Below are 71,430 nucleotides of genomic sequence, written 5' to 3'. Positions count from 1 at the left end.
AAGCTCTGGTGGCCTCTGTCTCTGCAGGGACACAGTTCACGTTCATCTTCCCTCCTTGCGGGAAAAGCTCCCTGCTCTTGGGGCACATGGTCCTGGGCTGTGCAATCAGCCCACCACGGCTTCCCTGCGGGCTCTCCAGTTGATGAGCTGAGCGACCACCCGAGGCCAGTAAGTTTCCTAAGACGGTCTTCTTAAATAGACGAGCCTGTCTTTAAAAGGAAAAAAAAAAGGGGGGGGGGAGCCAGCGAGCCTGAGAAGTCATCAGCAGCCTTTCTTCCCACACTTGTGGTATCACAACAATGATTCACCTCAACATAGGGCGGCAGCTTCCCTAATTAGCCTGGAGACGCTCGGACCCACACGGTTATAAACACACACACAAACACACACACACACACACACACACAACTTTTACTTTTATTCAAATGCACACTTCCCACCCACTGCGCCTACTCCCTTCGGCCCCCGGCCCGCGGGCCGCCTGCTGTGCTAGGCGGATCCGGAGCGCCCCAGGCCCCGCACCGTCGGACCGCGAAGCCCCCTGGTGACCTGGAAGGTTGAGGTTCGAGTCGGGCCGAATCTCTCTCCTCGAAGGCGCGCAGGGGCGCCGGGGCGTGGACGCCTTGTCCTTCAGGCCCGTCGGGGTCGCTGGTGGACCCCGGCCTCGCCAAGGTAGAGGTGGGCTGCCCAGGAGCCCCGACAGCGCGTCTGAGCTGGCCGGCCGAAGCGGGGCGGCGGGAGCAGCTTCAGGGTGGCGAGTGGTCCTGGCCGGGCGCACGGGGACAGCGAAGGCCCGTCGGTGTCTTCCCCCACCAGCTGTCGGCCGCGACTCGGCCCGCGGGCCGGCAGGGCGGCGACTGCGGCGGCGGCGGCGGCGGCAGGAGCGGCGAGCCGCGGGGGAGGTGCGCGCGGCGGCCGCAGGCGAGCGGAGCGGAGCGGCGCGGCGTCCGCCCCCGCCGAGCCGAGAGGAGCCGAGCGGAGCCGGCGCGCCAGTATCTGGGAGCGCGCGCCGAAGCAGGCTGAGGGCCGTCCCCGCGAGGGTCGCGCCCGCGCCCCGCTCCCCGGCCCCAGCCCCGGACTGTGGCGAGGCCAACGGCCACCTGCTGCGTCGCGCCGCGGGCCTCAGCGTTCCGGCGGGGGCGGCCGAGCGGTTTCGGGCGGGGGCCGCCGGGCGCGCGCGTCCACGGCAGAAGCCTTCCCCGCACCCTGTGGACGGTGTCCCTCCTGCGCTTCGCCGAGCCGGGGCCACGCTCCTGCGCCAGGTACCGCGGTGGTTCGAAGCGGGTTGGCAGCGCGGGGAGACCCGGGCGGGGGCGGCGCGGACCGAGTCGCGACTCGACGTCGTGCCATGTGGGACGGCCAGGGCAGCGCCGGCCCGGCCAGGTGCCCCTCGGACCAGGGGTTGGGGGCGCGATCCCCGCGGCCGCCTCTTGGGGCAGCGCGGGCGTGGGCGGAGGTGAGGCAGACGCCCTCACCCAGGTGCCCAAAGTTTCCCCTTGCTCACTTTGCTGGACTTAACTTTGAATTGTGAGGTGAAGCCTAGCAATTTCAAGCTTTAAGAAAACACAAGAACAGGGAAGACGGTCTTCCCGGGTTTGGATTGTTAGTGTACGAAGTATTTGTGCCTCCTGTCTCTAAAGGCCATTGCAGGAGAAATCAGTGGACAAATTCACTGTCTTTTTTATGCATTAGTTAATGGTTTATTTGTAAATAGGTTTTAGGCTTCGATTACAAGCCAGCAGTAAGCAATTTGGGGTTTGATCTAAGAAATATTCAAATTGGGGGGTGTGATTTTTTAGTTGACATGCAATGTTATATTAGTTGCCAGTGTACAACATAGTGATTCGACAGTTCTATACGTTATGCAATGCAACGCTCACCAGTGTTCTAATTGTTAATCAACAAAGTAGATCTTGAACAGATGCTTCATATCAGGTAGGGCTTTAATGTGAGGTTAACAAGTGATCAGAGCATAGGAAGTTACTCAAATGAGCTAACATTTGGCTTTTGAAATGCCAGGAAAAAGGAATGCCACCGTTTGAATTGGGCTTGTGTAGGTACAGGCTGACAGTTGGCATCGTGTCACTGCTGAACACTTAATTTTGAGCCAGGAAATTTATCAAATGGGAGACAAGCAGCTGTGTTATCCTTTCAGAGCCCACCCCATACCTTCTCAAGCTGGTATCTTAAAAAATCCTACTCCCTTATTCAAGCCGGCAAGCTTCCTTCATTTACATAACACTCGCTCAGGACCATGGACTAAATCTATTTAGACCTCTGGTATTCAACCTGGAACTCAGCCACCCCCCCACCCCCACCCCTGGAATTATGGTGCATGGTGGTCACTCCTAAGAGCCCTTTGAGGTTGTAAAATGGTGAGGGGAAACATCTGGAGACGGCCCCGCAGTGGTATCTGGGATCCCTGTCTTTGGGGGCTGGTGAAGGGTTGAGGTGGCTGGTTTCCTGGCTTTGCCCCAGTGCCTTGCTGGGCCATGTTGGAGCCTGAGGCAAAAGGGAAAATCACCAATATGAATCCTGTCTTTATTTAAAATTGTGATATTTAGTACAACGTGGATTTTGTGCTCATTTTGCTGTTTTTAAAACACTGCGTTAAATGTTCGTCTCACGAGGTTTTTCGGTATCTCCTGAAATATTGTGCCTGAGGTACATGCCTCACTTCCCTCACTCTAGTTCTAGACTTGCCTGTGAGACCAGTTTCTTAACTTCTGTAAGCATCAGTTTCCTCATTTACAAAATAAAAAAAGTGGATCCTCCATGGATGTTGCCCAGCTAATGCGCAGCATCCGGCTGTTGCACAGGGCTAGGCATGTGGGGACTGTAAGACGATGGCTGTCCTATTTCTATTGCCCCTCAGCCTGGTCATCTTGAGCTAGCCACCGAATCCTGCTGAGTCTCGGTTTGCCATTCCGCAAAATGGGAGTAATAATAGCCAGCTCACAGGGATACTGGCGGGGTTAAAGGAGAGAATGTGTGTGAAGGCAGTGGCCCTCCTGGAGGGTGAGTTTTCTGTGATGGTTTGGGGGGCCTGGATTTGCCTTGCAAGCTTGCAACCACTTGCTTTACCTCTGGTGGTTAGTCTTATGCCTTGTCATACACAGACACTCTTAAATTCTGCTTGTTTTGCATGAAGACCCTTCAGAAGCAGTTGAACCAAAGTAGAGATGTTTCCTATTGAGGGTTTATTTTGGAGTGGTGAAGTTCACCAGCCGCAAGTCATAGTATGCAAAACGTTTTATAAGTGAACTTAATTTTGCTACTTCAAACAAAATGACTTTGGTTCCCTTTTGGTATATTTAGTCCTCACTCATGATTGTGATTTTCTGGAGCCCAAGTCAAGTAGTATTATCTCAGTCACTATCCAGCTTAAAGCAGCTTGGTCCCTTGAGAGTCAGTGTCTCAGTCTCTCTGGGTTACCCTTGGAGGCCCCTTCTCCCCACAGGTAGTCTCTGGGCACCAGAAGAATGTTGTAGTCACATCAAGGTGTGCGGGAGAGTGGCCTCTTGCTGGCCGTCTGGTCCTCTTGCTGTCCTCTGGTGAGTTTCCCCTCATCACGACTGAGCCTCCTTTCCCTGTTTCCACTGAGTGTGGTCCAGCTGGGTTTCAGTGGGGTAAGCCACAGCTGGGACCTGGCTCCTGCATCTGGCCTTGAGCTCTGCACTCTCTGGGTCTCTTCTAGGTCTCCTGGGCACCTGAGAACCTGCCCAGGTTGGGTGGCACTATGCTAGGCTTCCATTTCCGCTGTACCAAGCAGTCCCCAGTGTTCCCAGGAGGAAGCAGGATGAAAACTTCCCATGCTTTCTGTGTCCCCCTCAACCTACAAGGGGTTTTTCTTCCCTTACCACCCCTTCTCCTCCAGGAAAGGTACACAGGGATGAGGGACTCAGTCTCTCCAGGTTCCTCTTTTCTTAGTACCAGCAGAGTTTTGGGGTTTTTTTTAAGATTTTATTTTCAACTAATCTCTGCATGCAATGTGGGGCTCAAACTTACCACCCTGAGATCAAGAATTACATGCTCCACCACTGACGGAGCCAGCCAGGTGCCCCAAGAGCTTTTTTTTTTTTTTTTTTAACTTGTGGGGCAGGTCTTCCTTAGGTCATACCTTCTGTCCTCTGTACATTATGACTTAGAATAAAGCTTTGGGATCAACCCTTCTAGGCTCTCCTCTTGATATGCAAAGGGAATTCAAACATCTTTTTCTATGATTTCCCCCCACCCTGCCCCCCGCCTCCCACCCCGGGAAAAATCAGATGCATCCTGGTGGTGTGGGAAGGAATTAGGGAGGAACAAACTGGGAAAATAGGGAAGAAGTTCCCTTCCTCTCCCCCTCTCCATCTTTCTGGCAGGCTGACCTGGGTTACGTGCACTGGACTTCTTAATATGTGAAAGCTGTAGGACCTGCTGGAGATGCCAGTCTGGGAGGAAATGGGAAAAGGGCAACTTTGAAGCTTTGGTGGTGGATGGGAGAAGAGACTAGCTTTCTGCTTACACATTACTGAGTCCAGCCCAGTAAACCAACTTCATGTGGATTAATGTCTTTCAGACTATCACCCCTATTTATGCTGCTGTTTCTTCATCATCAAAATGATCCACTGTGTACTCGGCATTTACTAAAAGCATAGGAGAAATACAGAAAAATCCAAGTCACAATTAGTTGCTTCTTCAGGGTTCCTAGGAATTATTTGGAGAATAATATTAGCCTTTAGGAAGCCTAAAGCTGTAAAGCTAAGTTCTAGGTTTTGTTCACATTCAGTGGAAGATGAAGTTGTTGGGGAAGGCTTCTTGGAGGAGGTGACTTTAAGTAACATTAAGACTTAGCCACACATGGGGTGCCTGGATGGCTCAGTCAGTTAACCGTCTGCCTTCGGCTCAGGTCATGATCTCGGAGTCCCCAGATCGAGCTCCACATCGGGCTCTGTGCTCAGCGGGGAGTCCACTTCTCCCTCTGCCCCTCACCCCACTCGTGCTCTCTCAAATAAATAAAATCTTAAAAAAAAAAAAAAAAGACTTAGCCACATGGATGTGAGATGAAAGAGAACTTTCCATGAGAAGGAGTTCTCGAGTGCCTAGAGACAGAAAGCCTGCCCAGGGGTGGCCTTTCAGGACCCACTTGTGGCTTGACCCTTCCTGGTGTCATGCTTCTCCGTTTCGTTGTCTAGGTACCTGTAAACACTGGCACAGTTACTGTCATCTGTAGGTAGGACAACAGGAAAGGGCAGCATTCTAAGTTCCTTGTGCTTTCCCTACACAATGGAAATCAGAGGAGTTTCCTTCTAACCCTGTTTTCTTAGATAGATACTTGTATCTGGAAAATAATTTTAAACTTTTAGATCAGGTCAGTGGTCCTTGAGACCCATTTGTAATTCTCAGGAATTACCTGAGAATTCTTTGTATTGCTTTAATGTGCTATCACCTGGAATTCTGAGCTCAGCGGGTCATGAACCAGAAGATGCCATGGGAATTTAGTGGCTAACTGACAAGACACAGAGACAGGTGCAACCAGGTAGCCAGGGGTCCCTCCTCAGACCCTGACTCCATGTAGACCCTTGCACTGTTTCTGTGCACATTCCTGGGAGGAAGCACTCTCAAATATTTTTCTTATCGTTAAAGTGTATGTGAAAAGAAATTACAAAAGATCCTTTTGAAAGGTGAGGAGTGGAAAGTTATTTATTTGCTCAGGCCTCTTCCTGGCCCCCATGGGTGTGGCTGATTTGTAAAGGTATGAAGTTTGAGAACTTCCAGAATGCTTGGCCTCACCTCTGAGGCCCACACACCAGTTTCTCCATGGTTTCTGCCCCCCAGATTCTCATGTCTGTGGGAGGCAATAGAAGCATTAACTGTGGTGTGTGAGTTTCCCAAGAAACTGCTTGCAGAACAGCCATTGTGAATGAGGGATATGAAAATGTCAGGGGGGTTTTGCTTTCTTAAAGCAGGTGGTCCGGATAAGGGGGGGCAGTCAGGGCTCTGGTCTCAGCTGTGCCACGTAGAGTCCCTGCAACTTCGGGCACCCCATAGTATGGGGTGGGGGGTGATACACACACACACACACACACACACACACACACACACACACACACACAAGCATCACTTTGAGGTACTGTATCAGCAGAAGAAACGCTTTATAAATTATTTATGACTATTATTCTTCCATTGTCTTTTTTAAGAAGGTACAAGGGCACTTATTATAATTCCCAGTTAGGATCCCCTAATAAGTACCCTGAAGCAATAAAGGGTCCTTCTGCATCTGAGATCTGATGGCATTTAAGGAAAATGAGCAGATCTGCTGCAGAGTGCTCCTGAGCAGAGCTAGTGGTGGATAGCATGTGGGAAGCACACAGTGAGGACTAAGGGGAAAGGATGGGGAAGGGAGCACGGGTAGGAGAGGGTGCGAGTAGGTGGGAGACCCTCAGCACCCGGGTCCTGGGGTATACCATGTTCACGTGTTCTGTGTCTCTGTGCAGCCTTAGCTTTCCCTGCTGACATGTGGTTACAAGGAGCAGAGTTCAGGTCCTAACAGAGGAGTCACAAATGGGAGGTGCCCTGGGCCAATCTCTCTCTCTCTGTCTCTCTGTCTCTCTCACACACACACACACATTCTCGTGGTGAGACGTAGGGACAATTGTGCCCTGCCACATCTGTGGCTCCCCAGTGAGCCTGATGAATAGCCATGAGTTAGAGGATCAGAATGGGTGTCACCAATGGGTAACCAAATTGCAACCAATATTAGGTTCCTCTTATGTATTTAGTCTCATGTATATGAATATATCATGAATATTTAGTACCTTTACAGCATTTAGTGTATCATGAATATTTACTGCCCAGCTGCCTTAGGTATATTTAGTGTCTCATGAATATTAGGTATCTCTTGTCCTTCCACACCTTTCTCTCTATGTTTAACACACACGTGCTCTCCTTACTGACTTTCATCTATACTAAACATATCTTACAAGTCATCCATCCCTTTGCTGTCTTTTCTTTAGAATTGAATATTCTCAAACAGTATACATTACACTAACTTAGGCTCTTAAAATCAGGGTCCAGGTTGACGATATCTTTGCGAGGCCATTGTCCCATCGAGACGGGTGAGTCTGAGGTGCGTGGGGACGTCTGGGACCAGGTGTGGGTCTGTATAGGCTCATACAGCTTGCTCATACCCACTCCAGGTGTGCAAACCGATGCTGAACTGCGTACTCAGGGCTGGTTTCTGCTCTTGGCTCCTCAGGAGAGAAGTGCCCATGGCAGGGTGCCCATCAGTGAGGCTGTACATGCTGCTTTGAGCCTTGGGCAGATTAGCTCTTTTTGGTTGGTTGCAGCTGTGTGGCCAGGCACAACATCTGCACCCAACAGGTGCAGGGACAGGAGCACTGAGCATGGGGTCACTCTTGTCCCAGGGCCTAGGCTCAGAGCTGGGCATCTTGACTTCTCCTTACTGGTCTGCAGCTGATGTGGGCCATGCAGTGAGCTGCTCTGAAGCTCCATCCCCTGTCTGCACCTGCTGTCCCTCCCTGTGTTTAATACCACACTCCTCATCCCGAGGTTCATTCCCTCATCTCGCTTTAATTCCTTAATTACTCGTCTTTTCTTCCTCCCCTCCCCCCAAGAAGTGGTAGCGAGAACTTTTTCGTGGGTCCTTTCTGCGTGGAGGATTTATGACTTGGACGCCACAAGTGCTAACTCTGCTGATGGACGCGAGGAGGAGAAGGACGGGGTTTGTTGGTGGGTCAGACTCGCGCACTTGATGTCCGAATCACTCGGTCAGGCCGCTTCACCTGGTGGTTCACTCTGTGAACTGGGAGTACCTCCACAGGATTAGAAGTGGTCACGTATATTTGGATGGTTGCTGGGTGTCAGCCGCATGCTCCGTTGGAAGTCAGATCTTTGAATCACCATGTAGTAGGATTTCCAGTGTGCTGCCTGGGTCAAACAGGCTCTTAAAGTACAAACACAAAACATTTTGCAGATTTGAGTCATTGTTTTCTGAGGCTCGGCCAGTGTCATCTTGTTTCCCTCACAGCCTTCGTGAGCAAAGATGGTTCTTTCAGTTGAGGTGTTCAGGTAGGCGAGGCTTCCTCGGTACCGTGTTTAGAACTGAAATCACTGGGTGTGTTTAGTGGGTCCTGGGGCATCCCAGGGGCATCTCTAGGTGGTGAGGGAACCACTGCAGACAGGACTCGGCCAGGCCGGCAAGCAGGGAAGGCCCAGAAGGCAGCGAACTCGGCGCGGAGCAGGTGGGCCAGCCGTTTGGAGTGCCGACCAGACTTGTGATTTGGCTCCTCACAGTCAGGCTGCTTTTTGGCTGCTCCCTCAGGTGGCACGAGGCCAGGTGCTGCCCAATGCGCTGTCTCCAGCACCCAGTGAACCGGGGGCGGAACGGGAGTGGGCATCTTGATAGGTTTGGGTGCGTAGCCCTGCAAACTTCTGTCTGTGCTATACTGAATATATGTGTCTGTGTGTGTGTGTGCACAAAAGTATATATGTAATATAAAGATGTAAGGTCGGTGTTTTGTGCTGCCTTTTCAGAATTAGTGGTATGTGTTGAGTCTCCTTCTCACATCATTAAATGTTCTTCCTTCACGTCATCAGTGCGGCTGTGAGGAACTGCCATCGTATGGGGAGGCCCAGCCAGCTTGTCCAAGTCCTCTCTATTGGGTGGACGTTTACTTAGGTTATTTTCGACCTTTTGCCTCTTAGTAACAGCACGACGGTGAACATCCTTGTCCACGCTCTTCTGCACACTTGTGTGGTTGGTTCTTCCAAGTACTAGCTCATAAGTAGATTTCCTGTGTATGTACCTGTCTCCTCCTTTGATATGCCCTGCCTGGAATAATCTTTTTTCACACTAAAGGTTTGTTTGTTTATCTATCTATCTATCTATTTATTTATTTTTGGATGAGATTTCTTGCCTCTTGGTCGACAGTGTCTTCAACATCTGTATTATTCAGGATTTGCTCTAGTTAGTTTAGGCAGAAGAAGATTTAATGCAGGAAATTCAGGGCTGACAGAATTGTTGGAAGCTTGGCCCTTGGCCGGACAAGCAAGAGTGACCCCTAGAGCCACACTGCAGAGCTGGCCAGCTGGGAGCTGCTCTCTCCCATCCCAGACCCGTTCCACAGAGGGTCCCTCCTTCTGCTCAGTGGACATCCATGAAACTGGGGAAGAGGCTCTGGGACTTCCACCACCCGCCCCCACCACGGGAAAGCCTGATGCCTCCATGTTAGCAGAGATGCACAGGAAACTCCTCCACATGGGGAGCCTGGCAGGGAGCGAGGCTAGGAAGTATGGCCTTTGGTTTTCTAGACTCCAGGAGGCAGTACACAAGCCTGGCCATGTGAATGGCATCTCAGCCTTTACTTATTTTTCTAATGTTGCACTTTTAATGTTGTATTTGATGCAGGCAGAGGTAAGATTCACAGAATGTAGCCACAGGTACGGTAGGCCTGGTCCCTGTCTCACAGAACCAGTCATTCTGCCCTCAGAGAAGGCCCAGGATCTTTCACGGACAAGGTTTTCATTTCAGTCCCCGTGGACATGAGCCCCAGCCCCCTTCCTGCTCTCTCTCAGAAACCAGATTAGAAGCTTCCCTAGCCTGAGCTTTGTTCAAAATAGGTGGCAAAACAGTGTGAAGCCACATACAAATAGTTCCTGCACACTTGCCTCATCTGTAGACCATGTAGTTGAGAATCGGTTCCCCAGAGACCTGCCTCAGTAGGAAGGGTATGGGCTGTCTGGTTTTTTCTCTCAGCGCTGGAGACCCTTTGCTCTCTCTGCTCCTTTCTTGGCGGTATCACGTTCATACTGAACAGCCCTTAGTTATTAGGCATGGGGAGGAAGCATGAGTTAACATGCTGCTAAGTTAAGAGCCAGATTTTTTTTTTCCCATGAGCCATAATTGATTAGCAGTCAGTTGTTGAACTATATTTCTCCTTGCCTCTTCAAACAGGCTTTTTTGCATAATTACTACAAATTCAGGTGTTTGTATAGTGCCAGGGTCACCCTCTGAGTGGATTACTGTATTTTCAGTTGTTAAGAAAAGCATCGTTGAGGCACGGTTCCAGGAAAGAATGTGTCTTTAGCAACTCCGAGCCCATTAGTGGGCCAGGGTGTTCTGGTGACTGATGGTGCACACCTTTCTGGCCCTAAACGGGCCCTCTCCCACTTAGAGTAACTGTTACCCCTTCAGAGGGGGACTATTTAAAGCAACCTGGTGGCCCTTAACTCGAAGCTCCAAGGTGGATGCTGGGGGTGAGGAGAGAAGAGCCCACCCTGTAACTCAAGGTGGAGTGTGACAGACCTTGGGACTGGTCAGTGGAGGGCCCAGCAGATCAGGTTTTAGAAACCCATCCAAGAAATCCTTATCTTTTCAAAAGGGGAAAGTAATAGTGATTCACCTCGGCTTTCTACAGCATCTTCCTTCTAGGAATTAAAAATGGGACTTAACTTATATAAAATGCTGTTTCTCTTTCTTTAATTTCAGGGGGTGTACCCTGATTGTATATTATGAAGTAAACTGGAATAATAATTCTACCAGCAACAGATGTTTTTCTTTCAGTCCTTCCAGCCGTATAGAATGAGATTCTGAGGTGTGTGTGTGCGCACGTGTGTGTAGCATATAAACACTGGATGATCCAGGCTGCCTGTCCCTCCACTCCGCCACTGATCTTGTGCTTTAAAGTAATAAAGTGTGAGTATGGGTGCGATTAGAAGAGTCTCTTTCCCTCCCAGAGAGTTAGTGATGTCAGAGCTAGTCGCTAGATCTGTTGAAGGCAGGGCGCCATTTGGGTGCCTCACCTTCTCTGACGGAAGCCTTACAGTCACCCTGTGCCTCTCTTTGTAAATAAGGAAACTAGGGCCCCCAGAAGTGAAGTGACATGGCCAAGGTCCCTCAGCTAGTGATTGAAAGAGCTGTGAACCCAGCTTCACCGCTCACCCCGTTTCTCTCAGGAGATGATTTTCCCCTGAAGACAACCCAGGCACTTACCCTCTGCTTGCACAATGCTGTGTGGTTGTTGGCTCTATTGCTGTGAGCTAGATCGAACACCAGTTAGTGAACACACCCAGGTGCTGTCATGGTTGCTTCACCCCTCACTATTCTTAGCCCCATTTTACAGAGGAGCAAACTGAAGCACAGAGAGGTGATGGGACTTACCTAAATCACCAGTACCCAGTGGAGTGGGGATTTGAATCCAGTGTCCTTTGTTGCCTTATTTTTAACCTGTCTTGAACTGTTAACTTGGCAACGGCTGGGAAGTGTCTTTATAACTCCCCCAGGGTTTTACTTATTGAGTGAACATGCTTGTCAAATTATTCCCTTGGGTGTGCACAAGGCCTGGGGCATGGGAGGGGCTCCGTATTCCCTGGTCAGCTTCCCCCTGAGCCCACCTCCCTGACTTCCCACCCACAACTGGAGTTGGCCTGGAGACCCTTCTTTCCTCCTGCCTCTCCTGGCCAGCCTACAGCAGCTTTTGCAGGAGAAGAGGGGAGGGGAAGGTCATGGCTGGGGGCTGGGCTGACCACACCCTGGCAGGTCCCTGGCTATTTGGGTCACCTTGAGGACAGCCTTGGGCTCATTTTCCTCCTGTGCACACTGGGAGGTTGAGATACATGCCTCCCAGGGTTGTTGGGAGAAGCAAAGGCAATAGTTCATGTGGAAATGGCAGATATGCTGTAACCAGTGGATGAGAGTGAGTTAGAAATGACATTTTATTATAATTAAGCCCTTTTTATTAATACATTTCTAGTTAGAATAAGGCCTTGTGACTGGGGGCCCTGGGCCCAAGGGCTGACTCTCCTTTTCTCCAGCCGTGTGGTCTCTCAGTGCTGCCATTCCCCATCTGGAACATGGGGATGGGACTAGTACCCACTTCAGAGGGTTGTTGTGTAGACTGGCTGGAGTGCTACTGTCGGTAACGAGCCTGGCCCAGGGTGTGCACATACTTAGCCCCTTGCTCACCTGAAGGAGTAGAAGCTAAATGGCTGCCATTGATGTGGAGAACAAAGGCCAAAGAAATACAGAAAAAAAATTAAACTTCCTTACTACTTACAGCCCATTGACAAGTCCTTGAAACAAGCAGAGTGACCTCCTCCAGGAACTCAACTGCCTGGATGTTAGTAGTTTGCTAGAGGCAAAAGGCAACCTTAGCTTGACGTTAGCCTGACCTTCAGGATCCTGTAAGTCTACTTTAACATATGAAAATCCCTTTGGAAAATTTCTTTAACTTGACCCCCACCCCCCACCCCCAAGACAATCATCCTCCAAACGTATGGCCCATGATACACACTGAAGGGTTTTATGACTAAGGGCGTACTGGACAGTAATAAATGACCTTTTCCTAACAACAGCTAGCTCCTCAAGGTCGCTTCCAAATTCCTTAGAGACTTAACACTATCCCTAACCCCCTCCCAACTTGAAAGTATACACAACCCCAGTGCAGCTCTGTCCGTCCACAGGTCCTATTCCTGTGCTTTAATAAAACCACCGTTTTTGCACTGAAGATGTCTCAAGAATTCTCTCTCTGAACTCTGACATTTCACATCATTACCATCTGTGAGAATAAAACCTGAAGCGCTACAGTGAGGGGGAATGGATTGGAGCCACCATGGGCTGAGCACATACTATATTGCAGGCACTGTTAGGCACTTAAGGAATATATTATCCCACTACTTCTGGGAATAACCTTTAAAAGTAGAAATGATTATTCCTGTTTTGAGGTGAGGAAACTAAAGCTCAGGGAGGTGAAAGTGATATGCTTGTCCCCATCTGAGGAGACCTAGGGGCCTGTGACCTGAGGCTTTCTGGCTCCATGGGGCTATCCTAAGTGAACTGTTCACCATGTACCAGCATGATTAGCTGCAGGAACAAATACTTCCCAAACATCATCTCTTCTAGTTTCTCCCCTGTTCCCAAATAAACATTTCTGTTGTGATATCATGTTGAGATTCTACCAGTTCTCTGCTCTTCCAGTGAACATAGAGTCTTTTGTACAAAGTTACAGTTTAAGCCCCTTACTGCCAACCAAACTGGAATTCCCATCTGAACTCACATCAGTGAGCAAGGTCCAGAATGGCCTGTCATGGTGTTTGGTTTCATAAAGGCTGTAGGTTCTCCCCTAAAGCCAGAGTGCCTGGTTTCCGAGAATGAGGGTCCCTTTGTAACATTGAACAATTTGGGAAAACTTTCAGATGACAGTAACTATGTTTTCATGAGCCATCAATGAGGGAAATATATGTAAACAAAAATACACTATGAATTTTGAAGCTCATCTAGATAACTTTTTGTATTTTATTAATCATGTCTACACATATTGAAAAAAAATGACTTGTATATGTATGGGACATAATATTAATGCCCTTTCCAGATAATGCTTGTAGATCAGGGATTCACATGTAAAGAACTAAGGATATATGGTGGAAATTGCGTATCTGTAGCCTTAAAAAAAAAAAAAGTGGATGTGCCCTTTTGCAGTTTGCTTTTTCCTGGTGGGTACTTTGCTTGCAATTTCAGTATGTTCCACCAGGGGGTGCCTGGGATCAGGATGCTTCTGCAGTGGATGAGGCTTCACCCCAGCCATGAGACCAAGTGTAGTTTTCTCTTCCCAAATGCCTTCTTTTTAGGATAAAAATACTTTAATTGAAAAAATAAATATAAAAAGAGAATATGATCTAAACGAGGTAACCAAACATGAAGACAAATTTAAAAGATGTAGCAGGCTAAATAACACCAAATTTCCAATGATTAATTATTGCTTAGTTTTTTCTAATTCCGGATTTACTTTTTTCTTAGCTCAAAGGCATTAAAAACAATCCCAAGCATTGGCCACTGCACTATTTCCAAAGGGTTTGAGGCGCCACAGCCCAGTATAGCTTTAGTATTAGAAATATACAGATTGTCTTAGCCGCTAAGGGACCATGAGGCACCCCAGACCCCTCTCTTTCACCTGGACTCCAGCAGAAGGCTCTGGGACTCTCGTGGCCAGATCTTTCCCCTAGTAACCCAGTCTTGAAGGGTGCCCTGGCCTCCTCTTCACCTGTGAGAGTTAGCTGGGTGTTGAGCTAGTTTGAATACGAAATACACAGCCACAAGAAACTCAGTTCATCTGGTTAAAGTTCACGTGTTTATTCTATTCAGTGTTCCTTCAGTACACACTTATCAAGGCCCCTGTGGAGCTCACAGCCCATACAGTAGCTCCAGATGGATCCGTATAAGTGCAGTGAATGTGACAGGTGAGGGCAGTGGATTCCACTGGGGCAGTGTGTGGGGTCTGGGTTGTGGAGACACTGGGCAGGCTTGAGCTGGGTCTTCCATGGGGCATTTCCAGGGAACTCCACTGGGCTCATGGTAGGATGGGGCTGACTGGCCCAGTAGATGTGGGAGGCATGATGCTGAGGGTCCATACTAGTTTTAGGGGCCCACAAAAAGGTTTTAATTTCCTTTAAAATCAGACAGGAAACATGAACTTTAGGTTCGGCAAGATGTTTTAATACATAATCATCTTTATGTTGATGCAATTATAACATATACTTTTTAATGTTTCTTTAATAGAGGAGAGGATCTATATAGGCAAAGGTGCCAAGAGCCCAAAAAAGTCTTAATGCGGCCCTGGGTGGCAGAGTAACTGGCCTGGACAGCAAGTGTGACAGAGGGACCTCCTGACCTGGGGAACTGCCTAAGGTGGGGGTGACCCAGGCTAGGAAGGGCCCACTCAGTGGCCTGGCTCAGCAATGCACGGGTGCAGACTGGGGGGCTGGAGGAAAAGCAGCGACCCTGAAAAGACCATTTCCACCTTGGCCACAACCTGTTCATCAAAAGCAAACAGCCCTTGGTTTTGCATCCAAGTGCTTGGGTACCTCAGGCTTAGGTGTCACTGAGAGATAGATGCTAGGGAATTTTAGGACCTTCAGAGTATTAGCTAAACCTGACACAGTTGGATTTCTCAAATGTGGGGTTTGTTTTTTTTGTTTTTTTTGTTTTTTTTTTGGTTCTAGTCCCAACCTGGTCGCCTGGGGGTGAGACATACACCTTTGAATGTGTTTCCTCATCTATAAGTTGGGACAATAACTCATACAGTTTTGCTGAGGGAATGAGCTAATTCATGTCAAGTGCCTTCCTAGCCTGGTGCCTCGCCTCTGGGCATTGTCAAATGTTGATTTCCTTCTCCTTGGCTTGTCTACTTTGCCTCGTTCAGGGCAGGCCAAGGAGGTGGAGGTGCGCTCCCCTGGGCCGTGCCTTGGCCTGGTACCAGCACCACTTGTGGCTGCCCCAGCCCCACCTACCAGGCTGACTCAGGAGGTCTGGGTGGGACCCTGGTTGTGTTTAACAGGCTTTACAGGTGAATCTTCTGTGTGGCTGGGGTTGAGGCCTTTGGCCTTCACTGGAGCATGTCTGGGCCATGGTTTGGCAGATTTGATTTCCAAGACGGAGGCTCCCACCTTCTTGAGGGAGGGAGGAGCCCAAGACCTTGTCTGGGGAGAGTCCAAGAGTGCAAGGCTGGGCTGGCCTGCGTCCATCCACTCTGAGAAGGCACAGGCGCTCCTTTGTCCTCAGCCCCATGGGCCTCCCTGTCTTCCTGGAGTACTCCTTCCTTTTGGCTTAAGGAATGAGCAGGGACAGCAGCTTCTGCACACCCACGTTTCCAGTTTCCCTCATCTAGTTTGTCAACACACGTTTGTTGCAGCCATGTGCACGGCACTGTGATTTGAGTCAGGAGAGCTTAGATGTGGGTCGGGCCTTCGTGGCATCACCTGATAGAACACAGACTTGTGAATAACCCTTATAAAGGAGACTGAAATAGGGGTTCCTCCAGAAGATGCACACCCCGCAGGGATAATGGGTTCCGATTACAGAGGCAGCACCAATGGATCTGGAGGAGTGAATCCAACTTGTGCAGTCAGGGAATCACAGGGGGAGGAGGGGTGTGGCATGTGTGGGACGAGCGTGTCTGATAGGATCTGATGGGACAGGATGTGGATGGCACGGAGGGATGAGGCAGGCAGAGGAGTTATAGAAGTAGGCTGCGGCTGAACTGGGAAGGAAGGCGGGCTCCCTGCAGGCAGTGCTGGCCCCCTTCAGTGGTCACGGCCCTGGGAGTCAGGGGTGACCCCTCAGTAAGGGCTTGGGGGAGTTTGCAGAGACGGTGCCCCCATGCGGAAGTGTGCGCAGTTCAGCCTCTATGCCTATCAGCAGGTCAGGAGACATAATGCGGAAGCTGTCCCACTCATGACAGAATCAAAGATGGAATACTTAGGAAGGGCACTTAGTAGGAAACGTGTAGAACCTGTATGCAGAACATGATAAGGTGCCGCTGGAGACACAAAAGGGCAATGGTATAAATAAAAATGTTTGGTGTGCTTCTGGAAGGGAGGGGGGAATAGTTTACATTTTTAAGTTGTTCCCAAATGATGGCTTTAACAGCATCTCCCAGCCGGAATCTGGGTGGGTAACCCACCAGATGTTAAAGCAGTATAAACTTGTCATAATTTAAACATTTTGATATAGAGATAGTAATAGAAAACATATCCATGGAACAGTCTAGAAAGTCTGGAAAATAGAAGTTAACAGATTTAGTTGATACTTAACCACATGGGAAACTATCAGGTCCCTCACTCATCAAACCTCAAAATATATTAAATTTATAAATGAAATTATTAAATTCACTTTAAGTATTTGAGAAATTATCAGCTGAGAAACATCTTTCTATCCATGACGCCAGAGGCAGAAGCCACAATGCCACAATTGTTTTGTTTGTTCATCGGGGGAATAAAAACTTCAGTATGCCAAGAGAAGAAACCCAAAAACAAAATCAAAAGTCAGTTGACAAACTAAGAAAAAACTCCTGCAATGTGTATGACACATACTCTCTTATGGAAAAAAAATCTAATAATTGATAATGAAGAAGTATTATGAATGAACTTGCCAGTAGGAAAGTGGGTGAAGGATATGAATTGATTGGGTTTATTTATTTATTTATTTTTAAAAGATTTTTATTTATTTATTTGACAGAGAGAGACACAGCGAGAGAGGGAACACAAGCAGGGCGAGTGGGAGAGGGAGAAGCAGGCTTCCTGTGGAGCAGGGAGCCCGATGTGGGGCTCGATCCCAGGACCCTCGGACCCTGACCTGACCTGAAGGCAGACTCTTAATGACCGAGCCACCCAGGTGCCTATTTGAGAAAGAGAGAGAGAGAGAGAGAGAGAGTGTGCGCGCGCGCGCGCACAAAGGAGTGAGGGGGAGGGGCAAAGGAAGAAGGAGAGAAGCCGACTCCCTGCTGAGCAGGGCTCCATCTCAGGACCTTGAGAACATGACCTGAGCTGAAATCAAGAGTCGGACGCTCAACCAACTGAGCCACCCAGGTACCGCAGTGGCAGTAAATGTGAGAAAGGTCAGTCTTATGGTAATCAAATAGGTGCATATTAAAATTAGATACTAATTTTTGCTATCAAATTAGCAAGTTTTCGGTGTGAATTGTTTTGGTTTGTTTGTGTGAATGGTGGTGCTCAGCACAAGTGGACATGTGTGGCAAGGACTCCCCTGTGCCTTTAGGAGGGGAAGGTACAAGCTCTCTGTCAAGCAGCTTTGGCAGAATGTCCCAAAACCCTTAAAAGAATTCATCCCTTTATCCTGGTGATTCTGCTTTTAGGAATTTTTCTCAAGGAAACAATGAGATCTGCAGTCAAAAAGTTGCTAAACAAGGATGTTCCTCACAATGTTATTTATAAAGATGAAAATCTGGAAGCAACTTAAACATCCAGTAACAGGGAATGAGTCATTCTCATGCCGGAGTGCGGTCGAGCCCTTGAGAGCGTTTGTCAGGATGCTTAGTGAAGGGAACGTCATGGTCTAAGGCTAAATGAAGAAGGCAAGAAGGCGGATGGCAGCCAGAGCTGGAAGGGAGATGAAGGGAGAGCAGGACCAGAGGGAAGGAGCCGGGAGCTAGAGTGAGGATGGCAGAGGTGTTGGGTGAATAGGCCGGTCAACACATTTTTTTAGATTCCCTTGGACAGATTTTGATGGAACAGGTAGTGGGTACATGGCACTGTCATTTCGGCTCAATCTACAGCACAAGGGGGTTTGGGTGGACTGACCCCAAGGAAGGGGTGCAGACACTCCCAGAGGCTCAGGCAGTCTGTCACTGAGGGTCAGCAACCCATGCCGTGCTGCGTGTCCCGTGTCTGCCCGGCCTCTCTGGACAGGCTGGCTGTGGGGGCTCGACCGCTCTCCTCACTGCTCTCCCCTCCCTGGAGCTGCTGGTCCCCACCTCCTCTTAGAGTGCCTGAGAGACTGGCATCTAAAACCAAACAAAAAACATTTGGGAAGCACCATTTTAAAATTAAAAAATATAATTCAGAACATAAAACTTTCTAAAAAAGAGATTGCCTTCTACATAAAAACAAATTTGTATATTATTTATGTTTGTGTATAGAGAAAATACCGGAAGGAAAACATTATCACGATGTTGTTTCTCGTCAGCTCTGATAGCATTATGGGAGATTTGATATTTTTCTGTATTTTTTCTTCTAATCGCTATGGATGACTTTTTTAAAAACAGCTTTATTGAGATATAACTGACGCATAATCTGCACATGTTTAAGTACACATCTGATTAAGTTTTGACACATGTACACATCCATGAAACCGACACCCACCTCAGGTTAATGAACATATCCATCATGCCCTTCGTAATCCCCTCCCTCCATCCTTACAAGGCGACTACCGATCCATTCTCTGTCACTGTTATTCAGTATACCTTCCCTAGAATTTTATGTCAGTGGAATCTTGCAATATGTACTCTCTTTGTCTGGCTTCTTTGAGCCTCTTATTATTTTGTAGTTCATCCATGTAGTTGTGGGTATTAGTGATTTTGTCCGTTTTATTGCCAAGTAGTGTTCCATTGTGTGGATACTGCGGGTTTTTTACAGCCCTGTGAATTACTTTCATAATTAGGAAAATCCACATTTTTCTAAGTGTACACTGAGATTGGACAGTGTCATGGGAGTTGGGGTTCCTACTGTCCATCCCTCTCTAGAAGTTTGGGGCAGTTTCCCAAGCCTGACACAGTGACTTTAAGGGCAGTAATCTGGTAAGCCCAGAGGGACCACATGCTAGCATTTGCCAAACAAAGGCTTGGCCAAGCCTTTGAACCCTTGTGCTGTATATGGTCGGAGTTTGGTTTTGGTTCTAAGGAGACGAAGTGCTGGTTAGCAGACATTTGGAAGACCTGCCTTTGTGTTTCACCTCAGTCCTTGAGTCAGAGAAAGCTTTGTTGAAGGAGCTTGACCTCTTGGCACAAATTGGCACTGAGTGTGTAACTTTCACCTATCACATGGACCCTGGCTGTGCTGCCCATGGATGACCGGCCTGCCTGCCCGGCCCCCCTCAGCTGACACCGCTCTCCCCCTGCCCCAGAAGCCCCCTCTTCACCTGCCCAGTGCTTCCCCCGCCCCATCTCCCTGCAGCTCCTGCCCTTCCCTTGGACAAAACTGAGGCCATCCTCCCCCTGCTCTCAGGTGATTTTCACGAGGTCTCCCCATCTCCTGGTTTAGCACAGACCTACACAGCTCCTGCAGGACTCCAGACTCCCGAGGTCTCAGGAGAGTCATATTCTCAGGCATTGCTGGTCCCTGTGGGCATGGGGACAGGCGTTGACATGTTCTTGCCCCCATTTTTGTTGCCTTCGTCACTGGGGGGTCCCAGAAGTTGCCTCTAGTGTGTGCTCAGAAGCCAGTCCACTGTGACATTCTGCTCTGGTCTTCTTTAGATACTCCTAGGCCAAAAGGAAGGACTTAGCTACCCTTGCAGAAAGGGGCAGCCCCTCTCCCACACTTGGTATACCTCCTTGTCCCTGGGCCCCAAATCTCCTAAGGTCTGTCATGTGATGTCCTTTTCTTTCTTTATCATTCTGAGTAAGGGTTAGACTGAGTCCCTGGGCCAGGCCAGGAAATGGACACTCCCATCCTTCTGCCCTCCCTCCCTCCATTATATCTCTACCCTGAGGGCCCCATGCCAACTCCTTCACCAAAACCACCCATCCTGGAAGAGACCCATGACTGACCAGGGAGCTGATGCCCAGGTGCCTGGGTCTCCTGCTCTGGACTGCACTCCTTTGCCCACTGAGCACCTGCTGACTGCCAGACATTGTCTCAAGGGGCTGGGGCCCTGCTCTGGGAACAGCATGGGGGGTGGCTGAGAGTCATGTCACCCTTCCCTTCCTTCTTTCTCAGGGGTCTTAGATTCCAGGGATGAGACTGTCAAAAACAGAAGCAGGAGAACGGGTGGCTGGCTCTCCCTGGAGGGGTGCTGGCTGATGGGTCCCTGCCCCCAAGGCCACCCCTGCTTGGGGCCCTCCTGTTTGGAGACAATAGGGGCCCATTGGTGGTGAGGGCCCAGGTCCCCTGCCAGTGAACAGTCACCTTTGTAAGCTAGGCCCTGCTCCCCAGAAGGTGGAGAAGGGGACGGGAGCAGGGCTCCTCTCTCCCCAGCCGGACTCTATTTTTTTTTTTTTTTTAAGTCTCCTTCAAAGAGGATGAAAACAAACAGTAGGTTTGCCTGGACAATGTCCAGCTCGTGTAATCTTAGAGCCACTGTGGGCGGTGGTGACAGGAGCCAGCCTCTGTAACCCAAGCCTGGAACAGCGTAGAGGCAGTTTTTCAGGGAAGCTCCGGCGGGCTCCCATGGATATGTGTGTCACTGTAGCCTGCACCAAGTGGGGGTGCCGCCTGCCCACCTGCACACGCAGGAGCTCTGTGGGGCAGGACCTTCAGGGAGCCCGTGCGTGAGCATGCAAGCCCAGCGGGGTGGGGGCCGCCCGGAGCATCAGGGTGGGCAGGAGCCTGCGAGGTTTCTCAGGGGGCCCTCCCTTGTGTCTGAAGCTGCCTGAGTGTGCCTTTTCTGCATGTTTATAGCAGCGGGGCCGTGCCCTGCGTGGAGAGTGGGACCTTCCCCCTGGGCACCCGGCTCCGTGGCGCTTCCCGCCTAGGGTGGAGGTTCAGAGGCCACCTTGAGTCAGTTTCCATGCTGCTTTGAGCTGGCTGGGTTGCCATGTGGTGCTGGAGGAGGCAGGAGGAGGTGACCAACTTCTGAAGTGGAAGGTTCCGTAGAGGAATTCCAGGAACACAGTTACCCCGGCTTTTTAGCTCATGCGTGCTCCCTCTGGCCTGGGCTTGACTTTGAGTCCTGGCTCCTGACAATGAGTGGGGCATGTGTGCCAGCCTGCCCGCCCCACACTGGCCGGTGGGTCATGGGGAAACAACAGCATGATAATAAAAGCCTGCAATACAGAGATAATTTCTAAGCCTGGTAACAGGGCACATATTATTCCCATTCTTGTTGATGAGGCTGGGGCTCGGAGGTATGACATAATCTTCCCCAGGTTGTACCAGTTCTTAATGGTGGAGCTGGGGTTTGACTGCCAGCCTATCTGGCTCTAAACTGTGTACTCTCCCCATCATGTCTTACTGGGTCCCTGCAGGATTGCTGGCCACGGGCCAGAGGCTTTGCCAGGGGCTTCTCCATAGCTTATTTAATCCTCAGAACAGCCCTGTAAGGTAGGTTTTGTTCTGATTGTTTATTCTGATCATTGTGAGGCTCAGAGCATGTGAATTACTTGCCCTGCTGCATGCATTGGGAGGGTCTTTCTGCTCCTGAAGTCCCCATTTTCCCTGACACTTGGATGCCCAGACCTGCCTTTTGCTGGCTTGGTGTCTGGCCGTGTAACCACTTCTGATACCTGCCCCTCCCCTCACTGCCTGAAACTTGCAACCTTTATTAAACTCCCTGTCCTCCAGACGTCAGACCTGTGTCCTTGCTGCCCACCAGCTGCCCACTCGGTCCGCCCAGCGGCCTGGCTACAGGTCACTCTTTCTCCTCCCTTACTTCCTGGGCAGAAGTGACTGTCCCCTGTCACTTCCCTTCTGTCACTCTATACGTACCTCCATTACGTATAGAAACGACTGTCTGCTTCCCCCACAAACTGAGATTCCTTGAGGGTGGACACTGTGCCTTAGGTTCTGGAAACATGGAAGAATAACACAGAATAGGTGTTCAGTAAATGGTTTTTGAATTGGGTAGAATTGAGCTGCTAGATGTAAATACTCTCCTTTTCTGATCTCATGCTTTTTATGTTTGAGCGCTTTAACGGGGTGAGAATTTTCTATGTGCCAACATGGGTTCTGGAGGTAAGAGTAGCACAGGTTTAATTTTTAACTCCAGATTTTAACTCCATGCTATGTGTACTATGAATCTATGGCTATGAGTATATGAATCTGAAGATATTCATGGAGTTTAAAATTTGGCCTTGACTCCTACCGGTGTGACGTGGTTGAGGTGGTTAGAGGTCCCAAATCCGCCTCTGGGTTCCACTGCCAGGCCTTGAAGACCCTGGCCCTGGACTGACGGGGTGCCTGGTGGTACCTTGCAGCCTTTCTCCTGGCCCCTGCTTCTGGGAGCCTCAGAAATGAGTCAGAACATGTGCAGCGTGGGCTTGTGCGGGTGGCAGGGAGCCCAGAATTAGCTCAGCTGTGCTGCAGCAGGGTTGCAGCAGGGAGGAGGTGGCTGTGCCGGGCGGGGGGCCCAGAGGCAGCACGGGGGTCAGCTGCCTGAGCTGTGTGGGGGTGGGCTCTCAGGAGGCAGCCCTGGCACCAGGGCGTTGGGGGGAAGCCTGCTCTGTGCCTGGCATGCACGCCAGTATAGACGAGCAGGGGGGTCCGAGCTGCGGGCCTGTGCAACCACAGCTGGTGTGGCCCTAGCACAGCTGAGACAGATGTAGGTGCTGGGAGGGCACTGGTGTTCTGCCCAGGATGCCGTGTTGTCGCGGGCGGCTACCTGCTGCTCGGGCGGGGAGGGGCCTGGCACTTGTGTTGCCCCCAAATGAGTCAGCTAGGAGGGACGGTGAAATGTTTAGTCGTGTGTGTGTCAGCGTTCTAGAGAAAACAGTTTCAAAGATTCCGGCATGCACTCTGGGTACCTGATGTTACTGCCGTGGTTTCCCCGTTGCCATGTGAAACGCACGCAAGCTGAGTGATTGGTGTGCTTGGGGTTGCCATGGGTTTAGTCGTGTGAGTAGAACAACTTGGGGAAGAAAACAACGCATCCGAAGGTTTTCAGGGTGGCCCAGCTTTGAAGCTCAGCAGGTGATTTCTGCCTTAGAGCCTGGGCCTGCCCTCGATCACCTGCATTTGTGCTCAGGAGGCCACAGCGGGCTGAGCCTGCCACCATGCCCTTCCTGCAGAGGATCTGCACTCCCCGTCCTGTAGGTGCCTTTCCTTCTTGTCCTGGCAAGTGGTGATCCGGCCATCCTCGTCAGGGCTGGATATAGGATCTCAGAAGGGGTGTGTTGGGCCACACCTAGACCTAGCAAAGGAAGGGAGAAATCCCCCTCTGTGACAGTCTGAGAGCAGGGACCACGCTTCCGTCAGCTTTGTCCCTTTAGTGCCTGATCTAGTGCTCTCCACCCAGAGGTCCAGGACCCTCACGACGTCCCTGTGGGCTCCCTCTGCTGGTACCTGGGGCCAGTCCCTGGGGACATTTGTGCAAAGGGTCCCACAAGTCTGAAGAAACTTTCCTGTTGTTAGAACCAACTGGTTTTTTCAGGGCATACCGTGTACCCAATAGTCTTGTTTGGGTCCCACGTCAACTGTGAGGTGGGCAGGGCCAGAAGTAATGTGCCTCTTTGAAGGACAAGGTAGGTGAGGCCCAGACAGTAGAAAGGATGTGCCTGTGTTGGGGGCAGAATGACAGGCATAGGGGCTCTCTGGCCTCTCACTTCATCACCTTGCCCAGGGGCCTGCCGTTGGCCTGCTGCCTGGCGCTCTCCCACCAGGCTGTCCCACCAGGCCGCACCCAGAACCCTGGGTGTCATGACTCCATTGGTGAGCCTCAAACTGGGGAATCTTGGAGCAAGAGTAGATCCAGAGATTGGACAACTTCTCTATTTTCCAAGTATGAACACTGAAGCCAAGAAGAGTCAAGTAATTTGCAGTAGGCTGAGTGTTGGAAAGAATTCTTTGGGGAAGAATTAAAAAAGAAAATCCCAGTCAGGGTTTATGTTCTTGGCCAGCAACATTGGTATGATACTTGCGTAACAGCTACTCTCAACATTGAGATGCCTCAGGCCTGGAAGCTTCGCTGGGTACTCCACTTCTTGACAGCCACCTGGGTTTGAGGACAACTTCTCAACCTTTCTTGAAAAATAGAAGGTTTCTTAGATTGTTCTGATTTTCTGTGCCAAGCTCGTTGGAACCTGAGTCCTGAACTGTCCCTTTCACTAAGAGGTAGTTGTGTACAAACTTGAGCTAATCAGTTGATCTGTATCACCCTATTGAATCCCCCCGTTAACCCCCGTGAGTTAGGTGCAGTTACTAGCCCCACTTTGCAGAAAAGGAAACATGCCCTTGCCGGGCTCACCCACGTAAACAGACCCAGGCCTGGTGGGCTCTGAAGCCCACACCCTAGCACAGGGTGGATGTAGGACACACGCAGCTTTGAGGCTCCTTGTTGGAGGGGAACGGTTTTCATCGTGAGCCAGAGCTGATTCCAGTTCTGAGGGGGTCCTCAGAGCAACAGTTTGGGAAATAAGGAACTTCTCAGAGTAATTTTCAGAGATGTGCTGACTGCTTTTCTCAAAAGGCATGTGGGGTTTCCTGCCTGAGCTTGGGTCTGGCCCCCGGCCCCTTTGGTGAGAGGTCCCTGAAATCTGCCGCCTGCAGGTAGGAGCAGTCAGAGGAGGGGATGGAGCCCAGGTGGGAGGCCGTGCCAGGCAGGGGGGCAGGGAATAGAATTCCCCCAAGTGGGGTGTCGGGGAGAAAGGACGCGATGAGGACTACTGCTCGGTGTTTTACGAAGCTGGAGGGTTGAGGTGTGTACAACACTCAGCAGTCTCCCCTTCAGGATGAAATCACCCTGTTACGAAAGCTGCCAGGGCCCTGCTACCCTATTCCTTTTGTTGTGGTTTCCCCTCAGCCCTTTTGCTGGCCCTTTGCCAGGCCCACTGGTGGGCTTCGGACTGGGGACAGGCTCCTTGAGATCACAGGTGGCACAGGAGAAGGATTCCTTCGGCCGAAAGGGAACGAGGGAAAAGGAGCAGCTAGTCGGGTGGCTTGGGGTGTGCGACCGGATGGAGGGTTCCTTGCCAGGGCCCTGCTCCCCTGGGAGGCCGGTGAGCCTCAGCCTGGGCATCAGATTTCACTGGACCTGAGCAGGTCCACAGCAGGAATGTGTGGGAGGGAGGAAATGCCATTTTGCATGGCCAGTGTTTTCTCCTTTCGCGCAGCCTGACAGCTCGTTTCGTTTGCATTTGCAGTTTTCATGAACTTGAGTTTGATGACAGTTGCTTGGGTCTAGATTACATGGAAACATTCTGAACGGCCTCCGGCTTCCTTTATCCAATAATCAGGACTGTTTTTCGCAGACATATCTTAGGGACTTTCCCAGACCTGTCCACGTCTTCTTATAAGTTGCAGCAATTACATGGCACACCTGTTACATGTGAATCAGAAGAAAATTGAACCAAATAAAGAAAATAATTTTATGAACAAATAAGTATCCCTTGAGAAGCACAGGGAATCTAATGCAAATATCATCAGGGAAATTTAAGAATTTGCTACTGCTGTCTAGGGCTCTGGAAAATATGAATTTCATGGTGTGCTCAGAAGCCTTCCACAGAAACTGCCTGACAGTTCTCTTCCAGTCTCTCCTTAATCTTCATTGGAGGGTCCTCCCAGGCCTCTGTGAGGGACTGGGGTTTTGCAAATGCTGATTCGCTGTGTGAGGCTGAAAATCAGGACACATTTATACAGCCTCTACATAAGCCTTTAAACATAGGGTCAGGGAAGACAAGTTTCGGGTTGTGGGCTTTTACTGTGTTGACCTCTGAACCTTTAAGACTGTTCTGGCTAGTTGTACAAAAGAGAATAGGGACTCAGATCCTGCTGAGAGAAAATAGACGAGGTGTAAATGAATTTCTGTATAAAGGGGCATTTAGTGGAAATGGTGAGGCGTGCTCAACTTCTCAAGGACAGACCTTGGCCTTTTGTAGATTGCGAAGGCTTCAGAATTCTGTTCCTTCTCTGTTGGATGCAGTGCCACGGGGGGATGGTCCCTGGCTCCGTAAGCCACCTTGGAAACCCGAGCCTTGGTCTGTTGTCCAGGGCAAGTGGCAGCTTGTACCAGGGAAGGGAGGGGACGGCTCTTTCAGCTATTTACCTGCCTGATAGACATCCACAGTGATAGGGCGAGTTTGAGTTTGAGTTTTTATTTGGGCTGATAAAATCTTTCTGTTCACATTTAAACTGTGTGGTTGACAAACCATGCACAGGCTTTGGACGGGAGAAGCAGTGGAATCCTCTAGCCGGGTGGTCAGGAAGGACTACTGGCCTCTCCCCTACCTGTACCCCTATTTGCAGGGCCATAGCCAGGCATTTACTAGGAAGATAACTTTTATTGGAGGATTGACGTGGTCTTGCACCTGTAAGAGAGAGAGCACATGACCCATTCCTGCTCCACAGCTGAGGATTTGGAATTATCTAGAAGAGACCTGATAGTCGAGGGTGATGTCAGAGCTCTCCAGGCCATACGTTTGGGTTCCTCCGCCCTCGTGGCTGGTCGTCCAGATGAGATGGCCAGTCTAGTGGGCCGCGGCCAGTCAGCTCTGAACTGGGAAGGAGCTTGTGCAGAAGACAATAGGACATGGTCCTTAGCATTCTGGAAAAAAATATCCTTCAAAAATAAATGTGAAACGACAACATTTTCAGATTGACAGAAGTTGAGAGAAGCTGTTCTCTACAGACTCGCAGAATAAGGACCATTAAAGGAAAGTCTTCAGCCTGAAGGGAAATGCCACTAGATAGAATATGGATCCATATGTAGGAACAAAAAGTGCCAGAAAAGGGAAATGTGTTGTAAATATAAAAGAACTCATTTTCTCATTTTAAAAGTTCTATAAAAGACAATTGATGGTTTAAAGCAGAATAGTAGCAATTTATTTAGGAGTTTATAATATATGTAATAGTAAGATGTGTGACAAAGGATGAGAGTACGGTAAATGAAAAAACACAGACATGGGATAGGGAATAATCAATAAAAACAAAAGTTGGCTCTTAAAAAGATTAATAAAATTGATAACCCCCCAAGAAGACTAATGAAGGAAAAAGGAGAGGAAACCAAATTGCCAATATTAGCGAGGAAACATTTTCCAAATAATTAGAGAAAAACATTTTCCAGGTAATTTCATGAGGCCAGCCTAACCATGGATTAAAAAATGAAAAAGAAGTTACGACCAATATTTCTCCCCAAAATAACAAAACACTAGCATATTGAATACAGCAATAATGATACCTCATGACCAAGTGGGGTTCTCCAGGAATGCAAGGTTGGTTTAACATATGAAAATTCAATGAATGTAATACACCACATTAATTGAATAAAAAAGGAAAATTATATGATCTGTGCAATAGATGCAGAGAAAAGCACGTGACAAAACTCACAGCCTATTTATGATCAGAAATTCTCGGCAAACTCAGAATAAAAGGGAAATTCCACCATGTGTTAGAGGACAGTTTTCAAAAACCCACAGCTGAAATCATTCTAAACTGTGAAACATTGAATGCTCTCCCCCTTCGATTGGGAGTAAGGCAAGGAAGTCTGTGTGCGCCACTCTGTACAGCACAGGACTGGAAGTCCCAGTCCGTGTAATCAGGCAACAGAAAGAAATGAAAGCCTTAAGGGTTGGAAAGGAAGAAAAATTATCTTTGTTTGCAGAAGGCAGAATTCTAAATAACCTTAGTGAATTTAGCTTGATTTATTTCACTTAGCATAATACCTTCCAGTTCCACCCATGTTGGCTAATTGAACTTAATAAAAAAAAAATAAGTGAGTTTAGCAAAGTCATAGGATATACGGGCAACATGCAAAAATTGATTGTGTTCCTGTACACTAGCAAGAGTAATTGGAAAATGAAATTGCTTTGTGTCACAGTGGTACCAGCACTCCACTTGGAAGCTACTGATGGCATCTTCCTTCACTCAGAATGAAATCCAACGTCTTGCCCGTGAGCTACAGGGCTTGTTTGCCGGGTAGGCTCCTCTCCCCGGGCACCCACCGTGTCTCTGATCTGTCCCTGTTGCCCCTCTGGCTCCCTCTGCTGTGTCCAGAGGGACTTGGCTCTCCCCTGTGCCTGCACACCGGTCCCCCACATACGGCCCATGGCTCACTGCCTTACTCCAGTCAAGTCTCTGCTCAACTGTCCCCTTCTCAGAGAAGGCCTTCCTGATCACCTTATTTAAAATAGCACCTCCTGGGGCACCTGGGTGGCTCAGTTGGTTAAGCATCTGCCTTTTGCTCAGGTCATGATCTTAGGGTCCTGAGATCAAGCCCCAAGTCGGGCTCCCTGTGCGGTAGGGAGCCTGCATCTTTCTCCCTCTCCTTCTTCAGCTCCCCCTGCTTGTGCTCTTTCTCTCTCTGAAATAAATAAAATCTTAAAGTAAGATAAAATAGCACCTCCCAACCTCGCTTTGTTTTTTAAAACACTTAAAGGTGAGTCTTTCCCTCATCACCACCTGGCATATTGGATATGTTTGTTCCTTGTTTCATCCCCTTGGAACATTAGGACAAAAATTTTGTCTTTTGTGGTTGTTTGTTGCCCAATCTATAGTGCCCAGCACAGTGCCTGGACCTTAACAGTAGTCAATAAATATTTGTTTCATGGGTGATTGAGAACAAAATGTTGTGCTGGTAAGGATGGGGCTTGGGGGGTAAACCCTAACAGGAAAGTCCTTGGTGTGGTAGGCCCTTGAATCTGCCTTTTTCTTTTTTGAAAAATCTCTGTATTTTAGTGTGAAAGCAAGTTTTCAGTTAAAAATTGTGATGTCAAGTCCTGAATCGGGACAGGGCACATCTGCAGGGCACCTGTTGTTTGCATGGCACTCCATCATTTGCAAAGTGTTTTCCTAGACATTGCCACACTGGATCCACACAGTGCCCAGTGATGCAGTGGGTTGGATGGTGAGTCAGAGAGATTCGGTTACCTGCTCAGGGCTGTACAGAGCTGCTAAAGCCAGGAGTCCTGGATTTCCATCCCATGTTCCTCTCTGTGGCATCCTGTGCTGGGAAACAGTCCCTGGAACCAAGTTCTGGCATGGTCACCTGTGGGTAGGGCAGCCCCCAGGTCTGATCTTCCTGAGGTTAAATGTTCTGGTATCTCTGTTTTGTGTACCTGTGCTGAAGGTGAGGCAGCAGGTGGGAGGAGGAGAATGTTGCCGATTTTTGAGGTCTGTTTTGAAGACGGGATCTGTGGGAATGGAGGCTGGGTCAGCTCAGCAGATGTTTTTATTGTGTAAAGAGGCACAGGAAGGGCCCTGCTAGCCCTGGGGTTGAGTGAGGGCCCCCTAGATCCAAGTCCTAAGAGCTCCGGAATGTGGACTGTCTTCACCTCTAAGGAGGAGAGCCCCGGGAGGCTCTGGGAGGGTCTGTGGGTGTGAGCAGTTCCGTTAGGGCCTGGCTTTTGTAATATATACTCCCTTGAGCTCTGTGGGAACCCATGGGGAGAAATAAAAGTGGCCTTTTTCTTCTCTGATTGACATTTGTGTCAATAAACACTCATGGGTCCATTGCCAAATGAAAGGGGATTGAGCATTTGTGTGCATGTTATCTCATTGGATCCTCAGTATAGACAAGAAAAATGCCTTCTCTGTCTCAGATGAAGAAATAGGCAGGGAGCAATCATATGGATTTCCCAGGAGTATTTCCATATTAGGTAGCACATTTGGGACAAGGACCAGGTCTTAGAACTCCAAGGCAAGTGCTCCCTAGGAGGGCTCCACCCGAGATGCCCCATACATCGGACAGATCACCAAGAGTGATGGGGACAAAGAGTATCATATCATGACTATAAAACCATGATAACCACTGTGCACGGGGAGGCTTCACAAAGATTGTTCTGGAGGAAAGGATGAGAGAGTGTGCACCCAAAGTAAGGAAAGGGATTAAAATGTGGGTACCTTGATGCCTACTTAAATATTTGGTGTCGGCTTTTCTCAGTAGCCTCTCACTTTTTATAACTCTGTTGGGATCATTTTACCTAGTCCTCACCGGTTTGAGGCTCTGGTCTGCACAGAGCTGACGGGAGCTCGGAGTATCGCTGACAGCCCTGATGAGCATGGCTGGGGCTCTTATACATGCGCTGTCCTTTGCAGATGTCACTCTGGGGGCGAGGCCGGGCCAGAGAGTGCCAGCCCGACTGAGGGCCACAAAAGCAGCACTTCTAACTGCAGCAGCGTTTCTTTTCTTTCTTTCTTTCTTTTTTTTTTTTTTTAAGATTTTATTTATTTGACAGAGACAGAGAGTGTGCGCACAAGGAGGGGGAGAGGGAGAGGAAGAAGCAGGCTTCCTGCCGAGCAGGGAGCCCAATGCAGGGCTCGATCCCAGGACCCTGGGACCATGACCTGAGCCGAAGGCAGACGCTTAACGACTGGGGCACCTGCACACCTCTGTGTGTGTGTGTGTGTGTGTGTGTGTGTGTGTATAATGCTGGAAAGAATAGTTTCTCACTCATAACGTGATACATAAGAAATACAAATTACTTCTAGGATAAACTTGCTGAACAATTGTCAAGTGAGGCATGTTAAGAATGATTAGCTCACAGAGTTTGGGTATAATCAAAGCACAAATGTGCTTTTATCATTGCTATATCATTGCTAAATTGTTGTTTTAGGAAGAAAAAGAAATCTATTCCTTGACTTAAGTGTTTGTAGTAGTTTAAAACTCCTCCTGCCTCCCGGTGCCCACTGAGCCGTGGCTGCTTCCCACAGACGGGATTATATGACACAGTGAAGCGTGACGTCCTCACTTATCCTTCACTGAGAAATCCTAAAAGGACTCCATGATTTTTTTCTTAGGTGAGATTTTTGGTCAGTAGGGGGAAAATAAAGTGTGTTTTCAAATCAGGGAATTCTGGAAAGTAATGTGTCTCAGAGGCGTGTGCGTGGTGGGTTGAGGAAAGCCCGTCCCTCTGCCTGGTTGTTGCCAGGCGCTCGCTGGCATGCTTGTCCTTGTGTTGATGTGCATAGTTCAGGGACACGGGTGGGCGTGAGCTGCTCCTGCTTCAGGCTGTTTGGATTCAGGGTGCTGGCTCTGCTGGCTTGCAGGAAGCCTCAGGGAGCTCTTGCCTGCCTCTGTGCTGTCCTGGAGAGTAGGTTTCCAAAGGGAGGGAGGCTGAGCCCGCCGCACAGCCGATGGGAGTGAACGCCTGGTCTGTAAGTACAGTCCCCCTTCCCCGATGTGCATGAGGCAGGTGAGTGTGCCAGTGTGCCCAGAGGGGAAGGGTTTTGTCATCTCAGGATGCGAGCTCCCCAGAGGAGACAGTGGTAAAGCTGGTTGTGGACACTGGGACAGTTAGTACATTTTCCTTAATAGGTCTGGTAAACTTGGGGCTTCTTGGCTTGTCCTAGAGAGATGACCTGTAGACCAGGATGTGTCCTCTGAATGAAGAGGTGACAGTTGACCCAGGAACACTGAATCCATAGGTCAGGCGGTGACTCAGGGTTGCAGAGTTTAGGGAGGCAGGCCATGCTGAGTCCTTTAGAGTTGGTGCTTCTGCCCAGCGGGGAGACCCCTATCTAGTGTGGGACCCTAGGTCCTCCCGAACTTTCCCTCCAACTTGAGGGGTGATCAGGCCCTGTCAGTAACCAGGGATCTCTTCCCCCACCAAGTGCATTCAGAACTGCTTTGAAAGCTGACAGCCTGGTCTGCAGGTTTAGGATGGCGGAGACGTCTGCTCCAAAGACCAGCACATCTGCTCCTGCTGTTCTTATTAGACACCTTCCTGGCCCCCACACGCTCGCGGAGCACACTTGCTATTCAGGAGATAAGCTGTGCACGGAGTTCTCCAGCGAGAGCTGTTCACGGTCTTAGGGAAGGAAGGTTTGTTGTTTTTTTTTTTCTGGCTGTGAGACAGGGGGCCTCCTTTGCCTCCTCCCTGGGCCTGACCCTGGGTCTTGCAGGCCAGAGCGTGTGTGAAGGCTTCCAGGGACGCCCTCACCATGGGTCTGGTGATACTCTGAGAGAGGCGAGCCTGCTCCCATGTCTGTGACTACATCTGTCCTGACTCCTTTCAGTGGTTCTGGGGGCTGGGGGGGGCTGACATCTAAATCTCATTTGCATGTATTTCCAAGTCACGTTTTAGGATTGGTGAGCCTCCCCATAGCCAACTCCATCATTCCGTTTGCAGACCTTCGTAACATTCTCTGTTGCTGTCCAGTCATGAAACGTTTTGCTGGGATTTGTTCCTCTACTGTTCGTGTCTTACTACTTCAACTCGTTCTTGGGTTCCTTGCGAGGAGAGGCTGTATTTGATTCTGCCTTGTGCTGCCAGGCACAGCGTGTTCTCAGCCAACTGTCGTTCCCACTTGCTGCCGCTGGATTACACTTGCTGATGATGCACACCCGGACGAGGTTCACCAGTTTTGCCCATCCTGGACTCTAGTGAAGATCTAGCCCCTAAGTCTGGATCAGAATCTCTAGACTCTGTCACTCTTGTGATTCAGGACTTTAAGAGAAGACGGAAGGATTCCTTGTGCTGTGTGGGCTCTGTGGTCTGATGTGATGACTTTATGTATGGTTGCATCATACACAGGGAAGCATCTGGAATCAGATGCTCAGTGGATGTGACATCAGCCTGCGGCCCCCTGATTGAGGCGCCGCTGCTGTGTCAGGACCCCCAGGCCACCTGGGATGTCCACTCCATCCCCCAGGGCCCTGAGCTCTGAAGAAAGGGAGCCCTGGGACGATGCTTTTGTCGATGCCCGTTGTACCAGAGACGGGCAGACCCTTGGCGGGGAGACTGCTTTCTCTGCCACGTGGGAACCAAAGCCAGAAAACCACTTGTGTGATGCTGGCAACTTTCCTGCTGCGGCAGAGGCTCCAAGGCCTCCTGATGGTTGAAATGGTTACCGTTTATTGAGCTCTTTCTATGACCAGGCCTTACGCCAACGCATCGTCATTGAATTCTCAGCAACCCTGCCAGGAGGCATGGTCCCATTTCACAGATGAGAAAGCAAAGAGAGGCCACCTTGCTCTAAGTGGCAGAGCCAAGATTGAAACTCAGGGCCTGCAAAACCCTGTGTTTTTAAAGCCCTAACCCCAGCGCCCCCCACCCCCCAACCCCTTTCTTTGTTGAACCATTTCCTTCCCTAAGTGAGGAGAGGGGTGTGGGTCTTCTTCCTGTGGTTCTTCTTCTTCCTTCACCCAGCCACTGCTCTGGTCACAGAAGGTGGAGCTGGATGCCAGGCTCCTTCTGAGACAGGGCTCCGTCCTGGCAGCCACCGCCAGAGGGGAACTGAAACCATCTCTGATTGTTTCCTGTGGCTGATAAGCAATGCCCAGCAAGGCTTTGGGGGGAGGTGCGGATTCTTCTTGGTTGGGTTGGGGCCCTTGTGTCATTTTTGGGGGGCCAGTCAGGATGGGCCAAGTGTGCGTGGTTCTCCCGGGAGGCCTGCCCTCCTCTGCCCCTCCCCACAGGGGCACAGTTGACAGGCCCTGAGTCCCACCTCTGCTCTTTTTTGGCCCTGGCCCCCCACAACCCCTGGAAGAGCTGTTGCTGCGTGGGTTTTGTGGCCTGGCTCTGGCGGCACGGGAGAGCAGGGCACGCCGCAGTCCACACGCTGAGCCACCAGCCCAGCCCTTGCCTTCCTGCTGGGCCAAGATTTCCCAAACACACAGTGGGGGTCCCAGCCTCAGGCATTCCATCATTGGGCCCATACCGGTTTTCCAGCCTTTCTTCTTTCATGTCCTCCCGAGCCACACTTTTTTCTCCCCTCTGATGGGGCCAGTCTGTCTGCCCACCGCATCTTACCCTTGGCTCTCAGTTGCTTCCCCTGGGGCTGCACTGCCATCCCCACGCTGTTTCTTCACCTGGACCTACGCTTACCTGTCCTTCGGAGTGTGGCTGCAGTCCCCGTCAGAACGCCATCCCCGGTGTTCCAGACCTAGAGCCATCTCAGCCACGTGCCCATCCATTTGGCACTTGCACACGTGCTGCCTTCAGGACATTGTTTCTTTCTCCCGGAGACTCATTTCACTTTTTATGTCTGTCCTCTCCACAGAACTACAAGGTTGTACGTGGACTCATGTTTTGTAATTTTTGTCATCCTGGAGCGTGTACTAAATAGTTTTCACTTTGAGACAAAGGGTTAACGTCCTGAGGTTAAGAGAGCTTGTCGTACCCCTTGGCGTTGCCAAGCGGCCGGTGCCGTGCCGGGCCCAAGGCCGTTCCTTGGCAGTGGGCAGACGGGCTGTGGGAGGAAGAGTGGCTGCGTGGAGTTTTGCTAGGATTGGAGCCTGGGCTGAAGGGCCTGGCTCCCGCGGCAGCACGTGCGTTTAACGTCCTCTGCCACCACTCTGCCCGGAGCGCGGGTGACCCCTTCTGTACTCCCAGCCCCTCTGACGTTCCATGAGGCAGAGGGTGTGTTTGTGGTGTCCTGGCTGTGGGGGGACCGGTGGCCATGGGCTGGCCCTGGGTTTGTCCAGTCACCACACAGGCCTGGATTGTGACTCCTCTCTGGATTTCAGCCTCTGTCTTCCTCCTTTTGGGAAAAAAAAAGCACCCTTTCTGGCAGAAATTAGTGCATTCTTCTACTTAAGAAGAAAAAGAAAGGTGTGTGAGTAGACTTCTGCTGTCCTATGTAGGAAAACAGTCTGCCCTCATGCTGTTTGAGCATAGCGGGGGCATTTCTGTAGCCTTTGGCCATTACGGTTCGCTGTGATGGGATACAGGGCCTCCCTTCCGCACATCCGTGGAGGCTCCATGCTGTGCTGCTGGGGTGGAAGAGGTAGCAGGAGGGTGTTTGGGGTCTGGAGGACCCTGATGAGCTTTGGACAGTGTGGTAGCCACGAGCAGGTGCTGTGTCTGTCTGGGCAGACAAGGCCTGGCCCCAGGAGGTCAGGGCTCTCAGCAAGCCCGTTTGAGCCACGTGCATGTGCCCTGGGCCCAGAGCATGCTCAGGGTGGCTCAGTAAGAGGACTCCAGCTGTGTCCCACCTGACCAAGATCCTGGAAGAGCTGATTCTGGCCCTCCCTTTTGTAAACTTCAGGACATTTATCATCTGAGCCTCCCATTGACACTCATCATGGGATGCCGTGCTTTGATGCTTTTCTTGTGGGCACATCTTCTTTCCCCCATAGTCTTTGGGAAGTAAGGACTCAATCCTCAAATCTCTTCAAGACCCTCATATTGCCTACCAAGTTGACTTACACATGGCTCTTTTAATGAATATTGATTGTTGACTGTTTTTTCTTCTTTTTTGTGTGAAAAAACACAGTAAACCCCCAACAGCTAGCAATAAAACTCTACATTCCAGACAATTGACAGTAGAGAATTTTCCTTCAGCTGATCCCATAATCTTTGTATCTTGCTCTTTAGAGTAGTTAAACCCTAATACAATCAGTTCTTCATTGCTATGTGTGAATTCACCATTTGGGGATTATATATGACAAACTCTAAGTGCCATATTAGCTTCCTCCATTGCTCAGCAAGCTTTGGGGCTCTGTGACCCACGTCATTGATAGTGAAAGCATTGATAGTGAAAGCTTGAGGAGCACTGTGATTTATTTATTTATTTTTAGAGATTTTATTTATTTGTCAGAGAGTGAGACAGCACGTGCACACAAGCAGGGAGAGCAGCAGATGGGCAGAGGGAGAAGCAGGATCCCCACTGAGCGGGGAGCTGGATGCGGGACTTGATCCCAGGACCCTGGGATCATGACCTGAGCCGAAGGCAGACGCTTAACCGACTGAGCCACCTAGGCGTCCTAGCACTGTGATTTAAATTGAACTAAGCAAGCTGCAGTGAGGAAAGTCCACTGGCTGCAGGAAACCTCACAGTGGGCTCTAGGGTTTCGGGACTATCTGGAACCCTGTCCCTTGAGGGCAGAAGGATGCACCACCTCTCTGTTCCCAGCACTGTGCTGTGCATACACAGGCACTCAGTAATGTCTGTGGAAGAAACTGTCAAACGAGTGAGCATGCCGTCCAGAGTTGCCTTGTAGCTCAGACTTCTATCTGTCACTGAATACATGAGTGCTCTGTGCTCCTTCTCCTATTTTGTAAGAATGGTAAGGAAAACCAGAACTAAGGCTTAATTGTATCTCCCAAGTTAGGTTTGTAACGAATTAAAATAAAGGTTAATTTTTCTTTCTTTCATTGGGTTACATGGAGCATCCCTAAATTTAGGAGTTAAAAATGATCAAAAAAGTTATACCAGCTAGAGCCTTCCGGGCTTTAGTGTTTTACTAATCTGTTGCAGCTGAAGTTGCTGATTTTCCGTGTACTCGTTAGTAGGGATCTGGTTTGCAGCTATCAGGGCACCTGTGGCAGAGAGACGATTTCTTTGGCAGCCGTGAAGGAGACAATGTAGGTGATAAAAGGAGCAAAACAAATATACATTTGCAGTGCTTTTGCGTTTAATTCCAGAAGGGTAAAAGGAACCGCTATTGATTTCTGCATTGGCTTGGACGAATCTCAAAAGCATCATGCTTAGTGAAAGAAACCAGTTACACACTGGTTACGTACACACTGTATGATTCCATTTTTGTGACATTCTCGAAAAGGCAGGACTGCAGTGTTGGAGAACAGATTAGTGGTTGCCAGGGATCGGGGGAGGGAGAGCGTGTGAGTGTAAAGGAGCAACCTGGGGGAGCTTTCTGGGGGGTGATGGAACTGTTTTGTGTCCTGGTGTGGTGGTGGCTACGTGAATCTATACATGTATCAGTACTCACGGAACTGTACGCCACAGACAAGTCGGATGGACTCTATGATCATTTACAAATACTACCTGAAGAGCAAGCAGTGCTGAATTGTATGGTCACTGACAACAGGTTCGGGCCCCCAGGCCTCTCCCAGAAGTAACTACCTCTGTGCTGAGAGGTTTAGAAAAGCCTCCAACCCCGGGCTCAGGTCCAGGTCCTGGGTGTCATTCGGCAGACGGTTGTCGGGATGCACCTATGGTTGCGATCTGGTTTTCTCTGCTGTGTGAAAGATTGTGGCATTGGCACCTCTGCTCCAGACTTGCCCCCCCCTCCAGATGGATGTGGGGTGCAGGTTTGAGTGAATTTTTTGGCCACTCCCAGGGTGTCCTTTTGTAAGTGTTCCTATGAATGTTTACAGGAATGTGTTCATATGAAATTGATAGATTTAGAACAGTTACTCCTTTTCGGCTGTTAATTTCTCTCTTCTCATGCTAATGAGAATCATTCTAATTGCTCTCTTCTCAAAACATGCATGTGTGCAGATCTCCATGCATCTTCATTTCCCTCTGGCCAGCACTGCTGAGGCCCCTGTCTCAGGGAGGGATCCACCATCCACTCACGTGCCTGATTTTGAAACCCAGAGTTGATCCTTATTATTCTTGACCAGCCCTACTTTACACACCATGTCTTGTATATTCTGTCTTCCAAATAGCCCTCAGATCGGCCCGTTCCTCTCCATCCCATGCTACCACCCTTGTCCCCACATGCTCCTGACTCAACCCTTCAGCCAAGGGGATCTTTCTGAGACTCAGATATCATTCTCCTGCTGAAAATCTTGTCAAAATAGAGCCCAAATCCCTTAACATGGCTTAATATTCTAGAGTCATCTAGCTTTCCCCCGCTTATTTCTCTAGCTCAGTGTCTTTACCCTCCTCCAGTCCAGTGCTCACACTTCTTCTAGTGGCTCGAACAGGTTTTGTTCACTTAGTATTTGTCCAACAAATTTTCTGTTCATTTACCCATCCTCAGCCTAGGTCCCACTTTCTTCCGTGCTGAGCACCCCTCCTTCCTGGCCTCAGAGTTGCCTGTTCTTCTGTCCAGGCATCTGCCACGCTGTATCATAATTGCTCCCACATCTTTGGGTCCTCCCTGTGTTGTCACTCTCGTGTCCCGGGTGCCTAGCCCAGTGCCGAGCTAGAAGGTGCTGAGGAAAAATTTTACAATGATGGACAGAGTCCTCTGTAAAATCCCGGAACCAGTGGACCAGCAGGAATCTAATGACCTCGAGGAGCCGGTGCCTGCCTTCTGAATTGCTTATGGTGTGGTCAGGGAAACAGTAACTGTTAATCCACATGACACGGACTCCAGGTGTCCCTGCGGGAGAGCCTGGGAGCTGAAGTGGCATCTGGAGTTGAGGCTGCTGGGAACCTTCCCAGAGCTCCTTTCCCCACATCTCTCTGCCTGTTGTGTCTGCCTCTCACCGTGGACTGATCCCCCCTTCTCACACCAGCGCTGAGCCAAGCGGGCCTGTGCCTCGCTCCCTATGGGTGGCTTCAGGGGGCTTCCTGTCACATGGCAGGGGGAATCAGTTATGTGGCCACTATACCCAGCATCTCTCTCTCTCCTTCACACTGTGTTTACATGGTGTGCTGGTGTGGTTGCTTCTCTGCACTAGTCAGCCTGGAAACACTTCCCAAATTGGCCTCTGGTGTGCTCTCCCCCTCCTGCAGAGTGGTCCTCAGCCAAATATCTGTAGATGTGTGGGAGTGGGGCTTTCTCTCCCTTCTTCCCTCTTCCTGCTCCTCTGGACTCCTCCTACACCTTAAAAGATGGCTTTCTGCTTTCAATCAAAGTTTGAGCACATGTATTGCTGATTGGAACCCACGAGGGGTTCCAAAAGCAGTCTCTATCTTGTGGTCTGCCCGGGAGCTGTTCCCGGGAGTGCCTGTGTTCAGCTCTGTTTGTTGGGGATTTCTAGACGCTCTGGGGTTGAGTCTCTGGCTCATGTGCTTGGGCCCACAACCCAGGTGATTGCAGGCGCTAGGCTGGGTGAGCACCCTGCTCAAACAGTCCCCACTGCTGGACCCCTGGCCAAGGAGGGGGGTGTGCTTTGTGCAGAGGCCTGGCTCAGCCATCTCTGAAGCTGGGTCCAGTGCTAAGGTGAGCCAGCCTGCCTTCCTGGTCTTAGCATTCCTTTGGGAGAATTTTGCTTTGCATCTCCCAGCCATCAAGATTGCCAGAGAGAGCTAAGAAGAGCTGCGGGCTTCACTGTTCTGCCAGGGCCAGGGGCATATAGCTGTCCTTGTTTGAGGCCTTGTCTGATTTCCTGATTAGAAACACACCTCCAGGAACTCTCATGGTCTTGGCTTCCAAGCACTGCCTGTGTGGCAGGACCCTTGATTTGTCCTGGCTTCCCACTGACCAGCTGATGGGGCACATGGGTAAGTCACTGGCCTTTCTGGGTCTCTGTTTCCTTGCCTCTCCAATGAGGGATTCAGATGAGGTGTGGTCAGTGTGATTCTCTTCAGAAGTTTGATTTAATAAAGCTGTTGTTCTGGGAGTTCTAAGTTTGGGGTGGTAGACTAGGCACATCCACTTTCTTCCCTCCCGGGTCCCCATGAAAGGGTAAATGAGAGGCAAAAAGAAGTGAAGTCCTAATACCCTCAGCAAACTGGGAATGCACAGGAATTTCTAGAAGGTAAAACCAGATTGGATTGACAAGGAAACCAGAGCAGAAGACACTACAGCCCAACACCTAGACATGAGTCTTTCATGGGAGCCCTGGAGATGCTCCAAGCACCATGCAGTTAAACAGAATTAGAATAGTCCTCCACCGGAGCACCTGGCTGGCTCAGTCAGTTAAGTGTCTGCCTTTGGCTTAGGTCATGATCCCGGGGTCCTGGGATCCAGCCCTGCATCTGGCTCCCTGCTCAGCGGGGAGCCCATTTTTCCCTCTCCCTCTGCCCCCCACTGTGCTTGCTCTCTCTCTGTGGTGCATTCTGTCTCTCAAATAAATAAAATCTTAAAAAAAAAAAAAAAAAAAAAAGAGTCCAGCTTGCCCCCAGGACAGAACCCTGAGAGCATTCTCTTCAGGATGCTGAAGAGACTGGGTATGTCCTGGTGGTGGTGTGGGGTCTGAGAAAGAATTGCACAGTCTGGGGTGACTTCAGACCTTCAGGAGCATAAAAAAGGGAAAGATGATGCTGCCCAGGAGTAAAAGACATCACATACTTTCCACCCAGAATGAAGCTGTCTTCTTTTTGGCAGTTGTGAGAGAGAGTCCCACCAACCCAGCCAGAGGCCCGGCCAGCCTCCCATTCAAAGGAGAGCCCTGAAGGAAATACATTCCAGCAAAACTTCAAGATTGTAAGGATGAAGAAATACTGTTAAAACTTCTGGAGAGAAAAAGCAGGTTGCCAACAAGAGCAGACTCAAACTAGCAGCAGACTTCTCGTCAGCACCATTGGAAGCCACGGTGGTATGACATCTGCCAGGGTCTGGGGGAGATAGTCTCCAGCCTAGCACACTGGTCCCTACTAAACTGTTAATCAGGTGCGAGGACCGGAAAAGACATTTTTGTGCCTGGAGGAGCTCAAAAATTCACCTTTACATCCCATTTTGTGTGTGGGCGGGGACAGGGGAATCAGTCAAAGAGACCCTCCAGACAAGGAAAAAAGCAAAACAAAACAAAAACACCAAAAAAACAAATACAAAGATTGCATGATGTACATGAAACAGTGGTAGCTAATGATCCAGAATAAGTGAAGAAAGCTGGAGAAAAATGGAAATGCTTTAACAGACCCTGACTCTTGAAGGTTCTGAGGTCCAGTTGAAAGGGTCTCTTTTCCAGTGGACTGGCCACACTATTTGGTGGAGAGTGAGTGACACTGGGGCATAATGTCAGCCCTCCCACGCCTGGCTGTGGGTTCCCATGGCTTGATCTCCTCACCAAATGCTGCTTCTACCTCTGCAGTGTCTCTCCAGCTCCACTGTATTAGGAGGAGGTGGTGCTGACCCAGGAAGGGGAGCGGGAGGTGGGTACAGGGATGGCTGGGAGTGGTTTGGGCCCTGTTGAAAGGAGCAAGCCCATGGCTCCTGAACCCTGGCTGCACATTAGAGTCCCCTGGGGAGCTTCTAACCCATCCCAATGCCCAAACCCCTTCCCCACCAATTACATCAGAATCTCTGGGGATGGTACCCAAGTGACTCTCTGAGAGCTCAGGTGGATTTGGGTGGACGTGAGGATTCAGAGCCTTGGCCAGGCTCCTGCTGATGGCATGGGTGTCGTCAGCAAAAGACAGTCTGCGTAGGCTGAGAAGGTCAGAAAATAGACTCAGGAAACATTTTTTTTTTTTTTGGTCTTTAATTATCTTTTAATTACATGAGTAATTAAAAAGAAAATCAAACACTACAGAAGCATATAGAGTAAAAAGCTATAATCCCTTTTCCAGAGATAAGCCACCATGTATCTTTTCAGATTTTTTCTGTACTTTGACACAACAGAATGTGAAGCAGCATTTCCTTCTGCATTCTTGACTGAGGACAGTTGTGTGGTACTGCACAGCCCTTATTATTTCTACAGTGTGGTGAGGTTAGGGGGCACATTGGCCCCAGCTATCTCCAGCCTGCCAAAGACCTAGAATCTCAGGTGGAGAGAAATTCTTTGGAGACATTATCAGTGAGCCCATTTCCTTCCCTGAACCTTCCCACTGGAAGGGGGAAGGGGCCTTCCTGGCACTTTGTGCCCAGAGGTTGAGGAAAGCACTTGGGAAAGTCTCTGGACTGATGGCAGTCCTGCCAGAGGTGTGACCAGGGTGAGGGCTTCCCAAGAGGGACTTGGCCAAAGGGATTCCTGGAGAGTTTGGGAACCAGCAGAGGGGAGGTAGGGCCAGGTCAGGGGCAATACTCCTGGAGGAAGGTGGAAGTAGGGATGGAGAGGAGGGTTTCAGTCCACCTGGAGGGCCCTGGCCCTGGACTGGGCCTGTCCTTGGGGACCCTTTGTCCAAGTCTAAGCCAGGTGGTGGGCCAGGCGGGGAGGTGCCCACACTTTCCCCCATCAGCCTCTGGGCCTCCATTAGCCAGGGAGTAAAGATACTTTCTCGTGGAAAGGACTCTACCTTCCAGTCGACTGGAACTGGAAGTGCTTGATGCCAAAAATAGATGGTCTATTCATCTATTTCAGAAAGCCTGGAAAAGCTCTGGCTGAGATGTGTGGAGGTGGCAGGAAGAGGTCCACAGAGTGGGTTTAGTAAGAGTGTGAGGGAGGACGCCGTAGGTTTCTGCTTTTACTCTGAGGAGTCCAGCCTGGTCTATAACTGGTTATATTTACACAGACACACATACATGTTGGGGTGCACATTTTTTGCAAAAATGAAATACTATGTTTGCATACTTTCCTGCAGATCCTTAAACTTCATAACCTATTTTATAAGTACTTCCATGTCAGTAAATAGATCTACTTCATTTCTTTTAACACTCCTTAGTATTCTAAATAATTCAGTTAACCATTCCCATATCAAGGAATATTTATGATATGTCAAAATTTTAATACAAATCTGGCTGTGGGGAACATATTTGCTCATTTATCTATGTGTGCTTCTGAATATCTCTATAGAAAAAATTTCCAGAAGTGGAATTGCTATGCTACATTTAATATTTTGATAAAAACTGCCAAATGGCTGTCCAAAAAATGTATATCATTTTTTAACTCCTACCAGGAGCATATATGGGAGTACCATTTCTCACACTCTACCAATGGTGAATAGCATCTACCTTTTTTTTTTTTTTGCAGACATCAGTAGTTTATTGTTTGTTTAGTCCAAACACATTCAAAATGGAAACTCAAAGAATACTTTTCCGCCTGAAACAATTAAACTAGGTTCTACTAGCATGTAATGCTTAACACATTACAGCAATAAAGATGGTAATCCATTGTCTTCTATACCTACTAAAGCCAAGATGGTAAAGCCAATTTGGTTGCAATAGTGTCATAAGGATAGAATATTACCATCAAAAAAAAAATCAGCAAATGACAGTAATGGTCAATGAATATTTTTACTCTGGTTCACTGAAAAGGGGACAAAATGTTAAAAGTCCACAGTACTGCAGGTGAACAATCACCATGTAAACTTCTCCATGTGATGTTTTAATGTTTCATTCATGGTATGTAAAGACTGAAGCTGAATGGCTCTTTAATTTTCTATTACACTTAACATTTGTCATTACTTTTGGTGCCAGAACAGAGTTTTCATGGGTGGCAGGGCAATATCCTAGATTGGAAATTATATATATATTTAAAATGGGAAGGAAAGAAATAAAAGAATAGAGGAAAAATATGCTATAAAAAACAACAAAACAAAACATTGACAATAAACCACTTATTTAAAAGTAGTTTGAATAAAGGCTTCAAAACTCAAAAGTAATTTTCTGGTAAGAACTTCAAGTACTATACATCAGAAAGTGTAAAAGTGTTCAAACAGGAAAAAAATCTTTAAGCCCCCCCAGATGGAAACTATGAGAAATCTGTGTCCCCAAAATATATGCAGATAGTGCAAGACTTTTCCCCAAACATGGAAGACCTCATTCAAGGGGAAAAAAAGGACAGATTTAATTTCACGTATATTGCCCAGTACATGAAAAACAAAATATGTGCATCATTTGCTAGTTTACTAAATAGCAAACAGTTTCATAATTCAGATCCAGTTTGCTACTATGTCAAGTGCATTTTTTTGTTTTTACTAAGAATAGAGAAGTCTTCCATGCTAACAAGCAGCTTTCAGTGGTCACACTTAATTTACCTCACTCCTAGCCTGAAACATCAGAAACTGTTATGTACTGAATGCTCCAAGCATAAAATTGGATATCCTTTGCCATACTTGCGGTTTACTGGAACTTGCTATAAAGACAGACAGTAATCCAGCAGCTACAAACTTTGCTCACAGAATTGTTTAGAGATTTATGTAAAAATAAAAGATGTCGTCCCAGACTTAAATTCAGAGCCACTCGGGTGCTGACATCAGTTCAAGAATTGTGCAAAATGAATGACAGTTCCCTGCCCCCCCAAATAGAAAATGCAAACACTTAGGAGCTGCTGTTCTTTTCTCTGAAAATTGCAGTATCCTCACTTCAGGTTTACTTGCCGTTTATGGAATCTTACTGCTTTAAAAAGGTCATAAAAAATGTACATCAAGTTGATTGACTTTTCCAAGCACCTCTCGAGTGATACGCTTCAACGTTCACATTCATGCTAAGAGAAAAGTCAACAAGAGACTTACTCAAATAACTGACTTCCTCCTCCTCCCCTTTTCCTCCTGAACACAAAAGACTCCCTCCCACAGAGAACACAAAGTTGTTAACTGAAGAACAAATAATATGCTAGTCAATTTTACTGATTTTAAAGATACTGCAATTTTTATACACTTCAATGATTTTTCAACATTTTGCAGCTGTTTGGCTTTGCAGCACAGCAATTCATACACTATACTGTACAGAATTACCAGCAAGACTGGAATGATGTATTAATAGAAGGCACCATCATGCTTATTACATTACAAGAGAACAAAAATACAGTAAAGACAATTTTCACTGTACACAGCTTAAAGAAAGGAAAAAGGGAGGAGGAGTGTGTTGAGCAGCCAGCCATCCCTGTACTGAAGAGGGGCAGGTAGAAAAATCTTAGATATGGAGCTACTAAATCTGGTCTAATATTCAAGACCATAGCATTTGAAGTTCTGATTTTTGTTATTTAGTTCATAACTAAATGATTCCCTTCTGGAATATACTTGTAGTCTTGTTAAGGTTTATGTGTACACACGCTGGTCACAGCAAGCAGATAAAGTTCCCTCATCATTTCACAAACTATTCTCTACTGGAAAAAAAAGATAGATTTTTTTTTTCCCCTGTTGCCTCCTGTTGCAGATGTCAATGTTAATGAGTTCAGAGTACCCATTAGTGCATTTTGATGAGTGCATAACCAGTTTCTGTTGGGTTGTATTTTGGGGGGGAGCCAAGAAAAAAGGCAAGATTCTCCAGTTGCACAAATTGCACTATTTGTGTTTCCAACATTAATAGGCAGAAACAGTAACACTTAAACAAAATGTGCAGCAGAGGATTTTTTTTTGACTCAAAGGACCCGAATTCAGTTGGGCATGTCCTTTTAAGTTCATTTTGTTGTAGATAGTTTAAGATATGGTCATTTCTCAGTCCTTAATTCTCCAAGTCTAGATTTATAAATTAACAACGTGAATCCTGTTGTGAAATTGGGGAAATAATGTCCACCTCAATTTAACTGATAACCAAAAGATGCTTTTCACATCAAAGAAATGATCAAAAAGGCTGTGTCACATTCCAAAGCCAAAAAAATTAACAAGAATGCAAACACGATGAATAATGAACCACTGCCAAGACTTTGCCAACAGTGGAGCTTCAGCGACACTGTCCTGTGAAGTGGCCTTCCCTCTGCCCGGTTCCTCTTCCAGAGCCCAGTTTCTGTGCCATGCCACCTCTCGGAGGAGGTCCTCTTCCATCCCGGTCATGCATCATTCCACCACCCACAATGCCATGTGGACCACCAGGACCTCGATCATTGCACCTAATATCCCTGCGATCATCGCCACCACCTCTGGTTTCTCGCTCTCTTGCAGCTCTTGTTTTTTTCTCTTCCACATTTAAACATACTTCACCTCGGAACATAATTGGTTTTGCAATTAAGATTCTCTGAACTGGCTCAGAGTCATCAAAAACCACAAAACCAAAGTTTGGAAGCTTTCCCCCAACACCCTTGGTATTGATGTGAAGTTCCACAACGTTTCCAAAACTCATGAAGAACTCTTTCAGTTCATTTTCATCAATATCATGTGGCAAGTTACCAACAAAAAGCTGATGACTGTCTGGATAGCGAATTATTCTACGGTTGTCAGATTCGTTCTGTTCAGTATCTCCTCAGCCTGGTCTTGGTCCTCTAGGAGGGAAACGAGGTCGTTCTCCAGGTCATTGTTCACACACACGAGGTGGCTGAGACTGAACTTCTGGTTTAGCTTCAACTCTTGGCTGTGAGACTGGTGCTTTAACATGGGGTGGAATTCCAGAGGAAGAAACAGTACCACTAGGAGGCAGGTTTTTACTGGTCACTGAAGACCCACTGAAGGTGGGTCACTCCCACCAAAGGAGAAAGACTTTGGTGGTTCCTGTGGCAGAGAAACAGGTTCAGCGGGAGGAGGAGAAGTAGACTTCTCCTCTAACTCTTCTAAGTTCTTCTCCTCCACTTGCGGCTTTAGTTCTTCAGTCTTTGTTTCAAATTCTGGCTCAGGTTCAGGTTCATGAGAGGATTCTTCCAAAGGCTCCTCTATGCCATTAGCCACAGGGTGAACTTCATAGTAACCACTATCAGCATTTTCTTGCACAGGTTCTGGAGATGGTTGCCTTTCTTCTTGTTCCTCTTCTACCTCATCTTCTGATTCTTCATCAAGTTCTGGTTCAGAATCACCAAATACTTCATCTTCATAACGAAACATATCATTGTGAACATAAAACTTATTTGGAACAGATCCTTCAGGAGCCAGAACAAAGGTTTGCATAAACTTCCTCTCTGGCTGACCACTATTAGATAGCAAACCCATAACCTGGACAACTACTCTATCACTCAAGGTTGCATGAGCATCCACATGACGAATTTTAGTATGACATTCACTGAAGTTCAGAGATAATACTTTGTGGTGTATATCATTTTGACCATAAACAGCTTCCTGGGGCTTTCCACCAGCATCTACTCCACCATGAACGTAGGAAGAATTCCTGCCATAAAATCTGTGTAAATATTCTGGAACTTTATTCAGCAAAGTATAATATTGCCTCACAAACTCCCACCCTACAAGCAGCGGACTGGGCTTCTCCATAACCATTTCTTTGCTGCACAATGTCAAATGCTCCAACCAACAGCGGTGGCGGGTATGTCGCGCAGAGGTCAGCAGGAGAGTCGCCGAGGACCGGCTGCAGCGGATTCTTCTCCCTTGCTGCCCCCTCCCTCTGACAAACCTCAAGCCTCGGAAGCCGGAGAGCCGCGAGCTTGTTTCCCTTACAACCACCTCTTCCCGGGCGCCAGGTGCTCTAGCATCTACCTTTTAAAATTTCTAATAGTCTTGTTACATTTGGTTAGTGGAGTTGGCCATTTTTTATACACTTACTGGCTATTCCCTATCATGTGAATACTTTTACATATTCTTTGCCCACTTTTCAATGGAATTGTTTGCATTTTCCGTATTGCTTTATAAGAGCTCTTTATAAATCAGGAATATATATTCCCTTTCTCATAGATATTGCATATATTTCCTCCTCACCTGACTCACGTCATTCAACTTTATCAAAAGCTTTCACAGTGTAGAAAAGGTTTGGAGGAGATGAAATAGAAAGTCACCTGCTTTTAAGATTAAAAAAAAGGATGGGGGTGTGTAATTCACATACAACCATCCAAATAATGTTCGACTTTATCAAATAAGAAAAAAAAGATCCAGGAATTATATTGTTACAACTGTACTAGATTGCTTTTGTTTCCCCCCTTTCTAAATAATTGAGATATAATTCACATATCCCACCAGAGTCCAGAACATTTTCATCATCTCCCAGAAGAAAGTACATTAGTAGTCTTCTTTAAACATTTGGTGGAATTCACCAGTAAAGTCTGAGCCTGGGATTTTCCTTGTGGAAGGTTTCAAAACTCCCAGTTGTCTCTTCAGTTGTAATAGGTCAAGTCTGAATTTCTTCTTGAGTCAGTTTTGGTAGTTTGTGTCTTTCTCAGATTGTGTCCATCTGGGTTATCTAGTTTGTTGGCATATAGTTGTTCATAGTATTTCCTTATAGTCATTTTTATTTCTGTAAGGTCAGTAGTGATGGTCCCTTTTTCATTCTTGATTTTAGTAAGTTGAGTCTTTTTTCCTTTTTTCTTGGTCAGTCTAGCTAAAGGTTTGTCCATTTTGTTGATCTTTTCAAAGAACCAACTTTTGTTTTTGTTGATTTTCTGTATTGTTTTTCTCTTCTCAATTTCATGAATTTCTTCTCTCATCTTTATTATATTTTTTCCTCTTTCAGTTTAGTTTGTTCCTTTTTAAATTTCTTAAGGTGAGTTATTAGGCTATTGATTGAGATCTTTCTTCTTCTTAAATATAGGCATTTACAGCTGTAAATTTCCTTTTAAGCACTGTTTTAGCTGTATTCCATAAGTTTTTGTTTTTATTAATCTCAAAGTATTTTCTAATGTCTCATGATTTTTTTCTTTAACCTATTGTTGCTTAGGAGTATGTTATTTAATTTATTCCAGATATTGTGAATTTCCCCAACTCCCTTCAGTTATTAATTTCTAATTCTGTTGTGGTTGGAGAACATACTTTGTATGATTTTAATCTTTTAAAATATATTGAGACTTGTTTTATGGCCTAAAAAATGTCCTATCTTGGAGAATGTTGCATGTGCCCATGAGAAGAATGTGCTTACTATTGTTACTGAGTGAGTGTTCTGATCTGTTAGATCTAGTTGGTTTATCATGTATTCAAGTTTTCTGTTTCCTTGTTGATGTCTAGTTGTTCCATAATTATTGAATTGGGACACTGAAGACTCCAACTATCCCTGCCTAATCGTCTGTTTCTTCCTTCAATTCTGTCAGTTTTGTGTATTTTGGAGCTGTGTTATTAGGTGCATATATGTATATAATTGTTAAATCTTGATTAATTGACCCTATTATTGTAGGGTCAAATTTCCCACATTGTTTCTAGTAATTTTGTCTTGGAGTCTGTTTTGTCTGATACTAGTATAGCTACCCCCTGTCTGTTTAGTTATTGTTTGCATTGTATATCTTTTTCCATCCTTTCACTTTCAGCTTATTTGTGTCTTTGAATTTCTTTACTTATTTTTAAAGATTTTATTTATTTGACAGAGAGAGAGATAGTGTGAGCAGGAACATAAGCAGGGGGAGTGGGAGAGGGAGAAGCAGGCTTCCCACCGAGCAGGGAGACCAATGCGGAACTCAGTCCCAGGACCCTGGGATCATGACCTGAGCTGAAGGCAGATGCTTAACAACTGAGCCACCCAGGCGCCCCTGTGTCTTTGAATTTAAAGTGTGTCTCTTAAAGACAGCATATATTTAGATCATTTAAAAATCCATCGTGTCAGTCTCTGTCTTTTATTTGAAGTATTTAACCCATTTTCATTTAATGTAAACATTTGCCTTTCATTGTTTTCAACAAATACCTCAGTGGAGGGAAAAGGCTTTTCATACTGAGGGAGCTCTGACTCAGGTCAGATTAGGGTTTTCCAGGGAACCACCAGAGAGGTAGAATGATAGTTCTCTGGGAATGGAGCTTTGAAGAAGTTCTAGCTTGGTTCTTCCCCCTGTAGTGGCTGCCAGACTGCTGATTTACAGAGTAATTGCGAAGCTGTTGGCTTTCAAGGCTACCATGGAGTTAAAAGAGCAGGGGGTTGGAATAAGGCAAGTTAAAATGCTACAAAGCTCACTTCGTACTAAGATTCAGCCATGTCTCTTGATTAATGCTCCATGGAGTGCTGCAAGCTTTTGGTTAATTTCCAGAGTTGTGACAAAGTTGATCCTAACATTTTCCCGTTTTCTCGTTGCTTGTATGGAGGAGAGATTTTTTTGGAGGTCCTTATTCCACCATTTTTATTGATATCACCTGCTTACGGTTTTATTATTAAAAGTATTTTGAGGGGCGCCTGGGTGGTTCAGTTGGTTAAGCGTCTGCCTTTGGTTCAGGTCATAATCCCCAGGGCCTTGGGATCGAGCGAGCCTTGCATCCCTCTGCCCTTCCCCCTGCTTGTGCTCTCTCTTTCTCAAATAAAAAAATAAATAGGAGCGCCTGGGTGGCTCAGTTGGTTAAGCGTCTGCCTTTAGCTCAGGTCATGATCCCAGGGTCCTGGGATCGAGCCCCACATCGGGCTCCCTGCTCTGTGGGAAGCTGGCTTTTCCCTCTCCCACTCCCCCTGCTTGTGTTCCCTCTCTCGCTGTGTCTCTCTGTGTCAAATAAATAAATAAATAAATCTTAAAAAAAGATAAAAAAATAAATAAAAGTATTTTGAATCACATTGAATCATCGTATTTGATTAGCTAAGAGGACTGTTTTGTTACTAATTCATTGTGTCCCTGGGCAAGTTATAGTGTAGAACCTCTCAGCTTCAATTCCATTGCTTGAAAAATGGTTAGTTGTCAAGTGAAGACTGCAGTGTTTACCACCTCTGAAATTCTAAGCTTCTAAAGGCCATAGCTTCATTTGCATTTTCGGTTCTTTCTGACGCTTTACTGAGTTAACTTTTTTTTAACCTCTTATCACACTCTGTCAATCATATTTTTTAATAATTATTTTATTCTGAACCGTAAATATTCTTCCAATAGCATCACTATGGCTTTTGGCTTTTATTCTTCTGAGAAACTAAAAATGCAGCTGCTGTGTGTTTTAGCATAATAAAAAATGCAGTTTTTCTTTCCACCAACATCGTGGGTTAGCAGTTCCTTCCCGTGAAGGTGAAGGAGAGGCCTTTAACTCAGCCCTGGTGTGCAGGGGGTGATGTCCTAGTCTGGAGGTAAGATGCCATGTTCCCTGAGCCCTTTCTTGCAGTTGCTGGAGAACTCAATCACTGAATTCACTGTCCAGCCGCGGATTTCAGTCTCCGTCTTGACAGAATCGTCTCCATGAAGTGCAGCCCCTAATCTTGGGCTTCAGCTTCCTTCCCATGGTCCTGTGGTACAGATGCCTAATGGACACGGACCCCCTCCCCATACTCTCGCGCCTGTCTGTGCCAGGCGCCCTCTCACTCCCCTTCTTGTGAGTTGAAGCCAACTCTTTGTTCTCTTGTTTCTGGGATTTGAGGTCAGGGCACCACTCTCTGGAAAGCTCAGGTTCACCCTCCCATTTTTCAGGTGCCTACAGGTGGGGGGCTCAGAGCATCATCCCTGCTTTTCTCTCTCCAATGAGTGGGGCTGGCTGGCAGGGATGAGGCAGAGGGATGTCCTGGTGGTGTGGCCAGGCAAGCTGGCTGTCAGTCATTGTGGGAGAGGGTGGCCTTCCAGTCAGCCCTCCCCACCCCATCTTACACTCCTTTTCACCTGCTTCCAGCCCCTGCACATTTCTTTGCTTAGGGCCGGCACGTGAGGTTGTGATGGGTCCGTGGTTCCACGTGGCCACCTCCGTGTTGTGTCCAGTCTCCACTCCTAGCTCTGTGAGCTCTGCGGGCCCCTGAGTCATCTGGCCCGTGCAGGGCATTTGCTGCTGATCCCCGCTCGCCCTCCTCAGTGCCGCTCAGACCCTGGCAGGCAGCGGCAGGCAGGGTTTTGCTGCCGGGCACCAGCTTCTAACCCACGGGGCCCCTCACGCCCTCTGCTGGCCGGGGTCTCCAGGTGGCTCCTGCCCCGTGGGTCCGCCACCCGTCCCTCCCTCCCTGCACAGGCCGCTCCCCAGCCACAGAGCATCTCCTGTGGGCGGCACGAGTTAGGGACGGGACAGCCAGAGCAGGCCTTGTGTGGAGGTGGTGTGGGTGGGCGCCCATGTGCTGCATTCTGAGAGATGCCAAAAATAACAGTGAGCAATGATCCCTCCCATTAGCTCCATCCTTCCTTTATGCATTACATCACCTCATTCTGTCCTCCACAGCAGCCTGTGTGACAGGTCTGGTGAGAAGTGGTAAACTGAGGCCAGGCTGGAAAGTGACAGCCAGGGCTCCAGTGCAGACCCAGCTTTTCCCCTCTATTTCTTTGTGGGTTTTTTAAATTTTTATGTAAATTCCTGTTAGCACGCAGTGTGATATTAGTTTCAGGTGTACAATATAGTGATTTGCTGCTTCCATTCATCACCCGGTGCTCATCACAAGTGCTCCCCTCTATTTCAGCGGAGAATTTTATCACTTCTGGTTCTTTGTGCAAGTTGCACTTTGCGTTAGCCTTGTACAAACGCATTCTCCCCAAGGTGGAATGGGGCCACCGGGAGGAAGGTGCGATCGCTTCTGCCCCAGGCAGAGCCCCCAAGGTGCAGGTCTTGAGACACGCCACCAGGGTAGGCGCTGAGAAACAGCTTGGTTTTCCTACAACTCAGTTTCTTTTGTGCTTTGAGCTCCCAGAGGTGTATGGTCACCAGTCTTAATCTCAGCCAGTGTAGTGTTTCTTCCAGCCCTCAGCTGGAAGTAGCACCTGTGTTCTGGGAGGTGGCCTGTGGTGCTTGGTATCTGGATGGGAGAAATGCTGCTGGTGCTTGGTGCCCTGACCTGTCAAGACCTCTGTCCTCCCTCTTCTGTGCCAGTCACTGCGGGTGGCATTGAGGCCTCCCTCGTCATAGTCCCTTTGAGTTCGGTGACCTGCCTTACCCCAGGCCAACCCTGAGGCATGGAAGTTCTTCTCCTGCCCTGCTCCTCCAGGGGCTCAGGACACCCCTGGACACAGGAAGCCTCGCTTTCCTCAACACCCCTCGTGCCTCTTTCCACCCAAGAATCTTGTTGCCACTGCCTGTGTCCACCTGAGTTTGTGTCACTGTAAGGCCCTTGCCCTTCATCCTTTGCCAGGCTGTTTTCCACCAGAGGGAAGAGGTGAGGCCCTCATGACACCATGGGCACAGGCGGGGAATGGCACAGAGCTTAGAGTTTGCTTATTCTGCTGGCTGCTGGGCTGTTCGGTGGTGACTCTTGACACAGAGGGATCACGCCTTTGCCCCTATGCAAATCTACAATGAACCTGGTCTTCACTCACTGATACCTGCTTTATCCTGTGTCCCAGCCTGTCCTGGATGCAGCTGTCCTGAAAGTATACCAAACCGCCTTGTCCTACAGATCTCAAAGTAGAGCCAAACAACGCATGTCTGTGCCTTCAGAGGGTTCAGATAGTTTGACACCACTCACCCAGTCCCTGTTTGTGCAGAAAACTAGTTGGGACTCTTTCTTTTGTACATAAGGCTTGCAAAAGGCTGGTCTGGCATTTAAAAAGCCAGAGAGACAGACTTTGTGGCTCATGTAAGTGGAACATCATGGATAGCTGGCTTTAGGAATAGCTGGATCCAGGACTCTAAAGAAAGTGGGTGCATTTGCTTTTCTCTCTTCGTGTCTTGGTGCTGCTTTCCTCTCTAGACTCACATCCTCCCAGACCCAACAGAAAAGAAATATTTTCAACAGTTCCATAAACTCTCTGACTCTCTCAGGCCTGAAATAAGTTGTGTGCCTGTCCCTGCAGCAGTCACTCTTGTCAGGGGCTCAGCTACATTGACCTGGGCCATCGCTGTAGCTCCTGGATGGGGCCACAGCATGGACTGAGAGGCACACCTTGGCAGGTTCTTACTAAGTCCGTGAGCGCACACGGTTTCCACCCCTGCTGCGCCCTCCCTGTTCAGTGGTGCCCAGGAATGGAGTTGCTGCCTCTGCCAACCATTTGAAGTAGCATGCAGCCTGAACGGTCTTCACCTTCCCCTGCTGCACGGGTTTCTGTTCCTAAGAGGCTGCAGTCCTCAGTTTTCCTTTGTTCGAACTTCAGTAACTTAAAGGAAAACCCTTTGTTAGTGGAGTCTGTAGCATTGGATGCAGAGCCATGTGCTCCCCACTCCACCCCCAGTTTGTGCTTTAGCTGCATCACCCTTACTGTTCCCTGGCCCTCCCCTGGGGGCTGGAAAGCTTTCTGTCCCTTCCTCCAGAAGTCCAGTTTTCCAGCCCTTCTGAGTGCAGCCTAGCCACAAGTAGGGCATAGATCTTTCTGGGCTACCCTAAGCATGTATTGTAAGAGGCACCTCAGAAGGGGGCTGGATCAGTGTGAAGAGCCCTCTTCCCCCAACCAGTGATGCTGTGTGCTCAGCTCCCACCGCGAGGTCACGGACCAGGATACACTGGAGGCCACAAACACTTCCTTGCCTGGACGGCGCAGGCACCAGGCTTGCGACAGCTCCTTGTCCTTGTGGGCGAGCACCGTGTCCTCACACGTGGGTCGTGTGACTCACCTGCAGGCTCACCTAATGATGTGAGGGCCGTACTCACAGGTCTTGACACACCTGCGGAATAGTGGTTCTCTACCCTGGCTACGTTTGAAATCACTAAGAAAATACTGACACCTGGGTCCCATGGCCAGAAATTGGGCTGGGGCATGACCTGAGTATCAGGAGTTTTAAAACCTCCCCAGGTGATTCTGACATGCAACCAGGGTCGGGAACAACTGCTCTAAAGCAGTGGTTCTCAAACTTTGGCATGCAGAGGAATCACCTGGGGGGTCTTGTTGCAGTGGGGATTTTGAGCCCATAGGCCTGGGCAGAGCTTGAGAGTCTGCACCACTCACCAGCTCCCGGGCGATGCTGAGGTTGCTGGTCCCCAGGGGCAGTCAGTAGGGACAGGTGGGTCCCTCCCTTGCATGGCAATGGGGGTGTCAGATTTGGCCACAAGGTTAGCTGATGCAGCTCCCAGAGAGAGCTCTGGGGAGGGGGCTCCCCAGCACCTCTGTCCTCCCTCGAAGCCCAGTGTGACTATCAGGCATTCAGGGTCGCTTCTTGCTGCAACGCCCTAGTCCATGGGGAGAAACTAGAAATAGCAGTCCAGTGGTCTGTGGGCTCATGGGGGGGGGGCAGAGACTTCGGGACTCCGCCCCGTGCTGTGCTCCTGCTTCTTGCTTTTGCCCACTGCCACCTGGTGATTCTTCCCTTGATTAACGACTCAGAGTTGCCCGGCATGGACGAGACACTCGTAGTACTCAATTCAGCCAATATTTAAAGAGTAAACGTATATGAAGTATTTACAGCAATTCTTGGCACATGGTGAGCTGCCATCATCATCAGGCTTTGGCTCACTAGAAGGTGGAATTTGAGAAATCCCCAAGGTTCTCAACGTGTTCACGAGGTCTTGCCAGGTCAGCACACCTGCCTTTCTGTGGTCACTTTCCTGTGCATCAGCCAAGTAAAGAATGTGTGCCGTTCTCCCTTCATGACTCGAGTCCTGTGTCTGCAAATGACCCTGGCCAATAGGAGGAGTACATGGTTTATATGTTGCACTGTGTTCATCACCGGGCATTTATTAAGCAGCTGCTGCACACTTGGCACCTTGGGATATACAGAAATAACCAGATTTATTGGCATTGTCCTCAAAGAATTCACAGTCTAATTGAGGAAGCCAGCTATGACCCATGAGACTGCAAAAGTCATTAATTGCTAAATGTTGTGGGGCATTTATGTACTATACCCAAGTCCCATGGAAATATTTCAGAAAATGGGGATTCTGCTGCTTTTTAAAGGTCTTCAAAATACAGAGAGGCTGGAATAATTTGGAATATTAGATATCTTCACATAACCAGCCAAATGTAAGTTCATATTGCTCCATGTCCTTACTCTCCAAGCGTGATGTCTCTAGATTACAGCATAGGAAGATATTTATGTCAAACCCAGCCAGCCCCCACATCTGAATCACACAGGAGCACTTTGTCAGACAATCTTACCAAATGGCTGAAATAAAATCAACTATTTGAGAATATTTTTTTTCTTAGACATTCCAAAGAAAGTTAAGAAAGTGAAAGACCTTAAAAGTGTTTATGGGTTTGTTACCTAACGCATGCTGCCCTTGGATTTTAGGTGCATCATTGGTGAGCCTCACGCATTGAGCACACATTTACAAAACACCTACTGTGTGTAGGTGTGAAGGCTACAGAGATGAAAAGAGCTTGTGTCTGCCCTTAAGAAGCACAAGGTCCAGGAGTAGAGATGTGTAAGAAAGAATGTGATGACCGGCCAGGGGCTCCCAGGAAGGATGCAGGGTGCCCGACAAGCACAGAGATTTCCCAGGGCCTGGGGTGGTGGTGGAAATTGCTGACAAGTGTGGGAGGTGGAGAGCAGGAATTCCTTGCAGGTGTGCTGAGTTTTGGGCATGGCTGCCCGTGGCTTCGTGGGGGAGCAGGGGGGAGGTAAGGGGGATGGGCCAGACAGGAGGGTGGCATTACCACTGAACTTCCATTTCTGGATCACAAACAAGCAGTACTTTGAGAACTCGAAGGCGCCTGGTGGCTTAGTCGGTTAAGTGTCTGCCTTTGCCTCAGGTCGTGATCTCAGGGTCCTGGGATCAAGTCCTGCATCGGGCTCCCTGCTCAGCAGAGAGTCTGCTTCTCCCTCTGCCCCTCCCCACCTGCTCATGCAGTGTCTCTTTCTCTGACAAATAAATAAAATCTTTTTTCTAAAAAAAGAAAGAAAAGAAAACGTATCTTCACTATACATTGTCCTCAGCTCAAACGGGTTTTATATGTTGGCCGAATCACACATCTTCACAGAAAAAGAAATTTGTGTCAATTTTACAGACCTTTATTTTTCAGAAGTAACTTTAATGGTCCCTTCGAGATCACATATGAGTCCAAACCACTGCTATCATGATGAAGATTGAGGCCCAGAGCGGGAAATGATTCACTCCAGGTCATTCAGCCGGTTAGTAGCTAGTTACTGGTCGAGCCAAGGCTAGACGCATTCTAGAGATGCATCACCATTTCTGCCAGTGGTGTGGCCGCCCCAAGCAACCAGCAGTAGCTCCCTGGAGTCCTGTGTGGGGAGCCCTTCTGAGAGTGATGCTGTGTTTGATTATTGACGTGTGCCAAGAGCAAGCCATGGGAGAGTGGCCATGGGTGTAGCCCAGGTTGCCGTACCACCTTATCTCTCCTTGTGATGATAAAAACGAAGTAGTTCAGAAAAGCAGAAGCTATGGTTTGTGGTCACTTTAAGAATGAAGCTTCCAAGACATTCATGTAAGTCGGTAACCACATATTGGGCTCTGGCACAGCCCTCGGTGCTGAGGACACAAAGCCGCATCCCACGCAGCCTGGCCCTTACTAAGCTCAGTCTCAGGGCCAGCGCCGTGTTCAGTAGAGAACGTCAGCAGCTTGTAACAGAATGGGAAAACTGTGAAAAGTAACTTAACAGATTTCTGCTCTGCGGTGCATTTGTACTGGTCGTCTAAATCAACTATTTTCTAAGTTAACTTAAAAACGAAGTGAATACTGTTTTAACAGCTAAGCTAGCAAGGCGATTTTAGACTTATAAAGGCATTAAAATAAGATTACCTGTATTCTTACACAATTCAAAAGAAACAAAGGCAAACAAGTGCAGACCCAGAATTTGTGTTCAGTAATTTTACACTCTCCTCAAATCTTCGCATCTAACCCCAAACCTGAATGTTCTCCAACTCGGAGAGCTCACTGGAGCATTCTGGCTTTTGCTCTCAAAAACAGGAAGCTAGTTTGGGGGCTCGTGGCTGAACCCGGGATCAAGCTGGCTGATGAAAGATCTGAGAGAGAACTGACCAGAGGCAAGTGAACAGGCCAGCAGGCCACATTTGTGTGGTGACGAAAGGTGTCATGCATGCGCATGAGGGCAAATCCTTGGCGGCTGCAGATGTCCAAAGTGCAAGCCTGCCATGGGCAGATGTGTCATTTCCATTGCCTTCCTGGTTCCTGTTATGTTTATTTTTTAATTTTTTTTTTTTATAAATGCGGATACTTGCACCTCTTTACTTCCATCAGCACAGCAGAAGCCCGTTCTCTTAACCTGTTACAGTGTGTCTGTGTCTTTGTGTTACTTCTTAGGCCGCAGGGACCTTCAGCGGGGTTGGCCCAGTGCCTTCCGGCTGATAGCACAAGTGGGATAATGCTCACTCTTCTGGGCTCGCCCTCTTCTTTCCTGCGCTGTCCCTCTTGGCTGGGGCCTTCCCCTCTGCCCTCTGTCAGAGATAGCCCCGACCTTCCTCAGCAGAGTGCAGGGACTTTGCATCTCTGGGAGTTGGGAGGATGGGCCGGGACATGCCGAGGGTGACCAGCCCCCTGTGGCCCAAGGCGGAGTGACTTCTGCCTGCAGCCTGTGCAGGATGCCTCCTGATTCTTAGCCTGGGTCCTATCCTTGGGTGTCATTTTGCGGTTTCCAGAGAGTTGTGTTCAAGTGGAAGGAATGGTGAAAAAACGTTCAGTGTGGCAGCATGATCCACAGCTACTCTTTCTGGGGGGGTGGTGGTGGTTTTTGGTTTTTGGTTTTGGTTTTGGTTACAATCCATGTAATTCATGATGGCTGTTGGGTTCTTTATAATGTCACTCTGGGATAGGAAGCAAGTAGCAGATACAGATGTCACACTTACCACTTTGTAAAGGCTAACTCTGAACAACACATAGCAAGGGGAGATTTTAGAGTTACCTAACTCATTTCTGACCCTTGTAAGTAGCTGCTCTATTTACTACTCTAAATAGTAGTAAATTTATTTTACTAATAAATCGTAGAAATAGAAATATATATTATAAATCACTACTCTAAGTAATTTAAATGCTCCATGGAGCTTTGAGGCCATTAATTGTTTGGTTTGACCGCCTTTGGGGCTGAAAAGAATTTATTGATAATGAACCCATCTTTTCTCTTTGTGTTTAAACAGACCGAATGTTCAAAATAGTACTTGAGGAAAACCACACTGTGATATCTTTAAAATCCCAAGAGGGACTTTGTGCGGGCTGCTCTAGAGGAGAGGCTAAGTGGCCTATGTACCGGGGGGTCTTCCCCAGCTGGCTTCCTGGCAGGCCCTCAGGGTCCCCGGTTCTGCATCGCTGTTCCAGGGCAGTTCAGGGGGGCCAGAGTACAGTGGGAGGGGCCCGCCAGAGGGACAGGAGGCGCAGTGGAACCAGAAGGGAAGCTGCATCCTGTGACAGAAGCTCGCTGTGGGCCAGCCTGCATGGACGTGCCTGGCAGCCTTGGCCAAGAGGCTTGCCTTCCTTGCTGTGCTGGGCTCTGTAGGCTCCACAGTGGTACTTTTCCCTCCAGCTCGGACACAGAAACGATATGGAGACACGGGGAACAAGGGTGAAAGTACCTTGGAAATGGCAGGAACAGCCTCTCATAAACGAGCTCCTGGTTCTAGCGGATGAGATCCTGCCATGTGCCCGGCCCTGGGCAGGAACTTGCACTCCGGAGCTGCCCCAGCTCTAGCCGCTCCTCGGGCTGCCAGGTCAGGAGACCCAGACTCAGGGAGAGAAGGCCCTGAGTCCTGGTCTTACAGCCCCTGCCTTGTCTTCCAAAGAAACTATTGGAGAAAAAAAAAAAGAAACTATCGGAGCTTCTCCTAATTATGGACAAAATACAGGTTCAATCGGAAAAATTACAAAACCTAGAAAAGCACAAAAGGAAAGCTTAAAATATATACGATTACATGACCCAGAAATAACTGCAGGTCACATCTCTTTGTGGTCCTGCCTGTATTCCTCTTATGCAACCAGAGGCTTTAAAAAAATAAGGGGTTTTACCGCACGCACTATTTTATAACACGGTGCTCGTCCAAGGAGAGTCCGTGGACCGCATCAGTGGCATCACCCAGGGACTTGGTAGAAATACAAGACTCTCAGGCCCCACCCCAGACTGACTCAAGCCACATCTGTGCTGGCAGGCCTGCAGGTGGCGGGCCTGCAGAGCCACCTGTGGAAGCACGGCTCTTCGCCACTCTTAGCATAGAGAATGTGCCTGTTCTCCTGTGTCAATCAGTATTTTTGTGTAATGCGATTTTGGAGGACTACCTAGCATTCCCTCATATGGCAGTGTCCCAACACCATAACCATTCTCCTGCTGATGAGCTTTTGGAACGTTCCTGGGGTACTGCTGTGCCCTGTTCCAGGGTACTTGATGATCTCCTGAGGGCAGATTCCCAGAAGTGCAGTTACTGGGTCAGAAAAGATGTCAAGGGCTGTTGATACACACTGCCAGATTGTCAGCCCAGAGAGGAGATAGCTTGACCATCACTCCAACTCTTGGCCTGCACTTCTTAGGAGGCAGCTACTCTCATGGGAAAGAGCTCACACTTGGGTGAGGTACAGGCTTTGATTTGAGGGTCAGATTTTCTACTTCCTGGCTCAGTGATCTTGGACTGGTTGCTTAACTTCTCTGATTCTGTTTTCTCACCTGCAAAAAGGAGATGAGATGTGCTGTTTAATTCAGAGAAGTTTGTGAGCATTCAATGAGAGAAGGCATGAGCCATCTGGGATCTGGGACCTGCTTTATTCTCTTCCCTTTGAATAAAATGAGCCCAGGGCCCTGACACAAAGCCCTTTGATGTCCTTGCATAAAAGATTTTCTCTTGGGGGTTTATAGACTCCATTATAATAGCAAAGCACCAGTGGTGTTATTGGCCTTTTGGTTTGGTTCTCCCATGTCCCAAGGGATGTATGGCTTGGGCACTGCAACGAAGAGCAAAGAAAGGAAATTCCTGAACATTTTTCTTGAAATTGAGCAGAGGTTTAAGATGTCCAAACCGTGCCATGGAGCTCACACTGGGAAGGTGGTACAGAGGTGTGAGCGGCCTGGCCCGGAGTGCATCTTCCTCTCCTCCTCCTCCTCAGTGTGCCTCTCGGTCCTAGGGACATCCAGCACTGTGACCCCAAGATGGGGCAGGCCTTGGCAGGCAGCGCTGGGGTGGGCTTGGAGCTCAGTGTAGCTGGTGGAGGCTGGCCTCGAGCAGGAGTGGGTTGCTGCTGTGGGTCTTACTGGGTTTGACCAGCTCATGCCTCTGGGAGAATGCTGCTAGCTGGGACCTCTGAGACATCAGCCCTGAGGCCAGATCTGGCCCTTCAATAGTTCACTCTACCACATGGTCCCCTCAGCTGCCTACAGGGTCCAGGGGACCCTGCCAGCCTGTTGTCCCTCTTCCAGGAGAAGGCTAAACCCTTAGCAGCTGACTCCTGCAAGCATCGAGGCAGAGGCCTTCATCCTCTAAGGCACACAAAGGCGAGTATATATAAAAACCTTCAAAGCTCTTGGTGATTGTTTCCCAAGTTCTCTAAACTCACTGCTTTCTTTTGTCACCATCACATAAATGGCTCATGCTTTATTATTTAAATTATGAACTGTCTAACTAGAACTTTATATAGATGCATTTTGGAAAACAAAAGCAAGCTAGGACTTTCTTAAAACCATCTTCAGAAGTCACCCCCACCCCCTGCTGCCCGCTTGCTCCTTGGTTTCAGTGATAATACAGAATCACACTTGTCATCTAGAGCCTTCTACCAACCCTCCAGACGTTGCCTGGAAACTGCTGACTGTCCTGGTTACACAGCCTTTAGACATTGGACAAACTTGACTCAGGTGGCATTGTGAAGCTGGGAGTCTATCACTCCTAAGTGGCTCAGCTGCAGATATCAGAGAGGACATCGCCAGGGAGGGTGGCGCTGTGCTGGGGAGAGGCCGGGGAGGCTTGCCAGCAGGCTGCAACTGGTGCATTCTCCAGTGGTGTGGTCTGTGCACCTGCCAGTGTGGTCTCTAGCAGGGGGTGCTGGGAATCCTGTCACTGCCACGGGGAGTGGGGTAAGCAGGTGCCCCACTAACACAGGCATTTGGAAGGTCCTAGGAAAACAGACCACAAAACCTTTCATCGACCTGGGAGAACATGATGGGTCTTTAAGAACAAAGAACAAGAAATCCAAAGCTAAGGAGCACGTGTTTGGTGGCAGAGATGAATGTGTCCCCAGCAGTGGCCGCTTGCTCTGCAGGCACACTTCAAGGAGGGCAGGCCGTGCTGAGTGTTCCTGGGGCCAGAACAAGAGGGAGGCATAGGACTTGGCTGTGTTAGGCTCAGAATCCGCTTGGGATTTTTTTCAGCATTGGATCTTATTTCTTCCTGGGATCAGCCCCTACCCAGATGGAAAAGGCAGCCTTATCCCTTCATTGCCCTCTGCCCGCCTCTGTGCAGAACCCAGTGAAACAAAGTCCAGGTTTGTTATTTTTCATCCTCAGCAATTTGGCAGCGACTCCACTTAGAAGGAGGCAGGTGCCGGCTTGGGACCAGCTTCCTGCAGTGTCAGGCCGCCCCCAGCCCTGGCCTTCCCACCGGAGTGAAAGAAACAAGTGCGTGGGTTTCACCCCTGCCCGGGGGCTTGCAGGGCCTCAGGGGCGCTGCGGTTGGCAGAGGCCCCACTTCCTCATGGCCAGGAGGTGCAGGGGGGGCCAGGCCCAGTGAGGCTGCTTGGAGAGACAGGGAAGAAGGCTCTGGGTCCGCACTCAGTGGTGTCCCGAGGGCCCTCAGCTACCGTGGGATGTGGGGGATGGGACAGGGAAGGTTCCTCTCTTCTGCCTGCGGCTGGTTTCCAGCAGGACAAAAGCGTGGGAGGCTTACTGAGCATCCAGAGGGTGGCTTCCTTTTAGCAGTGCCTCAGGTCTGAGCCCAGGTGGGCTTTGGAGCACGAGAGATGGGGGGTGGGGGGGGGTGCCGCAACTGCCACCCCCTGGGGCAAAAGACTAGACCTTCAGCATCTATTGTTGTGTTTCCTAGTATGCTTATGACCTTCACTGCAGGCATTAATGTATCTCCTTGGATTGTGTGAACTCTGGGGCGAAATAATGATTTTCTTTGTTTGCGTGCATATATTGAGAGGGAGGAGCAGGGAGCGGAAGTGGGGGTGGGGGGAATGAAAGGAAGGGAGAGGGGAAAAGGACTGGGAAAACAGAGCATTTTACTCTTCCTGTGCCACGCCTGAAACTGGGGTCCACATGGCCCAGTCTGTACACTTTGCGGGGTGGGAAGATAGCAGAGGCCAGAGTGAAAGGCCATTAGAATTATTCCCGTCCCTCAGGGCCCAGCACCGGGGGGCTTGTCCGCAGCAGACGGACTGGGCTGTGGGGGCTGCCCTCCCGCAGCTGACCGCATCCTCTGACGCTGTGTGGCTCTCAGGGCATTGCGTTCTGTCACAGCGGTACCGGGGCAGCTTTGCTCAGGATAAACGAGTCCTATGTCTCGTTCACCGGATGGAGATTGCCCAGTATGGCAGCCTCGGTCAGCCCAGGCAATTGTCCTGTCTGCAGCTCACTTGGGCTGGTTGGACGGTCTTGGGATGTAGATGGTGCACCTTCAGCAGCATCCATCTTGGCAATGTGGGGGACGCTCGGGGACTTGGGGGCAGGTGGTCCACCCCACTGAGCCTCACTCTCTTCTTTTGTTACAAAGGGTCAGTAACCCAGCAACTTAGGATTCCTTGTGAACCCAGGCTTCTGTGCTATGTAAAGCCCTGTGCATGGAAGTCCCCCTCATCATTGTTCTTGTTTCATAAAAACCTTTTTACTGATAATTATTCAACCTCGGTGTCTGAGTCTGCCTGTTTTTGAGTGGGCCAGAATGAGGGCTGGTGTTATGTCTCCTTATTAATAGCCCTTGGAGCATGACTTCCTACCAAAAACAAAAAAAAATCTCAGCTCTGCATCTGCCGTGCTACAGAAATGCCAATCACATATGTAACATCCTAGATAAATTAAGCTGTAAGAACTTTCTTCGTGTCGTTATTTTTGGTACACGTGCATTTCAAAAGGGAGTTCTGTTGGGGCGCATGGGTGGCTCAGTCGGTTAAGTGTCTGACGTTGGCTCAGGTCATGATCTCAGGGCCCTGGGATCGAGTCCCATGTTGTGCTCCATGCTCAGCAGGGAGTCCGCTTCTCCCTCTCTGCTGCCCCTTCCCCCGCTCATGCACACATGTGCACACGCACATACACTCCCTCTCTCTCTTGCTCTTTCTCAAATAAATAAAATCTTTTTTAGACATGGGGACTTTATTATCTCAGTAAACTGATGAAGTTAAACGTGACCCAGCCCTGAGAAAGCTTCCCTGTGCCCTGGGTTCCAGTGTCTCATTTGTCAGATGTGTGTGCCACCATCCGCACAAGGTGCACCTCTCCCTCCAAGATGGAAAGCTTCTAAGTTACACAGCATCTCGGCATTAGAGTGAATTTATATTCTGTTTTCCCAAGAACTGTGCAAATACAATATCTACATTAAGGTTGCAAAGCTTGAAGTTCTTATGCTTAACCTATTTTTGAAGTAATAGTTTTGTAGATGTCTCTAATAGCATTTTTTTCACTTTAATAACCCAAGAATGTCTAAACTAGTGTTCTTCAAATCTCATATGCAAGCATTCACTTCTGGATGTGTCATGCACCACAGTCTGAGACATAAGTTTTATTGAGGAGTGTTCATAAAGGCTTAGGCTTCATGTGTGAACACAGGTTCATGTGTGCATGTCTCCATAATGCACCGTATGCATTCCCAGCTAAGTAGCTTATCAGTTTGCCAACTTACGAGGATTCAGAATACCATAAAATCAACTGTTATGTAAATTTCAGAAAAATGGTGTAGGTTATCTAACATAAGATACTTGTTTACGTGCTTAAAAACTGTGCTGTTTGTCTTGTGGACGACCAAGTTTGTTTGAATGAAACTCGTCATTTCTTTGCAAAGAAACAGCACAGTGAAATATGGCCAGTGCCTCATTCTTTCCGCAATTCCTCGCTGTTCCTGCCCAGCCCATAGCCAAAGGGAAGCCTGAGAATGGGGACAAGGCATCTGGAGCAGGGATGTCCTCTGCATCCATGTTCCTTCGCTCCTGAAGGCCACTGAACTTCAGCTCTGCATGGTTGTCCCTAAGTAATGTCTAAAGGAAGACCGTGGACAAGCAGAGCTCAGGCTGAAGAAGTGTGGTGTAGTTTAGCTAAGTGGAGTGCAAGGTGGCCTTGGGAATTGACTGGGTAGTTGATGTTGTCCATTTTTATCAGGAGGTGATTCTTTTGTCTAGCAAGTGTTATAAGTGCCTCTGATTCGTTCGTTCCTTCATTCATTCTTTCTTTCATCCCTTCATCCATTCACTAGGGTTTATTGAGCACCTGTTATATGGCAGTACCCTGCAGGTGCATGTTCCCTATCCTCAAGGAGTAGGTCTTCAAGTTTTGATAGGGATGACTTGCTTCTCTAGTCCAAGACTAATTTTAGTAAGATAAACAATTACAGGATCCTGGAAGCTTGGAAACTGACCACCCGGTATATTTCTTTACTCTCCCCTCTTGCTCCACTCAAAGCACCGTGACTCAGTATCTGAGTTCTCTGGTTTCAACCCTTTGCTCATAAGACTTCTTGGCTTTCTTTTCTCCCAAATGTCAAAGTGGATCTATCCCTTTCTCCCCCCTGTCCTTTCTGACAGGTAGAGAAGGTTTTGTGCACACACATCTAGGTGTCAGAGAAATGGCTGTGATGAGTCCAGCCTTGACACCCCTGTCACTTTGGGGTGGGTGCAGTGGTCAAGTCCTCTGCTCTGGAGGATAATAATATCCATCATGAATCACTAAACTGCCACAATTTTTGAAGAGAGATTTCTCACAGGAACTTTGCAAGCATTACACATTCCATTTGCCTCAGTAATGTGAAACTTATTTTTCTAAAAAAGGTACAGGCAGATCCTGGTGTGACTCACTAGAGAACAATAGTTAAGTCACAGTTTATTTTCGTCTTTTTCCCCCAAGAAAAGGAAAAATTGATTAAATGTATAGGGAATGTAAGCAGGCTTAAATCTATAAAGCAGAACTGGATCAAAGAATCATGCAGCAACAGATAATGATTAAGACTGGCAAGTGCTGTGAACAGGAGGTGTGTTGTGGGAGGTCCTGGGTCATCCTGAAGGGGCACATCGGTTTTCTTGAGGAAACAGAACTGAGGATAAGTAGGAATGAATAAGAAAAAGTAGGTGTGAGGGCAGGGAAGAGCATGTTCAAGCAGAGGGAACAGCATCTGCAAAGGCCCTGGGCTGGAAGGAAATGGAACATTGTGTGGAGAGAGAGCAGGGCCAGGGCACACATTTGTGCCATCTGCACAGGGCCTCTGGCTGAAATCCAGACTGCCTACCCCTCTTGTCCACACTCAGGTTTACTCACGTATATATTGCTCTCCATTCCTACCCACGTCTCCAAGCTTCCATCTGAGATCATATCCTTCTTCCTTTAGTACTTGTTTTAGTGTGGGATTGCTGGAGACAAATTGTATCTTGTCTTCTGTTCCAAAAAGCTCTTTATCTCACCCTTTTTCTTTTTTCTGGTAACACTTTTTTTTTTTTTTAAATCCAGGAGCTTTGTTGACATAGAATTTATGTACCATAAACTTCACCTGTTTAAAGTGCACTGTCAACAGGTTTTATTAGAGTATTTATAGAGTTGTGCAACTATGAACATAATCTAATTTTAGAACGTACTCATCTCCCCCCAAGAAACCTTGTAGCCAGTAGCAGTCACTTCCCACTTCACCTCTCTTCCCCCACACCCCACTCCCCAGCCCTAGGCAAACACCAATCTACTTTCCATCTCTAGGGATTTGCCTATTCTGGATATTTCATAGAGGTTGTGGTCTTTTGTGTCAGCTTCTTTCACCCAGCATAGTGTTCAGAGTTGATCCATATTGTAGTATGAATCAGTACTTCATTCCTTTTTATGGCTGAATAATATTCCATTATAGGTATATACCACATTTTTTATTTGTTCATCAATTGATGAACGTTTGGGTTATTTCTACTTTTTGGTTATTATAAATAGCGCTGCTGTGAACATTGGTGGACAAGTTTTTTATGTGCACTCTTTTTCATTTCTTTTGTTATAAAGTACACACGACAGAAAATTTATCATCTTAACCATTTTTAAGTGTGCAGTTCAGTGGGATTGAGTACATTCATATTGTCATGCAACCATCCCCACTGTCCATCTCCAGAATGCTTTTCCTCTTGCAAAACAGAAAGTCTGTTCCCCTTAAACAGTTACTCCCCATTACAGCACTCTTCAGCCCCTAAAAACCACCATTTTATTTTCTGTCTCTATGATTTTGACTCTTCTGAGTAGTGGAATCATACAGCATTTGTCTTTTCGTGGTTGGCTTATTTCACTTAGCAAAATGTCCTCAAGTTTCATCCACGTTGTAACTTATTTCAGAATTGCCTTCCTTTTAAGGATGACAAGGAAAAAATTCCTTCTGTCATTTTGCTATTTTTTTCTGTATCTTATAGATTTTTTATCATTAATTTCATGCATTACTGTCTTCTTTTGTGTTTAGTTGATTTTAAACATCTCAGTTCCTTTCTCCTTTCCCTTTGTACATATTCCATAGCTATATTCTCTGTGGTTCCCATGGGAATAACACAACATCCTAAAGTTGTAACACTTTAATTTGGATTTATACCATCTTAACTTCAGTAACAAACAAAACCCCAGGCCCCTTACATGTCTGTCTTCATTTGTTTCAGTTGTTGATGTCACAGAATAACATCTTTATGCACTGTGTGTCCAAAAACATAAACTAATAATTTTTAAAAACACTTCAGTCTGTTATGTAATGTAGAAAACAAAATGAGGAATTACAAACCAAAACTACAACACTATGAGCTCTTAGACTACTAATTGCTTTTTTGAAAACTTGTTAGTGTGGGGCGCCTGGGTGGCTCAGTTAGTTAAGCATCTGCCTTCAGCTCGGGTCATGATCCCAGGGTCCTGGGATTGAGCCCCGCATCAGGCTCCCTGCTCCACGGAGAGTTTACTTCTCCCTTTCTCTCTTCCTCTGTCTCTCCCCCTGCTTGTGCACGTGCTCTCTCTCTCTCAAATAAATAAATAAAATCTTAAAAACAAAACAAAACAGTGAGGCACCTGGCTGACTTGGTCAGTACAGCATGCGACTTTTGATCTCGGGGTCGTGAGCTCGAGCCCCATATTGGGTGTGGAAGCCTACTTAAAAATAATTTTAAAAAACCAAAGAGGTAGATTAATTCTCTTCAAAAAATGAAAATAAATAAAAAATGTATTAGACTGGAGTTCATTCTTTCCACCACTGTGGCTGCTGCCCTAAGTATGCTCGGGCTTTGGAAGAGGCTTCCTCTGGTGTCCTCCATTGTGGCAAAAAGAAGGTCTGGTTGGATCTTAGTGAGACCGATGTAATTGCCAGTGCCAACTCCCATCAGCAGATCCAGAAGCTGATCAAAGATGGGCTGATCATCTGGGACCCTCTAACTATCCATTCCTGGGCTCCATGGCAGAAAAACAATTTGGCCCCGCCAGAAGGGCAGGCATATGGGCATAGGGGAATGAAAGGCTACTGCCAGCACTCAGATGACCAAGAAGGTTACCTAGATGAGGAGGATGAGAATTTTGTGCTGGCTGCTTAGAAGATACTGTGAATCTAGGAAGATTGACCGCCACATGTATCACAGCCTGTACCAGAAAGTGAAGGTAACATGTTGGAAAACAAGCAGATTCTTATGGAACACATCCATAAGTTGAAGTCAAACAAGGCTCACAAGAAGCTTCTGGCTGACCAGGCTGAGGCCTGCGGGTGTAAGACCAAGAAAGCATGTAAGTGCCTTGAAGAATGGCTCCAGGCCAAGAAGGAGGAAATTATCATGACTCTGTCCAAGGTGGAAGAGGCCAAGAACTCAGACTCCCCCTCTTTTGTCTGTACATCGTGGCCTCAGTAATTACGTAGATCAGTCATTCAATAAAACCTATATCTGCCAAAAAAAAAGTATTAGTCTTCTAAATCATATAGAAAACAAAAAGTGGAGTTACAAACCCATGTGCCTGTGTGTTTACCTTTACTAAGATATTTCTTCATACGGCTTCAAATTACTGTCTAGCGCCCTTTTGTTCAACCTGCAGGACACCCTTGAACAAATATTTCTTTCAGGACAGGTCTAGTGGTAATGAGCTCAGGTTTTGTTTATCTGGAGATATCTTAATTTATCCTTCCCTTTTGAAGGGCATTTTTGCCACATATAAGGTTCTTGGTTGACATTTTTTCCTTTTAGCACTTTGACTATATCAGCCCATTGCCTTCTGCCCTCTAGACTTTCTGAGAGAAATCTGCTTTATTGAGAATCTCCTGTATGTGATGACTTGCTTCTGTCTCGCTGCTTCCATGATTCTTTTTGTCTTCGGGCTTCAGTACTTTGATTATAATGTGTCTCAATGGGGTATTTTTGAGTTCATCCTGTTTGGAGTTCATTGCCTTCTTGGATGTTTATATTCATGTCTTTCATCAAATTTGGGAACTTTGGAGTCACTATTTCTTCAGATATTCTCTCTGCTTCTTTCTCTCTCTTCTCCTCTGGGACTCCCACAATGCATAGGTTTGTCTATTGGCTGGTGTCCTTATGCTCTGTTCATTTTACTTCAGTCTTTTTCTCTTTCTCTTCCTCAGACTCAATAATTTCTATTGACCTGTCTTCACGTTTTCTGATTCTTTCTTCTGCCTGCTGAAATCTGCCCTTGAATCCCTCTAGTGACTCTTTCATTTCAGGTATTGTACTCTCAGCTCCAGAATTTATTTTTGTTTCTTTTTAGGTTTCCTCCTTTATTGATATTTCCATTTTGTTTGTACATTGCTTTATTGACTTTCTCCACATCTTAGTTCTTGGACCATCTTTAAGACACTTGTTTTAAAGTCTTTGTCCACAGATCTGCCTTGGGTCTTTTTTTAGGGATAGATTCAAAACTGGACATTTGAATCTAATAATGTGGTAACTCTGGAAATCAGGTTCTCTCCCTCAGGATTTGCTGGGATTTTTTTTTTTTTCAATTGCCGTAGGCTGTCTCTGTCTCAAGGATCAGCCATTAAATTAATTGATTTTCATATATTAAACCAACCCACATTCATATTTGTTGGATTTGATTAGCTAGTATTGTCTCAGGAATTTTTGTGTGTATATTCATAAGTGATACCAGTCTGTAGTTTCCTTCTATTGTGATGTCTTTGTCTGGGTTGGCTTTCAGGATAATACTGGCCTCATAGAATGAGTTGGGAGTTGTTACCTTTTTTTGTTTTTTGGAGAACAGTTTGGAAAGAGAAAGTTTGCTATTAATTCTTCTGTAAATGTTTGATAGAATGCAACAGTAAAGATATCTGGGCCTGGGCTTTTCTTTGTGGGAAATTTTAAGTGACTAGTTCAGTCCCTTTTCTTATTATAAGTGTAGTCAAATTTTCTATTTCTTATTCAAATTCAGTGGTTTTGGTCTTTCTAGGAATTTGTCCATTTCATCTAAGTTATCTATTTTTTGGAATATAATTATTCGTAATATCCTTTTATTACCCTTCTTATGTCTCTAAGATCTGTAGTGATGCTCTTCATTTTTGGTTTTAGTAATTTGAATCGTCTCTCCTTTTATTAAGTTTAGCTGAAGGTCTATCAACTTCATCTTTTTAAAGAATCAACTTTTGTTTCATTGATTTTCAAAATGTTTTCCTATTCTATATTTCATTAATTTTTGCTCTAATATTTATTATGTTCTTGTTTCTGTTTGCTTTCTGTTTAGTTTGCTCTTCTTTTTCTAGTTTCATATAGTGAAAAGTTAGGATATTGGTTTAAGATCTTTTTCTGTAGGTGTTTATAGGTATACATTCTTTTAGGCAGTGTTTAATTGCATCTCACATGTCTTGTGTTGCGTTTTTGTTTTGATTCATCTCACAGTATGTTATAATATCTCTTGTTATTTCTTCTTTGATCTGATTGGTTATTTAGCAGTGCATTATGTAATTTCTGCATGTATGTAAATTTCCCCAAATACTTTATACTTCTGATTTCTAACTTACTTCCATTGTGGTTGAAGAATGTGCTTTATTTGAATTAATTCATTTTAAATTTATTGAGTCTTGTTTTATGGCCTACCATATGGTATCATGGGTAATGTTCTATATGCAGGTAAGGCAACTATGTATTTTGTTGTTGAATGGAGTGATACGTATGTATTTATATACAGACACACACTCTGATACATACATTCATACATATACATACCTGCCAATCCCACAACACCTTCCAGGCCATGTTCAGATCCCTGTGGTATTCTTTCTATTCTATTGTATAAATACAAGAGAATATTGAATTGAATAGGAATCTATTCTATTTCTGTTGTATAAATACAATATATATATATTGTAATTGATTTATACACTTGCTTAATTCCTGTACATCATTCTTGAGTTTCTGCCTATTTGTTCTATCCATTTTTGAAAGTGAGGTCTCCAGTTATTGAAGTTGCCACTATTATTATTGAATCCTCTCTCTCCATTTTATCAATTTTTGCTTCATGTACATTGAGGCTTTGGTTTTAGGTACATACCTGTTTATAACTGTTCTATCTTCCTGATGGGTTTACCAATTTATCATTATAGAAAGACTCTATTTATCTCTGTTAACAGTTTTCTCTTAAAAATCTGTTTTATTTCTGACATTAATATAGCCATTTCATTAGTTATTTATGAGTGTATTGTTTAATTTCCACATATTTGTGACTTTCCCAAATCTCCTTCTCTTCTTTATTTCTAATTTCATTCCATGGCCATGGTTGTCAGAAAACATACTTTCTGGAGCACTGGGTGTTATACGCAAACAATGAATCATGGAACACTACATCAAAAACTAATGATGTAATGTATGGTGATTAACATAACATAATAAAATAAAATTTTAAAAAAATTAAAAAAATTTTTCTGTACTTTCAAGCCTTTTAAATCTATCTGGACTTGTTTTAGGGCCTAGTTGTGGTCTATTCCGTAGAATCTCTCATGTGCACTTGAGAAGGCTGTTCATTCTGTTGGGTGGAGTGTTCTATAGATTTCTATTAGATCTAGTTGGCTAATGTTGTTCTTCAAATCTTTATATCCTTATTGATATTCTGCTTAGTTGTTCTATCAGTTATTGAGAGTAGGGTATTGAAATCTTCAATTATTGTTGAATTTTATATTTGTCAGTTTTTGCATCATGTAGGAATAAACACTAGATCTGAGACTCTTAATTCTCTCTCAGTGTTCTCCCATTTGCAGGACATTGAAAAGCAAAAGACTTCAGTGATTAGATGATACTTTCAAGGCAGATATTTGGGAATGGTACTAGGATTTTCAGATGATTT

The 71,430-nt window shown here is 47.5% G+C and overlaps 2 pseudogenes; one reads left to right on the top strand and one right to left on the bottom strand.

Moving 5' to 3' along the window:
* Positions 1-45,166: 45,166 nt before the first annotated feature.
* Positions 45,167-46,717, bottom strand: LOC114209794 (ras GTPase-activating protein-binding protein 2-like; annotated as a pseudogene).
* Positions 46,718-55,609: 8,892 nt separating this feature from the next.
* On the top strand, positions 55,610-68,000 carry LOC114209724 (large ribosomal subunit protein eL19 pseudogene; annotated as a pseudogene).
* The last annotated feature ends 3,430 nt before the right edge of the window (positions 68,001-71,430 follow it).

The sequence above is a fragment of the Eumetopias jubatus genome, unplaced genomic scaffold (genome assembly GCF_037043125.1).
Source record: "Eumetopias jubatus isolate StellerSeaLion01/CBP00866 unplaced genomic scaffold, mEumJub1_p1.0 scaffold_9, whole genome shotgun sequence".
In the NCBI taxonomy this organism is placed as follows: Eukaryota; Metazoa; Chordata; class Mammalia; order Carnivora; family Otariidae; genus Eumetopias; species Eumetopias jubatus.
Note: the sequence above shows the minus strand (reverse complement) of the source record. Positions and strands in the feature narration are given on the sequence as shown.